The 69,432-nt window shown below is 43.8% G+C and overlaps 8 protein-coding genes across 11 annotated transcripts in view; 5 read left to right on the forward strand and 3 right to left on the reverse strand.

The window, feature by feature from the left end:
- Positions 1–9,194: 9,194 nt before the first annotated feature.
- s1pr2 (sphingosine-1-phosphate receptor 2) lies at positions 9,195–12,977 on the forward strand. The gene has a single exon (XM_079746286.1). The coding sequence runs from the start codon at positions 9,368–9,370 to the stop codon at positions 10,484–10,486; it is 1,119 nt and encodes a 372-aa protein (XP_079602412.1). The 5' UTR covers positions 9,195–9,367; the 3' UTR covers positions 10,487–12,977.
- A 1,818-nt stretch (positions 12,978–14,795) lies between these two features.
- On the forward strand, positions 14,796–27,186 carry dnmt1 (DNA (cytosine-5-)-methyltransferase 1). The gene is made up of 34 exons (XM_079745548.1): positions 14,796–14,978; positions 15,472–15,514; positions 15,716–15,823; positions 15,938–16,178; positions 16,280–16,352; positions 16,500–16,629; positions 16,708–16,748; positions 16,855–16,909; positions 17,005–17,088; positions 17,798–17,907; positions 18,037–18,155; positions 18,315–18,407; positions 18,498–18,649; positions 19,156–19,343; positions 20,251–20,431; positions 20,537–20,634; positions 20,727–20,883; positions 21,009–21,124; positions 21,223–21,424; positions 21,626–21,759; positions 21,873–22,052; positions 22,150–22,374; positions 22,719–22,911; positions 23,314–23,404; positions 23,495–23,626; positions 24,077–24,359; positions 24,707–24,848; positions 24,950–25,116; positions 25,225–25,402; positions 25,687–25,882; positions 25,995–26,158; positions 26,326–26,442; positions 26,718–26,811; positions 26,905–27,186. Exons 1-34 carry the CDS (start codon positions 14,932–14,934, stop codon positions 26,943–26,945), a joined length of 4,575 nt encoding a protein of 1,524 aa, XP_079601674.1. The 5' UTR covers positions 14,796–14,931; the 3' UTR covers positions 26,946–27,186.
- A 3,330-nt stretch (positions 27,187–30,516) lies between these two features.
- eif3g (eukaryotic translation initiation factor 3, subunit G) lies at positions 30,517–33,271 on the reverse strand (the record flags this gene model as incomplete). 2 transcript variants are annotated; one of them, XM_079746549.1, is made up of 10 exons in its annotated part: positions 33,161–33,271; positions 33,030–33,076; positions 32,514–32,602; positions 32,207–32,266; positions 31,998–32,102; positions 31,654–31,849; positions 31,315–31,428; positions 30,925–31,061; positions 30,714–30,820; positions 30,517–30,623 (listed from the first exon to the last, which is right to left on the reverse strand). In XM_079746549.1, exons 1-10 carry the CDS (start codon positions 33,181–33,183, stop codon positions 30,608–30,610), a joined length of 894 nt encoding a protein of 297 aa, XP_079602675.1. In that variant the 5' UTR covers positions 33,184–33,271. The 2 variants fall into 2 exon arrangements, with proteins under 2 accessions (XP_079602675.1, XP_079602676.1); XM_079746550.1 differs by lacking the exon at positions 30,517–30,623 and having other exon boundaries at positions 30,710–30,820; positions 33,161–33,269.
- A 122-nt stretch (positions 33,272–33,393) lies between these two features.
- p2ry11 (purinergic receptor P2Y11) lies at positions 33,394–35,388 on the reverse strand. Of its 2 annotated transcripts, XM_079746548.1 has the most exons (3): positions 35,262–35,340; positions 34,965–34,995; positions 33,394–34,722 (listed from the first exon to the last, which is right to left on the reverse strand). In XM_079746548.1, the coding sequence occupies exon 3, from the start codon at positions 34,717–34,719 to the stop codon at positions 33,766–33,768; it is 954 nt and encodes a 317-aa protein (XP_079602674.1). In that variant the 5' UTR covers positions 34,720–34,722; positions 34,965–34,995; positions 35,262–35,340; the 3' UTR covers positions 33,394–33,765. The 2 variants fall into 2 exon arrangements, with proteins under 2 accessions (XP_079602674.1, XP_079602673.1); XM_079746547.1 differs by lacking the exon at positions 34,965–34,995 and having other exon boundaries at positions 35,262–35,388.
- Positions 35,389–35,934: 546 nt separating this feature from the next.
- ppan (peter pan homolog) lies at positions 35,935–40,086 on the reverse strand. The gene is made up of 11 exons (XM_079746969.1): positions 39,927–40,086; positions 39,498–39,668; positions 39,143–39,244; positions 38,988–39,038; positions 38,319–38,489; positions 38,028–38,104; positions 37,730–37,837; positions 37,306–37,508; positions 36,973–37,102; positions 36,734–36,888; positions 35,935–36,636 (listed from the first exon to the last, which is right to left on the reverse strand). Exons 1-11 carry the CDS (start codon positions 39,939–39,941, stop codon positions 36,176–36,178), a joined length of 1,644 nt encoding a protein of 547 aa, XP_079603095.1. The 5' UTR covers positions 39,942–40,086; the 3' UTR covers positions 35,935–36,175.
- Positions 40,087–41,582: 1,496 nt separating this feature from the next.
- On the forward strand, positions 41,583–44,980 carry angptl6 (angiopoietin-like 6; the record flags this gene model as incomplete). The annotated part of the gene is made up of 6 exons (XM_079745935.1): positions 41,583–42,065; positions 42,192–42,329; positions 42,425–42,635; positions 43,789–43,982; positions 44,326–44,596; positions 44,796–44,980. The coding sequence occupies 6 exons, from the start codon at positions 41,583–41,585 to the stop codon at positions 44,978–44,980; spliced, it is 1,482 nt and encodes a 493-aa protein (XP_079602061.1).
- A 7,821-nt stretch (positions 44,981–52,801) lies between these two features.
- On the forward strand, positions 52,802–57,838 carry LOC307082476 (vascular cell adhesion protein 1). Its single transcript, XM_079746064.1, has 8 exons — positions 52,802–52,931; positions 53,815–54,078; positions 54,505–54,834; positions 55,228–55,548; positions 55,721–55,984; positions 56,499–56,828; positions 57,056–57,325; positions 57,563–57,838. The coding sequence occupies exons 1-8, from the start codon at positions 52,880–52,882 to the stop codon at positions 57,745–57,747; spliced, it is 2,016 nt and encodes a 671-aa protein (XP_079602190.1). The 5' UTR covers positions 52,802–52,879; the 3' UTR covers positions 57,748–57,838.
- Positions 57,839–57,951: 113 nt separating this feature from the next.
- trip10a (thyroid hormone receptor interactor 10a) overlaps positions 57,952–69,432 on the forward strand; it is a 15,566-nt gene continuing 4,085 nt past the window's right edge. Inside the window, exons 1-10 of one of the 2 annotated variants that reach the window (XM_079746513.1) lie at positions 57,952–58,525; positions 61,898–62,013; positions 62,774–62,830; positions 63,182–63,329; positions 63,784–63,846; positions 64,855–64,959; positions 65,083–65,211; positions 65,340–65,486; positions 65,762–65,947; positions 68,837–69,001. In XM_079746513.1, the coding sequence (XP_079602639.1) occupies positions 58,502–58,525; positions 61,898–62,013; positions 62,774–62,830; positions 63,182–63,329; positions 63,784–63,846; positions 64,855–64,959; positions 65,083–65,211; positions 65,340–65,486; positions 65,762–65,947; positions 68,837–69,001 (1,140 nt within the window). In that variant the 5' untranslated portion in view covers positions 57,952–58,501. The remainder of the gene's footprint in view (positions 58,526–61,897; positions 62,014–62,773; positions 62,831–63,181; positions 63,330–63,783; positions 63,847–64,854; positions 64,960–65,082; positions 65,212–65,339; positions 65,487–65,761; positions 65,948–68,836; positions 69,002–69,432) is intronic. The other variant, XM_079746514.1, reaches the window with a different exon arrangement.

Consider the following 69,432-nt stretch of genomic DNA (forward strand, 5'->3'; position numbering starts at 1 on the left):
CGCTGAAGACCCTTGAAGTTGTACACAGAATAATATAATAAATGAGCATGGCTGATATTAAACCCATCAGGCTTAAGATGACAGGGGGGCGTCTGAGGCCAAACGTATTGCCTCTTAGTCACTCCCCCCCCCCCTCCCCTCCCCCCGTCACTTCAAGGGACCCATTTTGAAGAAGAGGGGGGGTTGGGGGTGGTCCGCATGGTCATGTGGCTAACCGCTCCTCCCAAGGAAACAGCGATGGCCGACTTTTACACAGCTCTTTGTCTCACGCCTCACCTAACTGTCGCTCTCTGAGACCGCCCGCTGCGTCAACAGCTGCCGCGAAGGAAGCTTGATAAAGTCAGAAGGAGGGAAAGGGAAAAAGGGGGAGGGCTTTTTTATAGGGAAGTATATATTAAATATGGTTAAATACAGTATCTTAGTCCTCTCATTCGCTACGTTGAATAACTCCAGACCCTGTGGTGGAGACCGAATTCAAACTGTCGGCAGGGGTAATCCCTAATTACATGATTAAAGCACACGTATTGGGGCCACACCTTCCCCTTTGATAGCTGTTTAAACAGGCTTTTTTAAGAAACGGGAATCGGGAAAAAGGTTAATAGGAACCGACAAAGTAGTAGGAAAGCCTGTCATTTCTTTTCGGGCTTTTAAATTAGATTTATACTCGAGGACAACAGAGGCTAGGGTCTGATCAGAAAAAAAAGGCTCATCAGCCCCTGAATAAAAGGAACTTATTTAAAAATATATATAAATCCTACAACGTTTCAATTTTAAAGACACGAAATAAGTTCAGCTTCTTCTTTCGGACTAGCAGGAATGAGATTTGTGTTCGTCCGGGACATGGTCTGGCAAGTTTATACAAAGCACCAAAGACACTTTTTATTTTTTCTTGCTGACTTTTGTTCCCCCTCTCTCTCTCTTTCTCTCTCTCTCTCATTCTCTCTCTCTCTCTCTCTCTCTCTCTCTCTCTCTCTCTTTGGCTCTCTTTCGCCCCTGTGGAATTCCTTTTAAAACTCTCAGACTGTGAGATATCACAGGCCTCCATCTCCTATCTGTAGGCTGTGCTGATTCTTGACAGTCAAAGTCACAGGACAACTCTGGAACACTCTGTTTTTCTATTAAGCCCCCCTCCCCCCCATCCCTTTCCCTCCCCTGACCCTCGACCCCCTCAACCCCTTCCCCCTAGCTCTGACCAGCTTGCCTTATTTTTCTCATAAAGCTGGCCATTACCTGAATTCTGCATGGTTAGCACAACAAGACAACAACACCACAACAGAGCCCGCTGTCTATCCGAGATTCACTCCTCCAATATCGGGCCAGAGAACAGGAAGCTGCAGTCTGTGTAGTTAAATCACCACCATCACAAGGCTAATAGTTTCACTTTATCATGGGTGCCGTCTGAGTTTCCACATGGCTGCCATTTCCCTTTTTTTTTTTTTTCAGACATCTGTCAGGCGATGAGGGGTTTCAGGTGTCTATGACGTCAACATTTGTGTTCCATCTGGTGGTGTTTGAATCTGTTGTCATGTAACACAGATTGAACCGGCAGTTTGTTAAAGGTCAACAACAAAAGCGAACTGGTGTGCAAGGTTGTTGATGTTTCTAGCACCTAATGTATAGCCATAAACATGTGAGTGTGTGTGTGTCTTTTGCGTTAGCTGTCTCTTTATCTTTGTTTTTGCGATCCATTTATCAGGTCTGTCAACGCAGAGCTGTGTAGCGGAGATAACAGACCCGAGAAGGGCACTGAAACGCTTCCTCTGCTTATTCCTCTCTTCCTTTTCTGAAACATAAACAATACCAGTATCAGCAGCAGTAGCAACAGCACTAGCCTCCAATCTCTCAGGAGGAGGGGATGGAGGAGGAGGAATTTGCTCCTGTAACCCCTTGTGAAAGGGGAAGGGGTTGGGGGGCATCATTCGCATTGTTGGCCAATTTCATGGTCACTATGCGTCCAAGTTGTATTTTGCCCCTGTGTGGCGGTGGCACCAACTCACTCCAAGTACATTGGTTACATTCAACCCATCGGGCCTTGTGGTTGCAGCCGTTCACAGTGCTCCAAACCCACTGCTGGGTCACTGTGGTTGAGATCAATGCTGTTATTGGTATCCTAGTTAAAAAAGAACAAAAAACTGTTCATGGAACAAGCCCCCAGGGGCTTATTGACTAATGGAGAGAGAGAGAGTCCCAGCTGTTTCCTGACAGACAGCCACCTGCTCACCTCTGCTCCCCAATGGTTCGTGGTATGAGCGAGACCACAAACACATTGGGCCGTTTTTCACCGGGGAGTTGCTAAACTGTTTGTACAACAGACCCCCTCCTGCTCAACATCTACAGCATCTGGCTGTTGTGATTTCTAGTAGGCTCAGAGAGCAGCATTCAGGTTGAGCGTAAGGCTGAGGTTAGGGTGGCAAAGACCTGACATGACAAAAAAAAAAACATCAGCAGAAAAATGTAAGAGAGTGGGTGTTTGGCACACTTTGGCTCCTCTGCAGTTTCCTTGGGATGTGAAAGTCCCCCATTGTACCTGGAAATTGTACACCACTTGTACCCACAGATTTACAATTACAATTAGGGCATTTAGCAGACGCTTTTATCCAAAGAGACTTACATCGGTTAATACACACATTGACACACCGAGGGCAGAGTCAACCATGCAAGGCAACAGCTAGCTCATCAGGAGCAGTTAGGGTTAAGTGTCTTGCTCAGGGACACATCAACACTCAGCTAGGAGGAGCTGGGGATCGAACTAGCAACCTTTCAGTTACAAGACAACTGCTCTACCTCCTGAGCATAAGCTGACCGATTTTTGTTTGCAATTCCCAACAAAAATCAGAACATGTAAATTTAACCGAAAATACTCAAGATTTACTGAAAATTAATCTGCAGTTCTAGTGAAGTGATTCATCTTCGGCCATTGCTCAAGCATCCGGCAGTCATCATCCTTCTTGCTCAATTCATGCGATGAACGTCACCTTTCACTCAGTTTCATTTGCGCTACTGCGCTACTCTAAACTAAAATGAAATATCCACACAAACACACACCCCCTGATGGCTTGAGCATAAATTTAACCTTCACACTGCTTTCACTGGAGCACAGTTATTGGACAGCAAGATTGACGATAGAGAGAATCTGATATTTGACTTATATCTATTATATTTAATCTGTATAGAATGGTGATATTTTTTCACAGGAAATGACTGATGGTAAACATTCTCAATATCCAGGTTCTCCAGTGGTCAAAGTCTCCCTCTTCGGGTCTTATATGTGGGACTACCGCATGTGCATTCGTTGCTCACTCTGAGCAGTCTGGCTACGGCCAACGCTCTCAAGCACTAATGGACAGTTTGCCGGCTGGGGTTTGCGCTTGTCAATGCCAGTGGCTTTAATGGAGTGAACGCGTGAAGCCTAGGAAGAAGAGATAGTCTGGGAGAAAGGGAAAGGCACGCTCTGTACTACATTAAGCGCCAGGAGGACCCGCTCATCCATGCTAAGGTGATGAGTGCTACACCCAGGTAGCCTAGCCTAATGCACCGCGCCAGATACCAGATAAGAGGCCAATGTAAACTGTCTGTGTAGACAGGATAATCTTATCAGAAACAAAACATTTACGAGGAATGGCATGATATGGTATGTATTTAAGTGTGTTGGACCTGATATGTGCGTGTGTGTGTTTGTGTGTGTCGGATGTGTGTGTTTTGTTTGGCGGGGGGGGGGAGTGTAAATGCATGTCCTTGTGCATGTCTGGGTGTAGTCGCTTTGTTGTCGTATCGCCGGTTTCACCCAGGAGAAAGTGGACTCCAGGGTTCAGTCAGCAGTGCGTGACTGGCAGCAGGTGTCGTAATGGGGTGGCGTGGGTTCCAAGGTTATTGGTGAGGAGGAGTCGCCTTTGCTAATTGGGGCTTATCAGGTGTTCCTGGGAAACCCAAACACCACCTGGGGCCTTTGTGTGGCCGTCATTAACAATGATGGAAGGAGAGGGCGAGAGAGAGCGAGAGAGAGAGAGAGAGAGAGATTAGGACACAGTAAAGTTAAACTTCAGAATCATCAACTCATATATGTAAACATGTAGTGCAACAGCATACACACTTTATCTCATATACCATGTACGTACAAACGTTCTGTGTGACATGATATACATGTTGTTATGGAACCCTGATTCCGGTCACAGAATAAAAAGTGCCGAACAGGATGCTTCTGTTGACTCAGATTCACAATGACTAACTGCATACGTCTCATATTGTACTCCTGGAAGAAAGAAGTGAAGAAACCACAAAAGAGAAGTTTTCAACAATATCTTTCTCTCGCTTATCTCAAAGGCCTGACCCCGTTGTTTTTGCTTTAGTTAAAAAGTAGGGCTTGGTGTTGGTTTGTTGTTCGGAAATCAAACACCATTGTACTCCGAATAATACGGCGCAAACGGGACTGAACTTTTCGAATTCATGACTTTCAAAGAAAACGTTTTTACCGCCCCGTCTTGGGTGTGAGTGATAAAAGGACAAGGTCACACCGTTGTCCCTGCCGTCCCATCAGGGTCAATAAAGAGTAATTTGTCACCATGGCTCTATCCAATGGAGTGAGGCTCGCATTGTGTTGCATTGTGTTGACGTTTGACGGCGGCAACGTGAGGATCCGGAGCAGGACGATGATGAGTTTGTCAGGCTTTGTTTGTGGCTGCGGTAAGGATGAGGGGGTGGTGAGGGGGTGTTGAGCCTGAACAGGAACTGTCTGGGTTACAGCCGGTGAACTTGGAGCCACGTCTAGGTTTTTGCAGAACAACACCAGGTACAGGCAGGGCTAAACTAAGCTAAGCTAGGCTGAACCAGCCTGGCAGGTTTTCGAACACTTTAGAATAAATCCCTTGGCAAGGACTGGCAAGGACTCCTTGGAACACACACGCACACGTGCGCACATACAAACACACACACACACACACACACACACACACACACACCACAGAGGGGTTTCTGTGGTTGGTCCCCCGAACCAAAGACATACTGTGATTATTTTATGCCAGTAGCTTTAACCATTTATTTAAAGTCGGCGGATATCTCACCCCCCCCCCCGGAACCAAAGACACACCAGAACCAGACCTCATAAAATTGATCTTGAACATGCAATGCCTCAAGGCCTTCATAGTTGCATCTTTTAATGGCCATGAAATGGAGAGCGGGAGGAGACTTTCCGGATACATCAGCCCAGAAGAGCCAATGATCGATTGTGAATCCAGTGAAAATATGATCTGGTTGCATTAGTGCTATTGAATTTCTCTGCTTTTCAGAGCATTGCTTGAAGGCAATACTCTTCAGACCAAGCCCTTGTTCTTAGTTCCCTATTAGACTGAAAACATGTCAGGAGATACGTCCCCATATAAATGGTACTGTTTGTACTATTTATGCAATAAACTTTTTATTTTAGAAAGTCAACTAAGTAAAGGGGGGGGGGGGGGGGGGGGTCACCCTTTACGATAAGATAGATTAATGTACCCTTAATAAGCAGTAGTTAATTCAGTAATAAGATAGATTCATGTACCAGTTAATTCAGTAATAAGCAAGCATTGTTGTATATCATTAGCATGGGGGTGAGGTTTAGTGAGTTTGAGAGTTATTAGACTTAATGGGGTAGTTCGGAATTTTGGACATAGGGCCTGGTTCCCAAGTTAGCCTTGGTGTTCTTTATCATTGGAGACAGTTTTCAACACATTTCATTCAGTCTTTCTAGTTGCAGAGTTCGCTCGTGCTAGGCTAGCGCACGGCAACGGGCAGTACTAGCCTGCTAATAAAACACTGAACGTGTTACGCGCGTTAGAGGCGTTGAAAATCAGCATTTTTGCATAGCGAACCATTGGTTTAGGCGCGTTAGACGCGTTTTACCCACCTAAATAACGCGCCCAACGCACCAACGCGCGGAGTTCAAAAAATTGAACTTTTGACGCGCCTACGCGTGACGCTTAGCCGCGATAGGCAATCAGCGTTGAGCTTGGCCTGATGTCACTGGCTGAGAGACGGAGGACGCACAGAAGCAGAAAGAACATGGACGACCAAGTCATCGTTTCAGTGTGTGCTGAAACGATGAGGAGGTGGTGAAATTCACCCAGCTGTGAGCGCCTACGGAGGATGTCATGCACTAGAGTTAAGATTCTCTGCCCAAGCCCGAGCCGATATTTCCCACCACTATCCTCGGGCCGGGCCTTTGATCGAGCGTTTGTGTTTTTTTTATTAAATCATTGCTTTATTGGCCTAATCTGAGGAGAAATCTATGCCATAAACAGAAATATTATACGCCTTTATTACACGGGTCTTCTCAATGCCGTGGAACGCTCCGTTCACTTGCATGGGTAGTAGTACGGTAACTTGTCAACCCCAGCGTCTTCGGTTGCTAAGCGACGTCAAGGTCTTTTGCGGACTATTTCTCTGCTAATCAACACTACGAATGCTGGTAACGAATAAATTGTAAAAAGACACACCATGTGAAGTTATTGTTTCGTTTTGGCAAGTAGCCGTGTTAAAAGCGGGATAATGTATAGAACGTCGCTGGTCATTATCGAAAATAAGCCCCTTCAGGGCGAAGTAAGACACCTCCGCTGGGCGGGCTCATCTAGCTAAAATGATCAAGCGTCAGGTTAGGCGCCACTCCACAGTACACCCGAGGTAAATCATTATAACGCCAGACTATAGATGTAAATGTCTGTGTTGATAGAATAATGTTAGAAATTTCCTCGCATCGCATGAATCATTGCATTTTGAGGAACTACTTTCTCAGCAGCAGCGGAATTTAACCTAGTTATCAGTCCGCCGCTGACGTAGCCTACTACCAAGGCTAACTTGGGAATAAGGCCCTATGTCCAAAATTCCGAACTACCCCTTTGAGCTATAAAGTTATGAGTTAACTCTTAATTAACTGTTCGTTTATGTTAATTACGCAATAATGGGTAATTAAGTTAGCCTTCTTGTAAAATGTTACCACCAGTACAATTATTGTATTATTTCAATATTTGCAGACAAAAGTTGATCAAAAAGGAACTGTTCTGGGTAGCTGGTGAAGTTTGTTCAAAAAAGATCCATGCATGTCACATTCTGTGGAAATATGGAAAATACCCTGAAATCCATAATAAAAATAGTGGACATATCTTCGAATGCCCGGTATTCATTTGCGTGGACGTGACGTCAAGGGGGATTTTGCTCTCAGTTCTGTGTGTGTGTGTGTGTGTGTGTGTGTGTGTGTGTGTGTGTGTGTGTGTGTGTGTGTGTGTGCGCGCACTTGTGCAAGAACATGACAAACTAGTCTCCTGCTGACGACTGCTGCCTTTGTGTCCAGATACCGTTCTGCCCCATTGATCACGCTCTCTCTCTCTCTCTCTCTCTCTCTCTCTCTCTGTCTTCTGATCTAACTCTTTGTTTTTTTTCCTCTACCTGTTGTTCCGTCTGAAGCTCTTTTATTTATTTTCCAGCGATGATATTGATCTGAGGCAAAGAAGCTCAAAGACCCAGCTGTTGGTTGGTTCCAGTAAAGGAATATATGTAGACAGAGAGAGAAAGAGAGAGAGAGAGAGAGAGAGAGAGAGAGAGAGAGAGAGAGAGAGAGAGAGAGAGAGAGAGAGAGAGAGAGAGAGAGAGCTTGGAAGCATCAGGATAGTGTTTCAGCTGTAGCTGACACCCAAGAGGATCACATTACCTTAAACTGGTTTAAGGCACCAATTTAAAATCTAATGTGATTTCCAGATCCAAACCTTGCTCTCCTTTATTTAAAAAAAAGAATCAGTAAAGTAAGCCATCTTGCATTTCTTCCCATGCTGAAATTCCAGATGTTTACGTCTATTAATTTCAAGTATGGTTTTTGAATAATACTCATATTTGTTTGTAAATTGTCTATGCACATTTGAAAAAAAACATGTTGAAAGAAAAGGATTTTAAAAAGAAAATTAACTTGATTTTCAATTAAATACAAATGATGGATGTCAATATATAGGGAAACTTTTTTTAATTTCCTTTTGGTTGTATTTGTTTTTTGATAGGAAGTTTTAAACTACAATTCAAAAGATTCACACGTTTCGTGTCCTTAAAGCTTGTGCTACGTTAGATTACTTTCTCCCTGGTTTGTGCTTTGTGTGTGTGTCACTAGCCGTAGAGAACGGGCCATGATAGAGAGGCCTGTGTGTCAGCCTAGGAGCCCTTGATAGAGAGTCAGAAAGGTAATTCACTGGAGTGGAATGGGGTGCACTACGCAACAATGCCATGTGTTGACAGTCCACTGCTGTACAGGCTGGATGGAATGTATCCCTCCGTTTCAGACTGAGCTCTCCCCGGCTGAGCACAAGCAGTCAGTCTGATAGGGCCTTTTGTCCCTCTGTTTGATTCAACCTGACACAAATTAAAATGGTGAACACACGGTAATTTTTGTTGCTGGTTTTAGGTGCGAGCGTTAAGGCCAACTTTGTTTCCTGTGATTTTTGATCACAGGACTTATTTAAATTGTTTAATAATGGGCCCAAGAAAGATCAAACAAGGGTAAATAATACTTGATAACACATTTGTTTGGGGGTTCTTCCATTTAATGTATGGTTTTTGTTTCTTTTGGTAGCGGCTAGCCACAACCTTCTCAGTGTGTGGTTGTTTTCTCAGAGATGTAGCCATCGCACACAGAGTGTGCGATGTGTGGTTTATGCAGATTTGAGCGTGTGAAAACAAAACTGTTTAATTGTATTTCTTTAAAGCCTCCAAACTTCTGGGGAATTCTGGATTTATTTAAATCCAGAGTATATAATGTGTTTATCATGAAACCTTTCATCATTAAGCCTATTTAAGGCTGTAAAGGACACGGTTTTGTTCGGAATAAATCAGGTCATGTCATGTCAAATGGACATGATATAGATTAAACAGATGACTTTACAGCGAAACAATTGTGTTATTCTGAATCATTGTCATAATGAAAAAAACATGACATAACTTTGACCTCGCAGGGTTTCCGAGGGGTTTCCGAGAAGAATGCCCTCGGCTGAGCAACAAAATGTTATTATATTTCAGTTTTTATCTTTGAAAGACAAATACTTCCATAAGTCAAGCTCATTGGTCCACCCTTCCTGCTAAGGGAGCACACTTTCCCGCTAACACAATTGTCCTTATCAGTAACCCAGACAATCTCTCTCTCTGTCTCTGTCTCTCTCTCTCTCTCTCTCTCTCTGTCTGCAGGTGACCCATTCAGGGCTCATGAGATGTGACAGCAGGACAGCCCAGACTTCCTCCCCGCCTGCGGCCTCATCCCCGTCTCAGCCCCCTGAGCAAAGTGGGGGGTGCTCCTCCCCGGGCCCGGACCATCTCCATCCCCTACAGCCTACCTCTCGCCCTAACCCTCCTCCCGACGGATTGAATGACACTTAGCAGTGAAGCCGCCGTGCTCTGCCTCCCTGTCGCCATGAAGAGCCGGTACCAGCAGTACTACAACTCCACCCTCATCCAGTTCTACTACCGCTGCGCCAAGGATATCACCCAGGAGGACTTGGAGCGGCGGAAGGACCAGAAGAAGGAGCTGAGCACGCTCAACATCGTCATCGTGGTGCTGTGCAGCATCATCATCCTTGAGAACATGCTGGTGCTCATCGCCGTCTTCCGCAACAAGAAGTTCCACTCCGCCATGTTCTTCTTCATCGGCAACCTGGCCTTCTCCGACCTGCTGGCCGGCTCCGCCTACATCGCCAACATCTTCCTGTCGGGGCCGCGCACCTTTGAGCTGCTGCCCGTGCAGTGGTTCATCCGCGAGGGCACCACCTTCATCGCCCTGGCCGCCTCCGTCTTCAGCCTCCTGGCCATCGCCATCGAACGCTACGTGGCCATCACGGAGGTGAAGGTGTACGGCTCCAACAAGACGTGCCGCATGTTCATGCTGATCGGCGCGTGCTGGTTCACCTCCATCCTGCTGGGAGGCCTGCCCATCCTGGGCTGGAACTGCATCAACAGCCTCAGCGAGTGCTCGGCCGTGCTGCCCCTCTACACGCGGCGCTACATCTGCTTCGCCATGACCATCCTCAGTGTGATCCTGCTGTCCATCGTCATCCTGTATGTGCGCATCTACCTGATCGTGCGCTCCAGCCACCAGGAGGCCACCAACTCGCCGGCGTACGCGTTGCTGAAGACGGTCACCATCGTGCTGGGCGTGTTCATCATGTGCTGGCTGCCCGCCTTCACCATCCTCATGATGGACTCCTTCTGCTCCATGAAGACGTGCCCCATCCTGAAGTACGCCGACAAGTTCTTCGCCCTGGCCACGCTCAACTCGGCGCTGAACCCCATCATCTACACGCTGCGCAGCAAGGACATGCGCAAGGAGTTCCTGCGCGTGCTGTGCTGCTGGGGGCTTCTGCGGAGCGGGCAGCCCGCCGACCGGTGCCTGGTTCCCCTGAAGAGCTCCAGCTCCCTGGAGCACTGCACCAACAAACACGAACACCAGCAGACCACGCCCATCATGCAGACGTGCACCACCTGCGTTTGACGGGCCACATGTGTGTGTGTGTGTGTGTGTGTATGCGTGTGATGTGTGTCCCACGGGCGTTTGTTGAAAGCCCCGCTTCCACTTCTTGATTTTTCTTTTCTCGTACACGTACAAGAGGGAAATAAGGGGGGACAGGATGTTGGCCGGCTCTCTGTGGACGATTGGGGAAGAGAGAGCGAGGGGCGAGCGAGACACGTGCACTGCTGCCGACGCCGGCGCGACCTGGATGAGGAAGCGATCCTGGAGTGTGCCGAGACCCCAACAGCAGTGACCCTTGTTAAAAACTGTAAAAAAAAGTTTCTGACTGACTTTCTCTTGCATTTCAACTCTAAATTGAATTGTATGTATTTTACAATCCATGTTTCTAACGTGTTCCATGCGAACCGAAGCCGTGACCAGCTGGCACAAATGGCTTGGGAAGAGACGTGACATTATAAACTCCTGGGGAGACTTTTGAAAGAGAAAATGTGAAAAAAACGTGGGTACTAATTACAGACAATATCTAAAAACCTTTACATACAAGCCTTTGAGCTCTTTAAATAAAACTACCACCCCCCCGTCATGTATGGAAATGCCCCATCGAATACCAAATATATGTACGGCAAATGCCATCTAAATTAGAGTGAGTTGTGGTGAGACTTATGTCTACGTCTGCACTGATGTAAAGCGTGCAATGTTGCACTTTGTAAATTTGTAGGCAATATCAGCCATTCCCATATGAGTTGAATGTTTGCCTTTTTTTCCTGAGACTTATGAACATTCCTACGCCCTCATAGACGTACATTACGTCTGGCCCTACATGATACTGCTCATGAGCACGGAGACAGCAGTGATCCACTCCCTTTGAAACCCTGCACTTCAGACAATCCAGGACACAACATCCCTTATGGCGTCCCCCCCCCCCCCCCCGGGCAATGTATAACCTCTATATAACCTTTATAGAACCACTTCATTTACCAATACAGATGCCAAGTATTCTGCTTCCATGTACTGCATGATTTCCCTTTGTACTCGTTTGTAAGCGCTCATATGTATGAATGGTATATATCCAAGTACCGACTCCTTCTCAGACAAAACCACACCCCCCCAACTAGCCAACCGACCACTCCCATTTATCAGTTGTATTCAGTCCCCGCCCGCCCCCCCCCCCCCCGCGCTTTCACCGTTGTCTGTAGTATCTGAACAATTTCCTCAGAGGAAGGCTCAATCACAAAACACACTTCCTGGAGTGAGTTGGCACTGATAGATTTCAGCTCTGAAACAGCTGTCACACACAAAGTCTAATGGGATTGTTGTCTTGACAAGTCGTAGCAGTGTAGCAGCAATGCACTCCTCCCCTGCTCTGCCTCTCCCTTCCATAGCGTCTTCCTCTTAGGCATATGCGGCTGAATGTAAAGTTTGAAGTGTTCAAAGGAGCGTGCGCTCTTCTAATGACAGTATTATTATTATTTTTTGTATTATTATTATTATTCATCGTCACTGTTTGCATTCATCTGCGGGTGATGTTGCTTCCGGGTGTGATGACCAGGCTTGCTCTCAATGTGAAGTCTTAAATCGAGAAACACACACACACACACACACACACACACACACACACACACACACACACACACACACACACACACACACACACACACACACACACGTTCTCCGTTATTGGTGGTCATACGCATCTCGCATTGCCAGGGGACGAAATCGGATCTGTCGTGCATAAACACGTCTCAGCTTACCGAAGAAAGAATACATAAAAAAGAAAACATCGCACATCCCCTACTGAAGGGGGCATCGGATCCAGTTTCAACGGTGATGTGTGTGCGCGTGATTGTATGCGGGGTAAGGGGGATTAAGCCCTCACGGGAAGGTCAGCTTCGTCCTACGACAACGCAACGACTTCCTCATGGCCCATAGGAAATCCTGTTTTTTATGTGTTTTTTTCTCTCCACAGTCCGGTTCCTGTTCTGGCCTCTATAACGCGTCTTCCTGTTAGACACACACGCTTCCCTGCAATTAGCTAGACACACGGTTTTACTTAATTATTTCACCAGGTTTTTGAACTTCTAGCGAAAAAGCACTTTGTCAGCCTCAGCAGCATCCCCCCTTCACCCCTCCCCCCCTACCTCCGCTGGCCACACCCACACCTCCGCTGCCCTTTCCCCCAGGTATTTTGAGACGTGTTTTAATCTGCGTACCCTTCACTTCCTTTTGTTGCCTAACTGTATATTTCAAAAAGATATACATAACTCTATGTCATGTATGCATGTACATTCTGTATGTATGTAGTGTGTGTGTGTATGTTTGTACAGTATGTATGTGTATGTAAAATGTTAAATATGTATGAAGTGTGTAGTACTGAATGTTCTGTGTGCAATAGCCTTGTATTTCCTGTAGCACGCTGCCTGAGTGAAAATGGTACAATCTTAAACACTAATAGAGGTACATAAACATTGTGTTCATTGTATTCCCTTTTTTTATACAAAATAAACGAAATACTAAAATAATCATGCTTGTGTGTGTGGGGAGTTCTTCTCAGATGATTGACAGTTGTGCAGTGTTCTTGAGCTTAAGCGCTTAGCTCTGAACAATCTGCACGTCCTGAGATGTCTACCTGTTGTGACCACATTGGAGAAGTAATCAAAATCGCTGCGTTTAATCCAAACATGCTCTGACAAGGTCACGAAGGCACTTGTTTCAACACGAAACTCCAGAAACGCTACCGCGCACTACAGCGACCATTAATCACGGATCGCTTTCCTAATAAAAATCTATTTGAAGGATGAAGTCGGGCAGTGTAATGGAATTTTTTTTTTAAGGCGTTCAGGTTGAATCTGGTTTATAGTATAAAAAGGATTGGCTATTTGTAATTTGGCTAGGAGGCGCATGCAGAAGGGAAAAAAAAGGCCCTGGGAAGGATTTCTGGCTTTAAGGGGGTGAGTGGGAGAGGGGAGAGGCTGACAAGAGTGTAGTCTTGGGAGAGTTGGTGCTGGTTGTTGTCAGACGTCCAGGATTCCTGGGTGGGAAACGCTGGCTGAATAAACCCCAGGAGGCTGTGCCGTTGGGATGGCTGCCAAGACTTTCCAGTGCCTTGCAGGATATGACATCACACTCACAAACCGGCAGGCCAAGCTGTGTACACAAAAGCTCTTCAAAGCGGAGGGATCACTTTTAATGTGTTCCAGAAATGTGCTAAAAAATAAAAACACTTTACCAGAGAAATCACACTCTTACGCAGATGGGCGGAAGTGCCGAAAGTTATACTTGGGAATTGATTCAGCACTACATTAAACCATATAAAGGCCTACGCTTGCAAATAATTCATGTTTTTTACATGCAAGCAAAAGTTTTCTGAAGATTAAAAAGTATTAGTTATGATTTCAGATAGGAAATGACATGGTACTTCTTTCTGGATTAAGGTGTCATATATGTATGGTATAGCAAAATGATTTAGGCTACACAAATACGCTGTAGTAAATATGCAGGACTGATGGAAGAAGGGAACATCGTAGTGGCCGAAAAACGATTTGCAGGATGGCCCTTAAGGTCTATTTTTAACTAAACAGTACCACCTTTTGTCCGAAACTGTTAACTGCATTCAAACAAAACAAAAACAAAGAAATTTGAGAAACGTCATAGGTTACTCATCATGGCTAATGATTCGTAAACGTTCAAGTATCAAGTAATCAAATAAATTATTTACAAAGACGGTAAATTAAACGCAAAATGCATAAAAGCTAATGGCCGATTGTAAATTGACATGTGTTGCATTTTTAATGATTGGCCGAACTACACAGAATCCCCACAAAGAGCAGAAACCAACGCCTACAGATATTCTTTATGTAGTACCAATGTGACACATTAATCATATACATCTAGTAAAAATACAACGATATATATTAGATTTCCTGCGCTTGATCACTAGCATTGACAGGATAGCGAGTAAGCCATTATTAATAATTACTTCAGGCAGAGGTTGATTATAAGCCATTGACCAATGACGACGATGGCACTTGGTTGTTCAATTTGATTTCTTCCGCTTATTCACTTGACTAGCGCACTTGTTACAAACACTGGGGTATTTTATATTTTAGTTATCCCTCTAGGGACGGTTATAAAACGTAAGATTGCAATACATTCTCAACAATGAATTTTAATTATTCTTAATAATGTTTTAAAGATATTGTTAACGTAGTACGGAATGAAATATTACACATTATGTATCGCAGTCTCTGCTGGACTCCCCCCTTCATCCCTGCACTGGTAGATTCCAAACTACCCGGGTTTCGCGCGAAAAGACGGCCCGCGCGCCCGAACTGCATATAGCATCCATTGGAAGCCACTTGGAATGCTCTGCTCGCGTACTGTTGTCACCAGTGATTCTTTTAAACATTGTTTTACCATTTTTAAGGCATTTTAGTCATTTTATTCGGACTTTTAGATAGTTATTCACAATGCCAACCAAGACCTCATTGTCTCTGCCCGAGGATGTCAGGAAAAGGTATAGTAAGCAGGATGCTAATCATGCATTGTAGCATGCGTTCAGTTTGTTGCAAAATGCGAGATGACAAATACTAAACTAATTTGTGTTCATGTTGCGTTAATCGTACTCCTGGCTGTATAACTTATGGTACTGCATCGCTAAACAATGACGCACTTGTGCCTTAAAAGTTTCCGCTAACGTTAGCGTCGTCGATTTAATAACCTTTTTAAGGACGGATGCCACATAGTATTTAAGCATTCGTCAATCCATTAATGTGGGTTTGTTTGCGATTTAGCTTGTGTGGGCAGAACAACGTGTTGGATTTGGCGCCACTCAGGAAGTGTTGTTGTGCAGCTCGCTCACTGTCATTGAGCTGCCTGAATAACAACAGCGATGCTGGGCACTGTGTTTTTATGTTTCCATTTGTGTCTCCTACGGTTTATACTACTTTATTTTGATCTTTATTGAACTATTAACTAAATGTAACCCGTATTCGTTGTGTCATATTAAGGCTGCAGGTATTGGAGAAAGAGGAGGATGGGTTTTCAGAGGAGGTAAGTTGTGAACCAGGTCGTTTAGATGTTAACGTTTTTGGATGATTGAGGATCACATATTACAGCAAATTACAACAAACTGTTATGAAGCAATACATTCTTAATTCTGCGGAATCCGAGCTTATGTTTGCATTTGTGGTGCTAATGAAAGCGAGTTTGTTTTTAGTGCTGTGTTTCTGACAAGCTTTACCCTCTACTCAGGACCGTGTGAAGGAGAAGCTCGAACTGGTCCAGGAATTCCTGCATGATGACGCTCAAGACCAACTCAGTAGCCTGAAAGAGAAGATGAAAAGTTCAGAGATCTCCATGGTCCGTTCTCCTTTATTTACTCAAAATCCTCATAGCAACAGTTTCTTCTACATCGCTCATTGTCGTCGTCCCCCCCCCCCCCCCCCCCCCCCCCCCCCCCCCCCCCTATTTTAGGAGGGCTACCTTTCTAAAGTCAAGGCCTTACTGGGACGGGAGCTGTCCCAGTCCACAAATGGCGAGGGTGTGAATGGGCAGAGTGGGAAGACGAACGGTCTGGCCACAAACGGCTCCCACAAAGGGGAGGAGGACGCAGAGGTAACCATGGACACCCAGGAAGAGGCGGCGCCTCTGAAGTCCGCCACCGCTGCTAAAGGAAAGAATGGCCGCAAGAGCAAGTCGGACTCGGATTCAAAGAGTAAGTAGGGATAGCGGTCACTCATTCAGACTGTCAGCAGCAACCTTGATGTATAGAATCGTATTTGAATGACCTAATCATGGCCCTCCCTGTGACTGTAGAATCAACTGCAAGCGCCCGGGTCACAAGGAACAGTGGAAAACAGCCGACCATCATGTCTATGTTCTCGAAAGTGTGAGTATCCTCTTTAATGCGTTGTTGTACTCGGGGATCTGGAACACATCTCAAATGGCGGCTACAAGGGGCTCTATGGTCCCGTGCCACTGGGTGGGACAGAGTGATTTGTCTTGCATTAACTGTCACTGTGAATCTTTTATACAGACAAAAGAGGAAGTCTGATGTAAATGGAGAAGACTCAATTGCACAGAACGGGCAGAAGGAACAGAATGGGCAAAGTGAGCAGAATGGAGAGAAAGAAGCCAAGAAAGAGGAGGAAGAAGATGGAACAGAGGTAAGTGGTTCCATGCAGCATTTAATAGAAGCCTGATTTGCCACAAATTGCACATTCTAATGTTGATATTTCTTGTAGTCTCGGGAAGAGAAGCGTCTGAAAGTTGATTCTGACGAAAGGTAGGTTTCGCTCATGTTGATGCATGATGTTCAATTAGACAAATATTGCTCTAGTTGGAGCTGTAACTAAATTGGAAAAACTGTGTTTTACCATGTTTCTCTGCAGTGTTCCTGAGAAGGCCACAAGGGAAGTAAAGAACACAACAGTCACTGCTGCAAAGGTACGGCCTTGTTCTGGTGTGGCTTGATCTTATCAAGTTCTACTACTTGCGGTTTCCTTCAGCATCTGAAAGAAAACGTCCCAACTCTTTTCTAGACCCCACCTCCAAAATGTCCAGACTGCAGGCAGTACTTGGATGACTCGGACCTCAAGTTCTTTCAGGGGGATCCTGACACTGCGGTAGGATTAGTTATAGTTTTGATATTGCCAAGAAAATCCATATAAAAAAACAACATAAAAATCAAACTGTCAATGGCAGCTGTCATATCATTCCACTGCGGAGTTGACAATGATTTTCTCCGGCAGTACTCTGTGCTTTTTCCTCTGTTCTGCTAAATTGAATGGTGCCCTATGTGTTCTAAATGCCAAAACGCATCCTTCAGATGCATCTTAAAACTTGGTCAAGTGCTCCGATATTCTCTTCATTCATGTGCTTTTGTCATGATCCTATGTGAAGATGTGCATAATCCCATAATGGTGTTTTCTGTCTCCAGAGACCGGGTACTGTTGGATTTCATAATTGTATGTAAGGGTAATCGACAATCATAGCCTATATTTTCTCTTCACTTGAAAGCAGATGCTGACATCAACACGCACGTTGTCAAATTGTCATATACGAGGGGAATTGTTTGGCAGAGGCGGCACTTTCATTTAGCGGCAACACTGCGCCTCGCCTGTAGACGGCTGTGTGAAACTGATAAGCAACTAATTATTACCAAGCGATTAAACCACTTGAGTCCCAAATTGGGAATCATTATTAAGCTGTTCATAAAAGATATCCTGATTTGGCGATCAGTCGACAATGGGTCTGACTAATGAGATTATGCTAACTCTTAGTCATGACCACCAGTAGACTGTCGCGATTAAGACAACCATTTTTCTTCTGCAGCTGGATGAGCCTGAGATGCTTACGGATGAGCGTCTGTCACTGTTTGAATCAAACGCGGCTGGATTTGAGAGCTATGATGACCTCCCTCAACACAAAATCACTAACTTCAGGTACAGCAATGCTTGCATGTCTACTTGCGTACATGGTCACCAAATTCTGACCGTTGGTTAATAAAAAGCTTCCCAGAGCCATGTATCCTCTTGTGCTGCAGTTAAAATATGACTTGCTTTGTCCTGCAGCGTGTACGACAAGAAGGGCCATCTTTGCCCTTTTGACGCTGGTCTGATCGAGAAGAACGTGGAGCTCTACTTTAGTTGTGTGGTTAAGCCCATCTATGATGACAACCCTTGCTTGGACGGTACTGCATATGTTCCCTATTGAAAAACGGCAATGTTGATATTATTATTATTATTATTATTATTATTATTATTATTATTATTATTCTATTTTTTTAAATCAACTTTTCCAAATCATACCCAGTCAATATATTAAGCAAGCGGCTACTTTGAATCTACAGGAGGAGTTCCTGCTAAGAAGCTTGGGCCCATCAATGCTTGGTGGATCACAGGGTTTGATGGTGGAGAGAAGGTTTTGATTGGCTTCACTACAGGTACATATTGCTTGTTTTCAGTCCACACTATTCTGGTCCTCATTGACTATTTTTTATTTATATTAAATCACCTATGATTTCGATTTGCAGCCTTTGCCGATTACATCTTGATGGAGCCCAGTGAAGAGTACTCGTCTATCTTTGCACTCATGCAGGAGAAGATTTACATGAGTAAGATAGTGGTGGAGTTCTTACAAAAGAACCCTGACGTCTCTTATGAGGACCTCCTCAACAAAATCGAGGTGAGCAGACTAAAAAGATGAATTGATGATGGGCATGGGGCCGTGTCATCCATGTTTGCCACACAACTATATAAAGCTTTAGCGGGCATACAATGGGCTGCACAATTATCAGAGATTTAATGCAAGAAACTAGCAAAGTTTAGAACATTGAGTCAGGGAATTGAACAGCCCCCCTCATGTCAGTCTATGATCAAGATTCATTCCTTTTAAATCTCACAAAATAAAACTGTCAAACCGGACCGCTCAAATGTGGAGATCAACCTGAGATCCAGCCAAAAAAAAAAAGTATTCCCTTTTTGTATAAAAGGGAATTCTTCCCACTTAATAAGAATGATGTCCTGTCTTTTTGCATATGCCCATTGTGAGCCGCCCATAGGCCGTTGGATCTGCTCCACCTTAGTCACCCCCTCCAAAACAGGCGGGTCATGGCTGCCACTGATGTCATGGCGGTGATCCAGAAAGTCTTGCTGTTAATCTGACGTCTGTTATCCCTCCTGCCCCTGCAGACCACAGTGCCTCCCGCGGGGCTCAACTTCAACCGCTTCACAGAGGACACACTGCTGCGCCACGCCCAGTTTGTGGTTGAGCAGGTGGAGAGCTACGACGATGCCGGGGACCAGGACGAGCAGCCTATCATAGTCACCCCCTGCATGAGGGACCTCATCAAACTGGCCGGCGTCACCCTGGGAAAGAGGTGCGGCCAAACACTCCTTTTAGTATTGACTCATATTTTGGACATTTATTTATATATTTTTTTGCCTTTTAAGTAGTCACTTTAATTCCTTCAAATTGGTCTATGTGTTGTTAAATTACAGTACATTTAATATTGCAGAAATTGTTTTTATTCCCCCAAGTCCTTATGCCAGATGAATGCTTTGGGACTTAACATTTGCCCCTTGTTTTTATTTTTGTTTTGCTCGGGCCACATATTCCTGCTCCTTGCACCTCTTATTTCCCCCAACGTCTAACATTCCTCTTAACATTCCTAATGCAGCATGCTGCTGTACTGGTAGGTAGGCCTAGCTCTGACTGCTTCACCCACATGCGTGGTGCATTTTATTCAAATGTCTGTCCTTCACACTTGGTGGAAAAATGCTATTACAATCAATCTCTAAAATTAAAATGGCACAATCCTTTTTTATTTTTTGGGGGGGGGTGGGTTTGAATTCAACTAGAGTAAAAATGGTCTGCAAGGATGTTTTTCCAAGTTAATAAAATTCAAATTTCGGCTCAATGGGCATTTCAAGTATTAGAGAAACATTTTTTTTATTATGCCGTTTCATGTAATTGTGGCACATTATAAAAAGCGAAATCCCCTCTGCCTTCGTGGAGCTTCGCTCACGTAGGCAGAATGCTGGACAGCCTTCACTCAAGGAAGCCTTTACTCGTGTTTTTCCTGAACGTGTGCTTGTAACCCATCCGTTTATCAAGACTAACTCTCTTGCATCCTAGCCATTTGCTTGATCGTTGTGTTGCATGGCTTGTTCATCGGCTCCCTCACCAGGGCCAAAGTCTTGAGAAAATCTTGACTCATGCATCCTCGGTTTACTGCCATCACACCCAACTGGCTGTTCCTCCAAAACACTATGTTGCTTTTACAGGAGAGCCGCCAGAAGACAGGCCGTACGCCACCCAACCAAGATCGAAAAAGACAGCAAGGGACCCACCAAGGCCACCACCACAAAGCTGGTCTACACCATCTTTGACACCTTCTTCTCCGACCAGATTGATCAGATAGACAAGGATGGCGGCATCAAGAGACAACGTTGTGGTGTCTGTGAAGTATGTTCAATTTGGAACCAACAGGTCCCGCAATGCCCCGTGTAGGGCAACGCTGAAAGGGGAAGAGTATTTCCCCTAATTCTGTGCACCTTCTGCTATCAATAGGTCTGCCAGTCTTCAGACTGTGGCAACTGCGTTGCATGCAAGGACATGATCAAGTTTGGCGGAAGTGGCAGAAGCAAGCAGGCCTGTCGACAGAGGAGGTGAGAATACTGTTGACGTTGGTTTCTTTAAACCCCTGGGTCAAGAGATCCAGCCCGTTCTATGAATGTAATCTTGCTCCCTCTATGCTAAGGTGTCCGAACCTCGCAGTGAAGGAGGCGGAGGACGATGAGAACATCGAAGAGGAAGATATAATTGTGGAGATTAAGAAGAGCAACAAGAAGGTCCCCATAGCCAAGAAGAAGAAGAAGGCCTCGGTCAAGCTCTCGTGGGTGGGAGAGGTTGTCGAGGTAAACCTGCCAGAATGGCCCATAGTTAGCCCTTGAGGTTACAATTTTCCATGGATTAATTATCATAAATGGTCACTTCAGGGGTTTAGAGGGCTTTGTAATGATTCTACTTGTTTGTATTTCAGACCGAGGGAAAGAGGCGGTACTACAAGAAGGTGAAGGTGAATGAAGAGCTCATAGAGGTGGGAGACTGCGTCTCGGTTTCTTCAGAGGATCCGACTACTGCCCTCTACCTGGCCAGGTCTGCTTGCATTTCTCGGAAGGCAATCTTTTAAAGTGAGATTGAAATCATTGAGGCCACAGGTGAAACCGAACTAAAACCTGTTACGCCTTTTCCAGGATCACCTCCATGTGGGAGGACGGCAGCAGCAAGATGTTCCACGCACACTGGTTCCTTCGGGGGACGGCCACCGTGCTGGGAGAGTCCTCCGACCCACTGGAGCTGATGCTGGTGGACGACTGTGAAGACATGCAGCTCAACTACGTGGAGAGCAAAGTCAACGTCATGTACAAGGCCCCCACCGACAACTGGGCCATGGAGGTACGGCAAGACTGGCTTAACCTCTTTACTACAAGAGAAATGTAGAAAATAAGATGGGGTGGTTCGGCCTTGACGTGTTTTTACTTTGAATTTTTTTCAGATACACCACTATAGTTGTCTTAAAATGGAATTGCCCCCTGTATGATGCCACTGAGATGGGTGTGGGTGTGTAAATGCCTAAATGTGTCGTTTACCTTCTAGGGTGGAATGGACGATGAGATAAAAGTGATCGAGGACGACGGCAAGAGTTTCTTCTACCAGTTCTGGTACGAGCCGGAGTGCGCTCGCTTCGAAACGCCGCCGGCCTTCTTCCCCTTGGACGACTCAAAACACAAGTGAGCACCAGCAACGGCTTCCTGTGACCTTTTCCGGCTCCTTTCGTGCACACTAGCTCAGCGGTGGGCTCCGTTGCAGTCTAACCTAATGGGAACACGCATTTGTCTCGTAGGCACTGCATGAGTTGTGCCAGGACCACAGAGAAGGAGGAGCAGGAGACCCCTCGCGTGTTAGAGCCCCTGGGGTCCCAGGACCATGACTCCAAGGCTGTTTATGCCGTGGCCCTCTTCAAAGGCACTCAGTACAGAGTGGGGGACAGTGTATACCTTCCCCCTGATGCTTTTAACTTCAGGTAGGCTGTGCTTTAACACTCACAATACACCCGTTTTGCACAGTCTTGTTTTTGCGGGCAGGGTTAAACGTTTTGTCTTCCTCTGCTTGTCTCTCAGCGTTAAGGCGGCTAGTCCAGTCAAGAAATCTCACAGGAAGGAGGATGTGGATGAAGACCTGTATCCGGAGTACTACAGGAAGTCCTCGGATTACATCAAGGGCTCTAACCTGGACGCGCCCAAGCCCTTCCGCATCGGCCGCATCAAGGAGATCTTCTGTCACAGGCGCAGCAACGGGAAGCCGGACATGTCTGAGGTCAAACTGAGGATCTACAAGTTATACAGGTAATGCTTGTTGCGGAACCGCCTCACCAAAATAGTAGTGCTTTGTGTTCATTCCTGACCTCTAGAGGGCAGTGATCACAAGTAAACTGTGCCTGGTGTTTCTTCCACCTCCTATCTAGATTTTACAGTTTATGATGTGTTTAATTGTTCCTGACAAGTTTAACGCCTTGAGCATGCATCTGGTTTCTTGCGGCTTATATAACGGTATAAAATAACTTGGTACTCTGCATAAAAGGTGGATTACCATTAAAAAGACGTTTCCACTACCCTGTATTAGTTAGTTCACGGTGATGCCAATGAGGAAATGTTTATTATAATAATATGTTTAACCCTTCCTTTCTCAGGCCTGAGAACACTCACAAAGGCGTGAAGGCCAGCTACCACACGGATATTAACCAGCTGTACTGGAGCGAGGAGGAAGGCACCGTCAGCATGGCTGAGGTGCTGGGCCGCTGTCAAGTGGAGTATGCGGAGGACCTGAATGAGTCTGTGCAGGACTTCTCCAGTGGCGGCCCTGACCGCTTCTACTTCCTTGAGGTGACTTATTCTTAAAAATTCAATGTGTAAACATGCTGACTATTTAAACCATGCTGAAGGATGTATCAAGTCATGAGGCTGGACCCTAAACCTTAAGCTATTTTATGCATCACTGCATCGTAGTATGGCTTGAAGCACAGCTTGGTTAGGGCAGTCGCAATACCAAGTGTTAGACAGGGATGTGAAACTTAAGAAAACTCATTTGTTGCGACAGCTTTTCTTTTTTCCACATCAAAGTGGAAGGGCAGGGGGAACTATGACCTGGTAGCTAGCTAACTTAGTTTCTATGTAAAGACATCCACATTTGTTTAGACTTTGCAGATTGTTTAACAAGGGCATGGGTGCATTAGATAAATGGTAACACAAACGTTAAGTTGTGTTAATAACCTGTATCACACACAGGCTTACAATGCAAAAACAAAGGGCTTTGAAGACCCACCCAACCACGCCCGGTCTGCTGTCCAGAAGGGTAAAGGAAAGGGCAAAGGAAAAGGTAAAATGCTTTACTTGTACTGAGAATCCTCTTGTATGATTTACTTGGCCCAGGCATGGATGGGATTATTGATCCATGGTGTCTTTTCAGGGAAAGGCAAAGGAAAGTCCTCTGCGCCACAGGAGGATGTCCAGGAACCACAAGTGCCCAAAGTGCCCAAGTACCGCACCCTGGATGTATTCTCTGGCTGTGGTGGGCTCTCTGAAGGGTTCCATCAGGCTGGTGAGGGCCTCTTTATCATGTTGGGCAATGTATTCCCAGTGTTTCCCCCAGCACTGTATGGTTAAGGCCTTAACAACAATAGGGCCCCGCCTTGAATACCAATGTATAAAAACAACTAAAAGGGTTAGTTAGGGTTAATAATTAAAATATTTTTTAATTATTATGCGTTAACAAAGTAGAAAACTCTGTTAGGGAAAGAAAACATAAAGATAAATAATGCATTACTAACCGTGTTCGTGCCATGAAGTTTTTTTAATGGAATTGAAACGCAGTGAGAACGGCGTTTTGAATAAGCTGAAGTTTCCGATGGCTAAGGGATTTAGCAGTGGTGTTTTGATGATTTTAAGCTAAAGAGTAGGAATGACCATTGAAGGCTGCGAGGAAAGTGGTGGTAGCGGATACTACATACATCCACAGCATCTCCTTTCTAGCAATACATTTTTCACCCAGACATCTCGGAGACCCTGTGGGCCATCGAGATGTGGGAGCCCGCCGCTCAGGCCTTCAGGCTGAACAACCCCGGCACCACGGTGTTCACGGAGGACTGCAACGTGCTGCTTAAGCTGGTCATGTCCGGGGAGAAGACCAACTCCCTGGGCCAGAAGCTGCCGCAGAAGGGCGACGTGGAGATGCTGTGCGGAGGCCCGCCGTGCCAAGGCTTCAGTGGCATGAACCGCTTCAACTCGCGCACCTACTCCAAGTTCAAGAACTCTCTGGTTGTCTCCTACCTGAGGTACCTACCTGAAAGACCGCCACGCTGTCTTTCAACGGAGAGCTGGGTGATGTGGCAAACACTTAAAACAATTAGTGCTGACCGATGCGTTTAACGTCCTCACGGTGGGGACAAACGTAATCAACCATCGCAAAAGGCTCCTTCATAGTGGTGTCAACAAAAGTGATTATATGTATGCGGCTGTTTTCGGGACATTTATTCCTAACAAACTATTCATTATACTATTGCATATAGTTACATTTTCAGGTTTGACTGGTTAATATCAGTGTAAAAGCCTACCTTTTATGTTTAATAAACTTATTTTAGAACTTTTTGAGTAGTTAACATATCGCTTTCTTTTTTCCCAGTTACTGCGACTACTATAGACCCAAGTTCTTCCTGCTGGAGAACGTGAGGAACTTTGTCTCCTTCAAAAGCTCCATGGTGCTGAAGCTGACCCTGCGCTGCCTGGTGCGCATGGGCTACCAGTGTACCTTCGGAGTCCTTCAGGTCGGTGTCCCAGAGACGTGTCCGACTTGCCACTTCAGTATTCAGGTTTGTCCCCGTGTGAAACTGGAGCTGACCCTAAAGATGTGCGCGTGTGTGTTCAGGCCGGTCAGTACGGTGTGGCCCAGACGCGCCGCAGGGCCATCATCTTGGCGGCCGCCCCGGGGGAGAAGCTGCCCCGGTACCCAGAGCCCCTGCACGTGTTCGCTCCCCGGGCATGCTCCCTGAACGTGGTGGTGGACGAGAAGAAGTACTTCAGCAACGTCACACGGTAACCCGACAACACCCACCCCCCATCGTCAGGCCTTGGTTGTTGAGGAGGAATGTTTTGGTCCACTTGTGTCTGGTTCTAATCCCGATGACTGCGTTTCCACTTCAGGGGCAATGGAGGAATCTACAGAACCATCACCGTCCGGGACGCCATGTCGGACCTGCCGGAGATCCGCAACGGACACGCTTCCCTGGAGATCTCCTACAACGGGGAGCCCCAGTCCTGGTTCCAGAGGCAGATCCGGGGAACGCAGTACCAACCCATCCTCAGAGATCACATCTGCAAGGTAAGGGCTTTGTATTTTATTAGAACTAAATGTTTGTTTTTCAGTAGAGGTATACTACAGATGTATACACTGTATCTGTACTATAGAGTGCGGTTGAGGTGTGACTCTTCCAGCTTGTAACTCCAAGCTGGATGCTTCTTTGGTTCGCTCCCTAATGTCCAACAATGCCACATGACGGTTAATATAATAATTTGTGAAAGACAAATAATCTCCCGTCTGCTTTGAAAGTGTCCACTAAAATGAAGGAAATGGCATGGACAAATCTATGCGTTTCTCTGGTTCAGGACATGAGTGCCCTGGTGGAGGGCCGCATGAGGCACATCCCACTGGCTCCTGGTTCTGACTGGAGGGATCTTCCCAACCTGGAGGTCCGGCTGAAGGACGGCACCGTGACCAAGAAGCTCCTCTACACACACCCCGACAAGAAGAACGGGCGCAGCAGCACCGGCGCGCTCCGAGGCGTTTGCACGTGTTCCGGAGGTGTGTGTTGGTTTGAATTACCGGAGGGCCATTTCTAATCGCTGCCTTGTGTGATGGGTAACATGCATGCCTGTTTGTCATGAACGTGTGTGTGTGTGTGCTCTGTGTGTAGGAACGCCGTGTGACCCGGCCGACAGGCAGTTCAACACCCTGATCCCCTGGTGCCTGCCCCACACTGGCAACCGCCACAACCACTGGGCCGGGCTGTACGGCAGGCTGGAGTGGGACGGCTTCTTCAGCACCACGGTGACCAACCCCGAGCCTATGGGCAAACAGGTGTGTTGAACGAGAAGCCTTATTGTTCATTTTACAGAAAATGTAATGCTGGTCGTAGATTCACAACAAGGTGAGGTAAAACGAAAGAAGTGCTCCACCTTTAGGCTCTGAAGGTGGACCTTTTTACCCTTGGCAGAGTTGACCTGATTTTTCTTTTGGATCCCCAGGGCCGAGTGCTCCATCCTGAGCAGCACAGAGTGGTCAGCGTGAGGGAGTGTGCGCGCTCTCAAGGATTCCCCGATACCTACCGCTTCTTTGGCAACATTCTGGACAAACACAGACAGGTACGACCAGCTGGAGACACTTCAGTAGGCAGTTGGGCAGGATATAAATTTCCACCTCAGGTGGATGTATGAGGGAGTGATCTGTCACATCTACTTCTGTGTACTGGCACATTCATACCGCTAGGTTATCTTGACATGAGATTTATGAGCACCACTTGATGATTATTTTTTTTTGCTCCTAATCATTTGGAAAATGTCAGTGCAGTAGGGCCTTGGTGTCAGACATTGTAATCTTAAACTAGTGCATTTATGATGACCATGTCTCATCCTCTTAGGTGGGAAACGCCGTGCCTCCACCCCTTTCCAGAGCCATCGGTTTGGAGATCAAAAAGTGCATCTTGGAGCGGATTAAAGAGGAGGGCGTGCAAGGTGAAGGTCTATTTATTCCCCCGTCTTATTAAATTATTACCCCAAAATATCCCATTGTTCATCGGAACACCAACAGCATTCCTTACTTTGCAGCAGAGAACGTGAAACAAGAGAAGATGGAGGTTATCGATTAGTTTCCCCGGTGAAGTCCATTCCTTCGACCCTGACGCCAGAGTTCCCCGATTAACGTTTTTAATCTTTCGTCTGGCTTCGAGCCGTGTTACTGGCTACTTTGGACATTCTGGGCAGTTTCATTCCATAAAATCCTCAAGTTTCTAATGTGGTTGTAACTGTGTATTGAAAGGCGTTCACATGATGTTGAATAAATTGTATGTAGTTTTTGTATGTTGTAACATTTCAAATAAAGCGCTTATAAATGGATTGTTTTTCACATCACCTGATTTTGGCCTAGCTTTTTTTTAATTGTACCCATCAATTCAGCATTGATGCGACAGGTGTCACTGATAATTCTAATTCTTGGCACTGCGGTTATGTACCATGGCCATGTAGTGGACTACATTAGTGAAGATATCTCATGTACTCGTCTCAGTGCAGTCTTTGCCGAGTAAATCTAGGGATAGCCCCCGATATTGGTGATATAAGAGATGGGTGCTGCATCAACAGTATCCACCAAAAGGGAGTAATCTAAAACATCTACAAGTAGAGTTGGCCTATCTTGTCAAGTGTTGACACCTGTCCTCTGCTCAATTAAACTGAACTCACAGGTTTTACTCCACTCATTGCATTTATCAATCCATGCTGCCAGTCCAGCAAAAGGTTAACCAAGATATTCTAACAGTAAATTGGTTTAAGCTCTACGGTCCAGCGACTTAAGGGGTGAAAATACCATTTAAAACAATGATTTGATATGGACTTGTATGTCTAGGCATCTCCAATATTTTAATGACCCCACAAATGCAGTAATGGCCCTTCAGTGGTGACTAAAATACGTTTAACTAGAGGTAATTCAACTTCTTGGCTGAAGTACAGGCTCTAAAATGTAAATTTGGAAGTAGCTGACAATTCTACCAGTTTCGGAGCAAAGTTAACAACCACGTCCGTAAAATTGTTAAGCAAATAATTTCTCAAGTGTACTTATCACTTTTTTTTTATTATTGGTTTTTAGTGTCAAACATTTCCACATAATTCATCATATCTTCTGTGTGCTCACCATGACATGAATAGTACAAATTTGAAAAAGTCTCAAGTACACACACAATACAGTAAAGAAATAAAATTAAAGTAGAAAGAACAGTAAAACAGTTAGGGAGTAGTCTGTTTGTAAAATGACTAGTGATCTGTGAGAACAAAATCAGGCCTTAGGGGCATTACAAAGTGAACCCACTTTTTAAAGTATGAGGTAAATTGCTCTGTTTTATGATTGACAAATGCTGTTATCTTTTCCATTTTGTAAATGTCCATTGTGATGTCCATCCATCCATTTAGAGTTGGGCTCTCCTGTGATAACCACTTCCTGGTTAAAGCCTTTTAGCAGCAAACAACAGAATGTTCAATAAGTATTTGTCCTTTTTCATCCAGGCCATAGGTTAAGTACATAGTCTTGATTTCTAAAGGCAGAACATCTTTGAAAATGTCTTGTAGGGCATTGTGCATCCTCTTCCAATAGTCTTTGATAACAGGGCAGCACCAAAAAATGTGGAAGCGGTTAGCATGCTGGTTGTGCTCATCACTTTTCAATGTCTGCAAGCAATTACAACATTACTCTGCTTCCTCTACAAATGTTCTTAGCTGAAACTCTAACAAAATAGATATGAGCATGTTGAGGTTGGGACAGAACATTTCCGCGGTGTCATTCACAACTAAACTATCTGTTTGATTTAGAACCTGAAACTTCAAAATGATAGTGGAGCCCTTACTGTGTTAAGACAGCACAGTTACAAATTGGCACTATCAACTTATTAAGCCCTTTTCCAAAACAGGTCAGGTTCAAGAAAAATAAATGATTCCATTTACCTTTAACCAACTATTATAAGTAGTAGTTGTGACGCAACTTTCTTGGAGTTCAAGGCAATTCCCCTGGTGGAACTTGAAAAGGTGATAAAGGCATCGAAACCAACAACTTGTATGTTGGATCCTCTCCCTTCCAAGGTTCTCAAAGAACTTCTTCCAACTGTGGGGCCTGCTATCCTCTCGCTTATGAATCTCTCGCTTTCAACAGGAATTGTTCCCTCCAATTTCAAGGCTGCGGTGATAAAACCGCTACTCAAAAAGCCTGGCCTAGACCCTGAATTAGTCAGGAACTATTGGCCTATATCGAACCTGCAAACTACGCTTCGGCGTACCACAAGGGTCGGTCCTTGGTCCATTACTTTTTGCAATCTACATGCTTCCCTTGGGCGATGTTATCCGCAGCTTCGGAATTAGTTTCCACTGCCATGCGGATGACACCCAGCTCTTCATTCCTGTAGATTCAGGGAACTCGGCCCAGATCCAGAGGGTTGAGTCCTGATTGGGTGCGGTGAAGGGCTGGATGTCACAAAACTTCCTACAGCTTAACACTGGGAAGACAGAGCTGATAATTATCGGCTCGAAGCGGGACCGGAGAGAGTTTGAGGATGTCTCACTGTGGTTGGATGGCCTTGCCATCCCACAGAGTGCATCAGTCAAGAATCTTAGGGTCCTGTTCGACCCTCAACTGTGCTTCAACCAACATGTTAGAAGCACAACTAGAATTGCCTTTTTCCATCTGAGAAACATTGCAAGAATCAGACCAATGTTATCTGCAACGGATGCAGAGACACTGATTCATGCATTTGTTTCATCAAGACTGGATTATAGCAATGCACTGTTCTCAGGTCTACCAAAATCTACCACAAAAAGTCTACAGCTCGTACAGAATGCTGCAGCTAGACTGCTGAACAGAACGAGAAGGTTTGATCATATCACACCTATTCTCGCCTCTCTGCACTGGCTACCAATAACTTTCAGATCAGACTTTAAGGTGCTACTGCTAACCTATAAAGCCTTGCATGGATCTTCTCCATCCTACCTGAAGGACCTGATCATTCCTTATAGTCCTTCTCGGTCCCTCCGGTCTTCGGGAGCTGGCCTTCTTTCACTGCCGAAGGTTAAAAAGAAATCGGCTGGACAGAGAGCGTTTGCCTATCGAGCCCCCTTCCTATGGAATAGGCTGCCACAAGTGATCAGGGAAGCTGACTCTGTGGAGCTATTCAAAGGAAAGCTCAAAACGCACCTCTACGATCTTGCATTTGGAACATAGGAGTGTGAAAACGACAGATGCGAAGTGAAGACCACTGTTTGTTTGTGCTTTGTTAATGCAGTATACATTTCCACTATGTACTGTTCCGTTCTAATTCACCATTCTGTCTGTTCTAGCGTGTTGCGGTGACTGGACTGGATGCCTGGACTCTCCTCATGGTCAACCGGCCAGCACCACATCACCATTTTAACATGATGTGCATGTATTTACCTGTATGTCAATTATGGCACCCATTGCACTCCTGACCATCCCTGGAAGAAGGGATCCCCCACTATGCGTTTCTTCTCAAGATTTCTTCCTTGCTTATTTCAAGGGAGTTTTTTCTGCCCTTGTGGGGGCTTGGGTAAAGGGGGGTATCATAAATATTTGACCTATTAAGCCCTTTGAGACTGTAATGGTGATTAAGGGCTATACAAATAAAATTGAATTGAATAGCCTTAGACATAAATTGAAAGACAAGGTGACATGCTTTAAGATTTTATTTTGATAAGAGCCATATTTAAACTCATGGATATAAAATCTGGCATTTTCCTGGAATTATTCAGATAGTTTTCTTCAGTTGTTGGATGGCCTGCAAAGAAAAACAACAATTATTTAAGTTGCAATTACAAACTAATCATAAACACTGCATTATTACTGATTGTTCGCCAGCATCACTTACTTTGCCCATTCAACGTTGAGAATAAGATGATCGTATCCAAATCCGGACACTCCTGCGATGGCCCTGGCTGCATCCTCACGGCGATGGAAACTGATGAAAGCAAAGCCCTACGAACAGAAGAATGACAGATGTAAACACACACGCACGATTTATAGATTCAATTTTTAGACTAGAAAACATAAATATAAAGGGTGTCGGAATAAGTGGGTACCTTGGACTGCCCAGTGTTCTTGTCCTTGGCCAGGTAGATCCTGGAGATGGAGCCGAAGGGCCTGAAGAGCTCTTGCAGGTCGGTCTCCCGGGTGTCCTCAGACAGATTGGTGACACGGATGGTGGCGTTGTCATCGGCTGTTCAGGGCAATAAAGAACACGTTTAGCAATCGGAGTCATTTTATATTAGAACAAAATTATTACTTTCACATCAATTACTTGATCTATGAAAATACATTATTTGTATTAATTGGATAATAGTTGTGATGGGACCACAATTAATTATTATTATTGTTTAATGGTTTTAACACAATTAGCAAGAAGTCTACTGTCAAACTCGTAAAATAATGAATAAAGTAGAAAAAAGTGGTTGGAACGATAACCTGAGTACTTCCTCGGCGGTTGGGCTGCATGGACTCTCCCCTCCGCGTGCTTCCATCCCTCAGGCTGGGGGGCACATATTTGCCAGTCTTGCTCTGAGCTGGCTGGGCAGGCTCTGGTTCAGCTGATGGGGGAGAAAAACCATAACACGAAATGACCAAGGAGGCTTTAACAGGTTATTGCATCCGGATTTTAAACAACGTGCTGCATTTCAACCTTTCACAATATATGCAAGAACAGCAAAGGCTGGCAGGTGATGCTAAAGAAGATGCGATGCAAATCTTGGATAAATAGTCCGCCTGTGAAGGCCTGTGTGTTGCCTAAAGTAAAAACACTAGGATGACAGTACCAGAGCCAGCAGGCTTATCCTTGTCACCAGTCGAGAGCCCGAGCTGTTCGGCCAATTCTTTCTGCATGGGCCCCAGGGTGTCCTTGTAGGGACAACGGGTCGTCCAATGGTCGCCTTTGCAGATACGACATGACACTATCTTCTGCCCCTTCAACTTGTTCATGGGATCCTCATCCTGGTCTGTGGCATTCAAGTCCTAGAAGATGGGAGCGAGCAATTGTTTATAGACTGGCAGGTGTAATCAAAATAAAGACAAACCACCAAATTGGAGGCACGTACAATGCTTGGTTTTAGAGTTCATATGAACAAATATAAGACAGCATAGAAACAGAACGGATGGTTACCTCTTTGCTGGATAGGAAAGTCATGAATACATCGTCGCTGACTGTGGTGGTAGCAACATTAGGGCCAAGTGCATCATATTCAGAGTTTCCAAATTTCTTCCAGTTCTGGAATGAATTGAAAAAAGAATGTGCAATTAGCTCATTAAAAGTAAAACGTGCCTTGCGTTGTCTGCAATATACAACCAAATCATGATATTCGAAAATCATACTTTTCTTCTGGCAACAGCTTTAGAGGCTTTTCTTGTCTCGATCTTGAAGGTCCGAATAATCTAGAACACATTTAGGAAATAAAGCACATTTACTAAGGGATTAAGTTAATATTATTACACCTGTCAAAATAACATTAGCACAACATTGTGGATTCTGTTTAAACTAAATAAAGTGATCAAATTGTATTACTTGACTTCTTTATACAGTTATATTTAATCTATTACACAATATTTAGTAACCATTTGTCACCTCAAATTTGGAAGAAAAAGAAATGCACCCAATAATAGATTTCACTCAAAAAATTACCTTTGACTTCTTCCCATCTTCATCTATTTTGTATTCTGTAATGGTCTTAATATTTCCTTTGATAATTTCTTTGATGGGTGGCAGTGTCCCTGTGAAAACATGACAACATTGAGTTAATTGACACGCTCAAAAGACAAAGCACAAATACAAACATGTTATACGTGTTAACTATATACATGCTCAATTCTAAACCATGGCTGCAAAGTCATTATTGGCCATGGTTATATTCAACTTCCTTGACCACAGAATATGGAAGCTAACGAACGGATATGTATAGTTGATGCTAAGTGTAGAGCTAAGCACTTCAGGACACCAGCATATGGTAAAAACACTTATTGAAAGACATTTGTCATGTTTGGTTTTGACATGAGGACTATAGGGAGTTGCTCGAGCATCATCCGAAAAATAGCAACATTTACTAAATCAACTCCGTACTACCACGTGGAAATAAGCGTTCCTAACTAAAAAATAGCTAGCTGGCTGGCTAGGGTTAGCCATCTAGCTAGTGTTCTTTACCTTCATCTCCTTCCTCCTCGACCTGGTCGGCCCAGCTGGGCTTGGAACTGTAAATGAGGAGAAGGACGGATTGTGTTTAGCAACATTGAATATGGAAGTAATAATCGCCCACATTAAAGGTAAATACTTACTCGTCGAATTCTATCGACGGCATCCTCAGGGTTTGCAAATCCTCCCAACATGCAAAGACCGGAGCAACGTGATCCTTGCCGCAACATTGGTCGCTTCCGGGTTAACCTGCTACGCGCGCAATAAAACTACGGATTTAAGATTTCGCCCATGAAAGATGCAAGCGACAATTAGTAAAATATAATTAGAAAAATAACGAAATTAAGTAAAATATTGTAAAAGGAGATTAAAAAAGTGTAGATCATTTACGGAGATATAGGCAGTTATGTGACACGAGGACAACACATAAATTCTAGATTAATTAATATTCATACTCTATGATTTAATATACAATATAATGTCCAATATACGTATTTTCGACCGTTTAACTATAAATTTCACAATTTCATGTAATTTCATATTTGAGGTTCAGTACTTTTGGAGAGAGTGATAAAGAAGAAAGAAGAATTCCTCGACAACATTTTATTATGTAACATATACCTTTCAGTGATATTAGGGTTTTAACAACACCATTTTTACGTTCCACATTTACATAGTAAGAAATTAAATGTACACACACACACACACACACACACACACACACACACCCACACTGCAGTCAGAAAGTTCATTCAATAGTTCCCTCTTGGTTCTTCCCACAGAACACGACTCTAATGCTATCGAACACAGCCATGTACAGTAGAGGATGCAGGCACATGTTCAGAGCAGCCAGAACTTTTGACACTTGGTACGCATCATACACCGAGCAGTCAGTACTACCAGGATAGTTTATCTTCAGATAGAGATTGTAGCTCTGAAAGACATGGTAGGGCACAAAGGATAACGCGTACAGCACCACGACAGATATCACCATCAGGGCTATCTTCTGTTTATCCAGTCGAGATATGTTTGTGTTTTTCCAGACCACCCAAATAACCACACAGTACGACGCGAAAGTCACCAAGAATGGAACAAGGCAACCGAGCACGCCAAGCCACACAACGAAATAGAAGTGAGAGCGCTGATCCCCGAGGTTGCTACTGCAGTAGGCGACGCACTCAGTCATGTTGTTCGAACCCCCGGCAGGACACGTAGAGGCAAATTTCAACACCGGGAAAGAAAAGGATGCAACCACAAACCAGATTATCACACTCGCAACCTTGGCGCGTGACGGAGTGACTTGACTCCGGGTGAAAAAGGGGTAGGCGAGAGCAACACAGCGGTTCACACTGATGCCCATGATGAAGAAGATGCTCACGTACAGGTTGCAGGCAAACATGAATCTTTCTATTTTACACATCACATTTCCGAAGTTCCAGTGTTTGTCCAGCCTGTAGTAGTCTATGAGGAGAGGCAGGGTGAGGACATAGAGCAGGTCACTGACGGCCAGGTTGCAAGAGAGGACAACACCTGTGTGCCAGTTTTTTCTCTCTCTGGACAGTAAAAGCCAAAGAGCAAACAAGTTGCCGGCCAATGCCACGCACAATTCAATGGCGTACACGGAGGGCAGCAGAGCCAGTTGAAATTTCACACAAAGGTTCCTACCAGTCGCGTTGGCCAGTGGCGCTCCAGGTACAGACATAATCTGTAAACAAAAATCACATATATTAATATGTAGAATTCGATTTTCTGACCCTCTAGACAAGCATTGCGTTGTTGTATAATGGGTCAAGTTACAAGACACATTACATATAGCCCATAAGTGCTCAAACCACAAAGATGAAACATACATAACATGCATTATGTCCATATATGGCCGTAATTTAAGACGATATTTTGATTAATCAGCATTGGTATAGTAAACATAAACATGCCCAGGGGCTTCACCTGTTAGGATAGGTCTTATCCAGATAGGTCCCTGGTATGTCAAAGGGTAATGTAGTCAGAACCGCACATTCATGAGTTATATTTAGTTTTTACTTGATCATTTCTGTGTACACACATAATCCCTACTTTTTTTTTAGAGACAAACCTGACAATAACCTTTGTTCGAGCTCAATCTCAACACAAAAACCTACAAAACTAAGATTTATCCTCAGACATTACTGTGCATTTCGTATTCTATCGATCAACATCCAAAATCAGAAGCATAAATATTGGAATTAAACAAAACAAAGAACTTACTAGTTGACCTCGGCGCTGGTCAGGAGACTCTTGATATATGTAAAACTTGTAAATCTATAAGAATGTGCACAATTTCAGAACAATCCAGAGACACGGTCGTGTGGCAGGAAGCCAGCAGTGCCCCACCTCTTACGGCAATTTAAAATCTGCGCAGTGCGTGGTGGGAACAAGGTTTTACTTTTTTCAACACTCCCTAGTCACAGCCGTTTGAACTACAACATCAAGCGGATGTACAGAGGAGGGTGCATTTTATTTTAGAATGAAAAGTAAACATGCAACAAACAAGCAACCTCCTTAGTGATCGCCAAACCACCCAACTTCCCTTCTATACTAAAGTTTTTAGCGTTTGGGGAAGTAAAACATCCTAAGAAGAAAACCCAAAAAATTGGCAATCATTTTAGCTCCAAACCAGGCCTCCGGCGACGATATCAGATTTGGGGGGGGGGTTGGCGATAAGCTCAGATAGCAGCATTCCAACCCCTCTCCTGGAACCAAAATTGAATAGGGAAGAGTGCAATCACACGACCCCTTGAGAAATTTTGGCAGAAGCCAAGAAAACTGTCCTGATGTGGAAGGACCTGGAAGGCTGATATAGAGAAAGTTTTCGATGGGTATGCTCCCGAAGTGGGCCCAAATAATTTAAAGTGTCAATTGTATTGAGGGCAATAACAAGTTTATTTGTGCAAACATTGTGGAAAAACTCAGGAATTATGATACATATATGCTTAATGTACATTTCCTTATTAATACCATAGAGTGTAAAACATGACAATCTCTGCTTTTGCTGAATTTCAGCAATCAGTCTATAATTCAAATGGATGTAACTTCCAATGGCGTGGGCTTGTTTGTGTCCATACTGCCACCTGGTGCTCCATTTGTACCAAAGAATCACAATCTCAGGTCCTACAAGTATATCATTTTTTGCCTTTCCGTTGCTTCACTCCAGCTCCTGGACCCTTCTTGAAGCCCGATTTGCCACCGTCACCCTTAGATTTAAAACCAGCTTTGTTTTTCTGTCCAAATTTTCCACCAGTGGCGCCTCCCTTACCGCGAAACTTGTTCTCTCCATCGCCCGATTTTTTGGCCCCAAACGACTTGCCGCCAAACCCACTTTTCTGTCCAAAAGGCCGGGGGCTACCCTCAAATTTCTTCCTTCCCTTTTGGTGGTGACCGCCGTCTTTGAAGTGCCTTGGAGGGCCATGGCCCTTGGGCGATCTTGAATCCCTGTCTCTGAAATGCTTGCCGGGAGCATTTCCCCCGGGGGATCTGCCGTGTCCACCCTCCCGCGGCGATTTACCATGGAACTTATTCCCCTTTGCGAAGCTTCCCGTGTGCTCTCTGGGTGCACGCCTCTTCTTGGGGGGTGGGAACATGCCTGCGAGAAACAAATTGAATGCATGTTGAACATAAACATGTCACTACATCCAGACCATCAGGATTGAGTTCCAATCATCCATGGAGGTAATATTCACCGTCTTCTGGCTCCTGACCCACGGCCTGTCTGTAGTACTCGGCCTCATCATCAGACTCCACCACAGGGACTTTATCACCCTGAACGCCCGGATCCTCCACTTCACTGTCTTCCTCCTCTTCCCGCTTCCTTTTAATGCCTTCCATGCTTTTGTTTCTGACAGAAAAACATGAAAGTTAAACCAAAATAATATGCGGAAAAATCAGGAGTGGGATAAAATAACGCATCGGGATCACATACTTGTGCTGTTCCCGTTTCTCCAGTTTCATGGCAACATTTTGCGCCTGTTTTTTGCGGCGCGCGTCCTTCTCCTTCAGCTGGGCCTCCTTCCTGTTCAGGATCTCCTGAAGTTCTTCCTCCGTCTTAAATACTGCAAGCGATGGGAGAGCACAAAGGCCACGTAAAACACGGTTCACAGCACCGCACCCAACACAAGCTTGTTCCAGTGTTCCAGATGCATCAGTAAGCGTTTACTTGAGACAAAATCATAGACATTCATCCTCATGTTCTCATCATGCACATCTGAACCGACGACGGGACTGGGAAATGGAGGGGGGGGCGCGGTGCACTCACTGGCAGCGTGATAGAGAACGTCGCCGTCTCCCATGCCTTCTTGGATCTTCATGAGCTGCAGGGTCATGCGAGGGCCGATCTCCGTCAAGCGTACGGCGCTCTGCTGTGAGGCTATGTTCCCGCGGCCGGCGCAGGCCTGCGGTAGCTCCGTGATGTTGTGGTCGCCGTCGAGTTCGGCCTCGCTCTCTGAAAGGTTGGCCCCCCTAAAAAGTTCATTACAGCGTTAGATCGAGCCCAGATAAACTTCATCAAAAAGGAGCCGTTGGGCATCTTGCTCTACGATGCCTATACATGCACAAAGATAACGTGGATCGACTACAAGCCAATTCCGCCCCCGCCCCCAGTTTAAAGATCCATTATCAAAAAACTTGCCATTCACAAATATTATTTTCAATAACAAATTGTACCTTCACAATAATCTTACTTCATCAGAAGCTCACTGATGTCCTCAAACTTGTTCATGTTGGGGAACCTCTCCTGCATCAGCTTCTTCACTCCACGGCTCATGCCCACGGGAACAACCTTCAGGCTGCTGCAGAGCAGGAGCAAGCACACGAGTTTAAAGAGTAGGCAGCATGATAGATGACAAGTGCCAGGGCAACACCATCAGCTCCTCAGTGCGTTTACTTTGGACAAGCATCACTTAACAGTCAAGTCATAAATCATCATCATTCGAGCCAAAATGGGTAATCAGTTAAAATGGTAAAATGCCAAATACTTACTAATGACGGAGCTCAACCTCTTGGGACACTGGATCGTAATTTAGCAAAACACACCTCTTTATACTATTGAGGTTTACCTAGGAAAAAAAAAGAAACTAAATTTAGCTCTGCTCCCAGTGCTATTTGAGACACTTACAATGAGTGGAGTCAGTTGGGGTCAGTAAGCGTTTACTTTAGATACATCTTCACAGATAACTCAGAAGACTACACTTTCATCATACACAAATGCCCAACTCTTTATTGTTATGCGCAAATGTACCATCTCACTCCAGCTTTGTAAACAGGACATACCTTGTGCACATTGATGGAGGGGAACATGTTTTGGAACATGGTGGCCATGAGCTTGACATGCATGCCTTCCACGCCAAAGTTATTTAGGATGAGCAGGGGGTGGTGTGTAAACTGCTGCTCGTGCATTCTGTGTCTCTTCAGAGACGAGATCACGTCTTTTACAAGAGCATACTGGGGGGAAAAAAGAAAAACTATTCAAATTGGAGAGCAGGGATAAATGATAGGGATGAGTAAATCAGCGCATTTACCTTGAAACACACCATTCAGTTTAAACACAAATACTGATTTGTTTCCAGCCCCTGCGCCGAGTTGTGCGTGAGGTGAACTATACTGATGTTTGTACATGGTGCTGGATTGGACGGTGTTAATGTGTGCAAGAGAAATGTGCCAACACTTATTCAAGTAGGGCTCTGTTGCATTCCAACAGAAAGTCTCAAACAATGGTAAAACTATAACATAATAAATAGCATGCGAGCGCAGTAGGTGCCATCCATGATATACAAGTTTCTAAATATAACTAATAGCATTTGGGGTGCCAATCATAATTTCTAATTCATGGTGGATTGCGCACGGTCACTGTGCCAGTGCTGGATGCATGTTGGGGAAGCCCTGCAAACGTCGTCATCATCCTATCATAGTCAAATGCTTGATATTTAGCAGTCCACAAACCTTTATAACTTTAAAGTGAAGCATAGGACCTCTAGGGACTCGAGCAAGCCTCTGGAGAAAGAAAGAAAGAAAAGTTTTAATATGGGGCCTGATCTTGGTTAACACCTAAATAACAGTTGGCACATATGCACTCAGAAGTCCCCTATTAAACTCACCATGCTAAGACTGTGGGGTGTCTTGCTGAAAATCATGAAATGGGTCACTCCCAATGGACCAGCTATGGAGACAAAGTCTTTTAGCACGTTCTTTTTCTTGACCTAGGAGTAAAAGTCAGATACATAAAGCATGAATACAACACAGGCAACGTGCATACCCAAATTAAACTAAATCGAAAATTCTTCAGGTGCGTCAACCCAAAATACTCCATTCGGGGCAACAACATAGCCCGGACCAATCAACCACGGTTGTATTAACAACTTAAAACGTAACCCATTTCACGTAATACATAGACATGATAAAATTGTAATGGTTCAGTAGCCATCGATGGTCCTATAACATCTCTGGTCATACCTTCATGGCCTCTGCAGTGAAGGGTTGCATGATTCGCCGCATGTCGAGCACGAGCTGGCTGACATTTTTGCCGATCTGGCCACGATGAAACACGAACGAATGGGGAACAGTCGCAAAGGACTCCTCTTGCAAATGGCTGGCCTGTAGCCGGTTTTTCTTCTGGTTTTTGGACTGAAAGCACAAGATTCAGACGTTAAAACAAAGTCGGCTGACTGCGACACGTGCTTGGAGTTACTCAGAAAACCGTCACTGAAGCACTGAACACAAGCCCATAACATATTGTTGGGTGAATCCGACCGGTTATGATACAATTATTGCCTTTTTACTTTATTAAGAATCGCGTTGATATCGTAGAGAAACTACTCGAGTTATACAGAGCTAGCTCTGATGTATCTTTGCTAAACTCTGCTAATCTGCATGTTTTCTTACCTTTGATTTCGACATTGTTGGATGAGATGTATCTCCAGACGCTAGATGAAAAAGCTAACGCTACTATAATATATACTGTATTGCTATACTAAATAGCAATCATTTTAAGACTATTTTACTTGATTTGATGCCACCACGTAAAATTCTCGTGAAGAGCAGCTCCGCCACATGTTCTTTATCTAGCGTGTCACTGCTTTCTTCTTCTTCCCTTTTTTTAACTCTAGTTTTTGAACAACGTTTAGTAGTGCATATACCACCACCGTGCGGTCTGGAATGGGAACCGGGTTAACCAGATTCCCACTGTCTACATCTACAAAATAGCTACATAAAACAGCAGTGAGCAAAATAAGTAATACACAAAAATAATTATCACATTCTGTGTCAATCTTTAATTTGTGTCTGTGATTGTGTGTGTGATTGTTTGTGTGTGAGCATGCATGATGTGTGTCTGTGTTTGTGGGGGAGGGGGGGAGGGGGGAGAAAACAGAGAGGAAAAAAGAGAAGGATGGGGGTTTGAAGGTTAATGGTAGTGGGAGTAGACTGCACTGAGGGTCAAACCAACACACTTTAAGGGTTTTCCTCATCAGACCAGTTTGCAATTAGGGCTGTCCTCTCCTAAAACTCCCCGTGGTAAAGATTCTAGTGAGGGGTGACCATTCTGGTGTAGCTGTGTAGTTCCATCGATTTCTTTGTGCTTCTTCATATTTAGCCTTTTAGGAGTAACACACTTTTATTCTATCATTTCAAAATGGATTTAGTTAAGTCACTGCATACTTGAGCCTAGGATTTCACAGTTTCGAAGCCAAAGGGGACCCAAGGCAGACGTTTTCAGCAAGGTAAGTTGGCTTTGTCTATTTCATAAAAGATTCCTGAACATTTTGGATGGATTTTATTTATTGGCTAATAGAATGGATGTATAGGCTATATATAAAAAAAATGATTTGTCTATCAAATTGTATACAACATGTGGTTTGTTCGTAATATTATTTACAAACAAATTATTATTATGTCTATACATTTGTACATACATAGACATAATCATCTCACTTTCTTTCCCTCTCTCTTAGTCTTTTGTCTTTTAAAGTCTTTATGTGTCCCACATTTCTTAGGATTTTCTAGGAACTTAACTGGGATCTAGCCCTCACGAGTCAGTTTGCTTTATATCACAGAATCACTTTTTCCTTCAGAAAACATTTAATATTTACTTCAAAATGGGACTGGACTGGTTCTTTTTGAATATCAAATAATCCAGGCATTTCTTTAGAAAATAAAGTAAATATTTGTTCTTTAATATTAAGAGAGTTTATGGTATTGACTATGGTCAGTTTAGGTGGAATTCGGAGCTGACCTTAGAAAATTTTTGTTGACCATAGAACAGAGTATTTACACTGACTGGCTGGTGTTGACTGTTGTCACCAGTGTTTAACTGCAAATAAATACCATCCCAAAGGATAGACACATGTCTGGCTCTTTCCCCCTTCTAATGGCACATCTGGTGTACAGTCAAGACACAGATAGCAATGCACGGCCCTAAGAAAGTCTATAAAGTGCTGCAGAAGCCTTCTGTTTTCATTCACAGTTCACGCGCCTTCAATACAAAAAAGCTTCTCTCTTCTCTACCTCCAGGAGGGTGGCCATACAAACCCCAACGCATACATGGAGAAGACATTAACGTTGAGTCTGGGGATGCTTTTCCTCACGCTTCATCTGGGTTTACCGGAAGTCCGTGGACGGAGGGAGGACCCTGACGCCGACGTCAACGCGAAGAAACGACCTCCACACGCCTCGGAAGCCAAAAGTGGCCGCTGCTCGTACACCTTCATCGTCCCGCAGCAGAAGCTGAAAGGAGCGCTCTGCGTGAGCACCGCCCAGGGGACCGCCACCGCCAACCGCTCCGAGGTGGCTTCCCTGCGGGTGGAGCTGGCCCGGCAGCAGGAGCACCTCGAGACGCTCAGGGCCCAGATGGAGCAGGAAGGGAGCCAGGCCATGGAGGTCAGGGCCCTGAGAACGGAGAGCAACAGTTTGAACACCCGGATCACCCAGCTCTATGCTCAGCTGCTGCTTGAAGTCATCAACAAGAAGGACCAGGTGTTGGAGCAGAAACGGGTTGAGAACCTCCTGCTGAATGCTACTACACAGGTACACATATACAGTACATATATATGGTATGATTGTTGGCAGTCAACCATCGGAAACATGACTCTTCTGTATGTGTAATCCAGCTGCTTCTGTTGTTGGTGGGTTGTGGCTGGCGGCGCAACCAAGGCGCTGCAGGTTTCTAGTAATTTCAGAGAGCTGGAGAAGAAGTATGGAGCCCTGACCTCGATGATTACCTCTCAGAATCAGTTCATTGCCCGTCTCGAGAAGCAGTGCCAGTGCAGGAACACCACACTGGCTTCACCGGTAAGGAGACGTTTCTTACCGTTTTCAAAATGATAACAGGCTTTCATTTTATTTTGAATTACAGAAAGCATTTGGTGAAATGGATTTTTGTGTAGGCGACTCCTGAACCAGAAAGAATCCGCTCCCAAGAACACCACAATATCAGCTCAGAGGCCAGTGCAACGTCCAACAATGTTCAAAGAGATCAGAGTGGCCCTCCTTCGCAGGAAGACAAGCTGATTGGGAAAGCTACCGTCCCAACAATTACCACAGCCAGCACTCCCACAGACCATCCCTTCATCAGTTTCCCAATCACCAAGACCCCAGGTAAACCATCGTGAAATATATGTCTCTCTAACTACGAATCCATTGAAAGTTCAAATGCAACCCATGATAGCCAAAGGCTTGTGAAGATTACTAATGTTCAATTTCTTCCCATTGCTATGTACTTGCATTTAACCCAAATTGCAGAATGACTTGTTGAACTAGGAGCATGTAAACAAGTCATCTTTCATTGTTGTAGCAGGGTAGATAAGGAGGTAATGGAGTCAGTGACCCATGACTGGCTTTGTTATCTCCCTGGGAATGCCTAAACAGTGTATGAAAAGAATGCTTCTCCTCATTAGACAATCAGTGTCTTATCAGTTGTATAAGCACCCTCATATATACACACACACACACACACACACACACACACACACACACACCCACACACACACACACACACACACACACACACACACACACACACACACACACACACATACACACACACAAAAACAAACAAACAACAGCCTTTGAGGGTTGTGAATTTGGGAAATGACAGAGTAGAGGGCTTTAGACAGGCCTCTCCCAAATAGAGGGTCATTCAAACTAGTGGTGGTTGGTACAGGTTCATGTATTCTCTAATGAGAGTCCATGGGGCGCCTAGCCCCATGGACCCAGTCTCAATCGATAATATGTCCAGGAAATCCTTCAGCCAGTTAAGTTTGTTTGTTATACTAGTCCGGTCCAAGTATTGTCTTCTTTGCAGAAAAATAAAAAGGCATGCAACAGTACAGTCGTTTTTTGTAACATGTTTTGTTAATTATAAGCCCTATAACCTTCAATTGGATAACTTTATATCTCCCACAGTTGGACAAGATGTTGAATGCTTTAATATTGAGTCCCATTGATCCGCAGTGTGAGGGGAACCAATGTGTCATTCCCATTGTAACTTGGTTGGGTTAGTGCTGTCCAGGAGGATTATGATTGATTATATATATCGCTGAGACAGTTCCTTTCCCAGTAGCAGCATCCATCAGCTTGCCATCAAGGACATGTTTAGACCCTGTCTGATTCCCTTTGGGGGGAAATTTGGCTCCAATAAGCACAGCTTTCCAGAGCACATGCTTTGTATTTGTCAACTGGAAACCCCAAATATGCGGGTCTTGGCATTCCTCGATAGAGGTCAAACCACCCTTTGTGTTCATACCTGTAGGGCCATGGCGGGACTGCCAGCACGCCATGGATTCAGGCGAGACCACCAGCGGCATCTACCTGCTTCGCCCACAGGGCGCCAACCGACTCCTGCAGGCATGGTGTGACCAGACGAGCGCTCAGGGCGGCTGGACCGTCATCCAGCGGAGACAGGATGGATCGGTGAACTTCTTCAGGACCTGGGAGCAGTACAAGGTAAGTCTCTCAGCTCGGATTTAAGCTGCCTGCGCCCACTGCTGTGATTCACTGTGCTGTTCTGTCGCAGCAAAATTTGATACCAATTATTTTCCGATATGGATATCTATATTGTCTATATTGTGTTATATGTATATATGGTGATATCATAACAATATGCTGCATAAATGCAAGGACATTGTAACACCCATTTGTCATTCTGCATGCATTTTTGCATTTCTATTCTAATAACACTATAGATGGCTTTGAATGCAATGTAAAGCAAATGAAAGTTTGCATAAACAAAGAAAATGGCCGCCCTGACCATCCCTCAGACCTAACTGTTATTCGGGCACGTCGGCAGCAAGGTTTTGGTAACCTCGATGGAGAGTACTGGCTGGGACTGGAGCACCTGTACTGGCTGACCAAGCAGACTCACTACAAGCTCCGGGTAGCCCTGGAAGACTGGCAAGGCCGGCAGGTCTATGCAGAGTACGACAGCTTCTATATAGAGCCGGAGAGCGACTGGTACCGCTTACGTCTAGGAGAATACCAGGGGAACGCTGGGGACTCTCTCTCCTGGCACAACAACAAGGCCTTCACCACCCTGGATCGAGACAAGGACGGCTTCTCAGGTCCAGTGACCGGCTTCACTTATTGATATTATTTGTTTGTTTGTATATTATAAGGATCCCTATTGGCTGACGCCTTGACAACCAGGGTCCAAGAGAGTATTACATATAACAGTAATAACCTCACAATAATAAGAGAATATATATAAAAAAATATAAAATAGAGGCAGTGTTAAATAGCCTTCTTGTGTTTCCTCCTCAGGTAACTGTGCTCACTTCCAGAAAGGTGGATGGTGGTACCATATGTGTGCCCACTCCAATGTGAACGGCGTGTGGTATAGAGGCGGGCACTATCGCAGCCGCTACCAGGACGGGGTCTACTGGGCAGAGTTCCACGGAGGCTCCTATTCTCTCAAGCGAGTGTCCATGATGATCAAACCTGCGTGACGGAAATGACCGTCCTATTTGGAATCAGACGTGTTTAAACGTGGTGGTTTAATTTGTGCTTTGTTTTTGCTTTTTGAAGCTACGTTGAGAGCACTTTTCAATAAGGGTACAATAATTAACAATTAGTTAACGTTAGTTAATGCAGTAATAATCATAAACTAAACAATTACAATTTTTAGGAGACGCACGTCGCCCCCTTGCGGTCGACGCAAGGAGGGTCCCTAACGACGTAATGGGTCCTTAAATGCGTCTCTTGTGCGTTGACGTGGAACCTTAACTAAGCCTTGAGTCATATTTTGGCGGAATTGTGATTGAATCTAACTTAACTCAACTCTGCTAACGCTGCTGATTCCCTGTGCCTCATTGGCTATATCCGAAGCCAATCAGCGTGCTTGTCACATTCCATAATCACTATCGGCCAAAGTCATCTATCTATTTGAATCAGGTATATCTTAAACTAATTACAAGATAAACCATATAAATATGACTCTGACCCCCATGAGGCTAAAGATATTTGGAAATAGTTGATTCAGTTTATTATTTAACATTAAACGTATTGAAACATTAAACATGTAACTAAACATAATGTTTTGGACGTTCAAATTGTGTTCTGCAGTTTCTATGGTTGCTATGTTGTTCTATTCAGTTGCATGTTGTAGGTGGTTGCAATAGTGTTCTAGGTCATTGGGTTCCAACCTCTGACTTTAGGTGTACCACTAAATTGTCATCAAGATCTTTCGACGATTGATAAATACACATGCAGTGAATGAGCAAAGAGTGCCAGTGACCCCTTATACATCCTTTATACAAAGTTATAACTGCAAGAATGCCATGGCCAATGGGAAAAACTGGATTAAAAAAGTCAGCAATGCCCCCCCCCCTAAAATAATTCACTGTACAGTAATTCACCTACAGTATTTTGTTATGTGTTGTTCTTTACACTGTGTTAGGCATGTCTTTTACTGTCTCTGTGTTTCAGGGATCGCTGTCCCTTTAAGGATTTCGAGCTTCTCATGACGCGGAGCCCGATGCGGCATATGTTCTCTTGCAGCACGTTTTGATTCCTGTTTTTCAAAAACTAAATAAACGAGTCACACAACTGTGTGCTCAACGTGCGAAATTGTATCCTTCATTTAATGCAATTTCCACATCACCAAACATTAATGGAAAACAAGAATACAATTTGTGGTAGCATACTACCACAGGTTGAAAAACACTGTTGGTTGTTGGATGTTCTATGTGTTTTCTATGGTGTTCTATGTGGTATTCTATGGTGTTCTATATTGTATTATATGGTGTTCTATTTGGTATTCTATGGTGTTCTTGCTGGAATCTAGGTGTTTGATAGGATGTAGTGGGTGGTTGCTAGGGTGTTTCAGGGACATTGTTTGGTGTTGTGAGTCATTTCATACAAGTTTCGATAGCAAGGTAGGGTTAGAGGGTAGGGTTAAACACTATTGCTTCGATGTTCAACCACTGCGAAGAGCTCAAATTTGTGGAAGGGGAGACCATATGGTTGTAACACGTTTTTCTTCAGCACCTAAAACTATATATTTTTTTTTAAAGCTACAGTTCTGGACCTTTTAGGCAAAGTACCCACATTTGTCTACAACAAGTGGAAAACACTTAAATCTCCTCAACTATATCACGGAATTTGTGAGATTATGACAAATACAATCAGTCCCTCCAGAAAAATGCGGCATTTTTTTGTGATTGTTGCGGCCAAAAATCCTTGATTATGCGGCACGTTTTCTTAAAAAATGCTATGAAATATGCGGCATATTTATGCAATTTTATGCGATGAAATTGCGTAAACTTGCAAAAATTGCGGGGAAAATGCAGCTTTTCGATGACGTTTACGTCGCGTAATTACGTCACTTCATAACGTTCCCATGGCAACAGGGGGAAATGGCTGCTCTTGTGTGAAGTAAACGCAACATTTTTCAACTTTCTGCTAAGATATATGTGACTTTTTTGCAACGAAAATGCGGGGATAATGAAATCATGCAAGCCCCGCATATTTTGCGCGGAAATCTGCAATGTATGCGATGAAAGTGCGGCATATTTGAAAAAATGCGTCCCCCGCATGAATATGCGGACTTTGGCTGATTATGCGTTGAATTATGCGATCGCATAATCGCGTTTTCTGGAGGGACTGTACAATGTATACCTTTGTTACAACCTACCCCACGACCGGGGTAGGTTGTAACACCTACTGGGGTATTTTGTAACAGGTAGACAAAATGCAAAAAAAACAATGGGACTCCATTTGATATGCCGATTTAATGACAAGTAGTATTGTAGCGACCCTGGTATGTGTACTAGTGAGTGACAGCGCTGTAGTCCAATCACAAGCAGGGTTACTAGGTCCAGCAACATGGGGGCTTGTGATTGGGGGAGGTTGCGCAGTGTGTGTGGGTGTCTTCCTGTGCGAGCTCCTAGTAGGAGTGTGTGAAACGTGGGTGTAGAGCGATACATGTGTGCCTTGTTAACTGTTGTAAAGTTTGCGAAGTTCGTGGAATAAAGCCAACCGGCTGTTACACCGGATACCTGCCTCCGCTTCTGGTATGATCGCCACAGCATAAACAACAGGGTTTGAAAATAGATTCACCAAACAAAATATTCTTAAACTGTATTGTAATGCATCCTGTGTGTGTATGTGTGCATGTGTGTCTGTGTGGGTCTGCGTGTGTGTGCATGTGTGTGATACATTGGCAAAGGCAGGCTGGATGCCATCTATAGCCTATGCCTATATGAAAAATAGAATCGTATACCACACAATCCATTCTTCACATAGAGAATAAAGATCATATTAATGTTGATCTTTGAACAAAATATAAAAAGCATAACGTTTATACTTTGTGTGTGTGTATTTGTGTCTCTTGAGAGAGAGAGCTGAGCAGTTGTTGTTTTTTGAGAACAGGGCAACATCTTCAACATCTTCTCTGGTAACAACTTTGTATGTAAGGGGATACAAAATAAGCGTTACAACCTACCCCGCCCTGTCATCCATTGCTAAACTAGCTGTATTGGCATGGTGCTTTGACATTAGCAAGGGAGAGATACACCGTTCTTTACTAGAGAAACTATAGTTTGACCTGATATAACTCATACAACTTTATCTACAACGGTAAAAGTACTGGAAAAAAAACATTAAAAAAAAGTTACTTGCTTACCTTAAAATTTGGATTTCTCTCGTAACTCCTGGAAAAATTGCGCCAACTAGTGGAACATTTCCATGAGCGATCGTAAAGGAAGGAGGAGGAGACTGAAACTGTCACATTGCTCATATCTTATCCCTGATTGGTGGAATTGGTGGCGTTACAACTCACCCCGTGTTACAACTATCCCGGTCTCCCCTACGATTGTGGCAGTAGTGACAGTTTATGGATTTCGATATTTTATTATTTACTAAATTCTTATTAACTTCTACAACATAGAGAAAAATCCCATGGGGGTTCATGTGGGAGTTGAAGAATTTAAAAGTGGAAATGCTTCATAAATACAATCAGTATAAAAGTTTTGAAGCATTCCTTAAAATATTGGATAGTCTGTTGGTATATAAAATTGTAATTATTGTTCTAGTGTCCATTATGAAGGAGGAATAGTAAAGTTTAGATGAGGAGGACTACATTCCCCTTCTATTTTTCATCGATCTGTGCTCTCTATATTCCATCCCCATGCTGTCATTGCAGAACCCACCCCTTTTATCTCTCAACCAATCAGGAACCATTTTTCAAAATGGTGTTCAAACAGAACAATGGCGCCAAAACACAGTACACATATACACACCTCTCAGGCATGGTCATTTCTGCGGTTTTGTGACTTTGTGGCAGCCCTCCTCCATCCCCTCACCTCCAAGGTAGTTCTATTAATTTCCAACAGAGTGACATGGCGTCCTCCAGAGCAGGATCTCCTGCCATAGTCACCGCCACCACCAGGGGGCAATTCATCTCCCAACAGACCTCATGGATCCATCGTCCCGATGAAAAATAGTGTCTAATCGCCAAATGTGTTCTCGTCAGTAAATGCTGTGTTTAATTTTAAATAAGGGCGTATTCACACCAGGAAAGTCCTTAGTTCGATCTCTTTGGTCCGGACCACAACGCAATGTTTTTTGGTTTGGTGCGGTTCATTTTCTACGGAAGAGGATTAGTTAATTAGTTAGTTCATTTTTTTTTTAAGTTCTGACTTTTTTCTCAGAATTCTGACTTTAAAGTCAGAACTATGGGTACCTGTAAGGACCAACCTCCGTGGGAGACCAAAAGGTGAGTGAAACTGGAACATGTGTTGTTTTGGTGCCAGTTTCACTCACCTTTTGGTCTTCCATTAACGAAATGGCTTCTGGAACCCCTCGAACCCGCAAGAAGTCGCTAAGGGAAGACATCTTCGCACAAGTAAGCTAGGGCTACTGGCTACTCTGCGTGTGGTTTCCTCCTACTGCATAAAGCAAAGTGTCTCTCCCACGGAGGTTGGTCCTTACAGGTACCCGTAGTTCTGACCTTAAAGTCAGAATTCTGACTTTTTTTCTCAAAATTCTGAGAATAAAGTCTGAACTTAATTTTCTTTTTGTGTGTGGCCCTAATCCTCTTCCGTACTTTCCACATTGCAATTTTTCGCAACAGTCCGAGAATTTGTCAACAACGCAAGTGTGTGCATAGATCGTTGGACAAGACCATGGACATATGTGGGGTCGCCAATTATTTTCTGTATTCAGTCTGAAATTATTATTATGCCAGGTGAAACAAAGGAAAATCATATTGGGGGAAAAAATCTGCCTTTTTCTTATTTACACGCAGTTAAGAGAAGAGAGAACATATGTTTTCGTCTTTCAACGAGATCTGGTTCAGCCTATGGGATACTCCGCTGATAGAAACAATGTAACTATCTGCTCCCACTATATGCAAACTCAACTTGTTCCCGCTATTTCAAGTAAAACAAAATAAAAATACATAGGTAGCCTAATAGCCAAAATGGAGAGGTGGCTGCTTAAAAAATCGAACAAAAGCTCGAAAGTGCCAGCTACCAGTGCTTCTACTCCTCCGCGGCATTATCAGAAAGAATTTCTGAAATATGGATTCACTTGCCAAGTAAAAGATAACCTCGACCACCCACAGTGTGTGATTTGCGGCGATGTTCTGGCGAAAGAGAGCTTAAAACCTGTCGAAATGAAACGACATCTCGAAACCCGCAATCCCGAGGACGCTACGAAACCAATTACTTTCTTTCTGCGAAAAGAAGCTGCCCGGCAAGGGCAGAAGACCGTAGTGCATGGGCAAGCTACCTTGCCCACCAAAGCCTTGGCAGCTTCCTACGAAGTGGCCCACCTTGTGGCAAAAGCACAGAAGCCACACACAATTGCCGAAAGCCTCATCCTCACTGCAGCAGTTGCGATGACCACCGCAACGCATGGTGAAAAGATTGCAAGTGCGCTGAAGCACGTCTACTGACGTGACAAGTCATTCGCAATTATTGGTTTGTTCGCTACAGTTATGAAGTAAACTTCACGAGGACATGCTGTTCTGCTCTCTGATGGAAGGAAGGTGTATCGGCAGTGACATTTTTAATTGTCTCAATGGTTGGATGGAAGACGCAGGTGTAACCCAGGTTTACATGACACCTTTTCATTTAATTCGATTTAAATCACAACCCCTTTTAAAAGTTTGTTACTAATCAGTAAAAAAAATACATGGCTTGTGTATTGTCGTTCTAAATAGTACCACAGAATGAGATAAAGATATATATTGGGAAAATATTGCAAATGAATGCATTTAAATTATTGAATCTAAATAGTATGGCGTGATTTGTTAAACCACCTGTAACTCAACAAAGTCGCATGGCAACTGGTTTGGCTTAGTTAGCCAATCAGAAATTAGACCCGCCTCTTTTTAGCGTCAGCAGATAGCAGTTACGGAGATTCGTCCTTTTCGGGACGAGCCACAGATGACATTCGACGATAGACCACTGTTTTTTATAGTAACCTAAAGAAGAGATTCCTCCGCCACTAAAAGTACCGAAAAGCCTGTGCAGTAAATCGAAACCCTTGGTGAGTCTCCTTGTGTAAACATTTGGATTTGAGTTGTGTTTTTGGTTGAGAAAAGAACGTGATAAGCCGTTAACTGGCCGCAGCTAATGCTGCTTGCTAACTGCCTAGCATAGCGCGTGGTGTCGCTGCACTTGGCGTGCCGTGACTGATGTGGGGGAGGGGATGTGAGGCCCGTTGCTGGGGCTGCGGGCAGATTGTAGTTTTGCCGTTGGGTTATGCATGTTCTTCACTGTGTGATGTTGCGGTCTGTTGATGGGTTAGTGATGCTGCTAGCTGTATGAAATTGCCTTATGGTGAAAAGGAATATGTAAATCTGTGATTTATAGAAGTTATCTTCAAAATTATAATTTCTTTCAGTAACTAAACTAGCTTGCTGAGTGTAACAACACAGAAAATACAATTTGAATGGGTTTTGAGCTATTTTATTTGAACCGATTTATATAGAGAGTGAGAGAGTTTAAGTGTAAATCATTTATGTTTTACACTGTGTTAAATTACCTTAAATATGATTTATAGAAAAGTGATTGAAATGTATTATATAGATAGACTATTAATGAGTCTTTTGGCTTTGTTATCAAGGCCGGTTTTTTTTTTGTGTGTGGATTGAGATTGGATCCTGGATCGTCTGCATCCTGCTCGCCCTCCCTGGAGGTCGGCAGCGGTGTACAGACTGGCGAGCTACCCCCATCGGAGCGATCCTTTTGAACCCTGAACGGAAGGAGCAGGTGGTGTTGTTTCTGCAGTGTGATAGGGGCAAGAGACTTTGATTTATTTATTTTAATCGCACGGACCAAACCGGAGTGGTTTTCAACATGGTCTGAGTGAAGCTAGATCTTTGGAGTAGGCTGTTTTAAATTTTGCTGTGTACTGTTTGTTTTGTTGAGACGTGTGATTCAGGGATGTTTTAATTTGGTCAGAGGTGTTTTAAATCCTGTTTTGTGTTTTTGTTTTGTAAGGGTGGACTCTTTTCCAGAGTCTTTTTCTTTATTTTTCTTGAATAATTAGAGGCTTCCTCGTTGCAAAGTGGCCATAAACAATAAACCAAATATATATATATATATTTGAAATATATCCATTGCTTCCGTGTGTCATTCTTGTGCAGACAGTACCATATCTCTCCTTACGAACACTAGAATCATCTGACGATCTGGCCCATAGACACAGACGGTGCGGCAGCTATGTTGGGGAAAAGTAAAGGGCTGAAAGCAAAGGTCCTTTGCGTTGCACCACATGCCAAGTTCACCCATTGCATTATCCACAGAGAGGCCCTGGCATCCAAGACACTTGAGCCCGAGCTTAACAATGTTCTCCAGACAGCAATTAAAATGGTGAATTTCATAAAATCTCGCCCACTCAATACTAGACTCTTCACCCTTCTCTGCCAGGAAATGGGGTCAACACACAAATCCCTTTTCCATTCAGAAGTTAGGTGGCTTTCACGGGGCAAGGTCCTTACACGCCTGTTTGAGTTGCGATGCGAGGTGCGCACCTTCCTCTCAGACGCAAACTCGGAGCTGCATGACTTTTCGGAGCTGCATGACTTTTTGGAGAAGGATGACGTGAAGGATGTTTGTTGTTAACGTTTGAGGGGGCATTTTAAGTAAGGACTTAGACTGGGTTTGGGGAAAGTGGGGTCGTCAGACCTCGCCATACATTTTTGTGGGGTCGCCAGACAAAAAGTTTAAGAACCACTGACATAGAGTATCATTGCAAAACGTGTGAGCATACACCCGATGCTGAAACCACAATTTCCCCTCCATTTCCTTTGTGTTTGAGGAAGTCCTCCACCCTGATCTCCTGATATCAATTGCTCTATTATTCATTCTGTCCGCACAAGCACAAAGATTAGCAACATGTTGGCTGTCTTGATATGGTGCCTTCTGCTGCCTATGACTGAACAGAGTGGTGAGTGTTATGTATATTAAATATATTCAATTTAATGTATCACTTGAAATTGGTATAGTGTATCTAGCTCTAATCCCTTTCTAATTGAATGAATTGGCTCTTATTAAAATGTACTTCATACAATTCGGGATGTTTTTGTTAAGAGTAGCACAACACCTAAATTAGATCTCATAATGTATCAGTATGTATCTTATTTATTTATCGACCTGTATTACTGTAGAATTTGTTCGCCATTTAAGACTATCCTGACGTTGCAAGTTCCCATTTTGATTCTTGATGGCCAAGGCTACACATCTTGACTTCATCTGCAAGAATCCATAGAGGGGCCTATTGTTTTAATTAAACATTTAATTATATATTGAAAGGAACCTACTTATTACCCGCTAATATGAAATATTCAAAGAATTGCTTATCTAAGTGAAAGGCAACATTATTATACGCAACAGGGTAATTTGGCAAAAAAATTATGTGAAATCTGCAAAATCATTTTCAAAGGTAAAAGACCACTACTGTTTTTCGTTTTTACAGTTGTTTTTTAATTATTAATAATAATAATAATAATAATAATAGTGTATTAATGAATAACTTTGCTTGACATTCAAAATTGATCACCTTTAATTACTCGATCTGAAGTCTGGACAGTGATATAACACACAGACAAACACACAGACACACAGACACAACCGCAACATTCATGAACCAGCCAACAGGTAGGCTACATCTCTCACACCACTGGACAATACCAATTTATTTCATTGCTTTATCAATGTTATTGCATTTGAATATCATTTAAAAATGTATTACCTTCATTTTGTGAAAATAAATTAAAATTAAAATGGTAAGATTGGGCACATGACATGTGTTTATGTTTGACATCTAATAGCATCCTGTCCACTGGAGTTTATTCCCAAAAGGGTGGTGGAGAGATACGGGGCCTCGTTCTCAGTCATCTGTAGGCCTACCACAACATCTGAGGTTGAAATCATTGGCTGGGAGACTCCAGTTGGCAAATGGAATTTGAATATGCCTGACAATAAGTCTGCCACTTGGTATGCGGAAAATTTTGAAGACTGGACATTTGGACCTTACTGCTTTGGGACATTTTCTGATGATCAATGTTCGGTGACCCTGCCCATCACGCTTTACAGTGAGCTTAAGTACTCTACCTCTAATAATGATAATATTCTGCCTTCCAAGTCATTGTGCATTGTAAGTTGGCGATGTTATGATAATACTAATACTACTACTACTACTACTACTACTACTACTAATAATAATAATAATAATAATAGTGTAGTAATGAATAACTGCTTGACCTTCAAAGTTGATCAACTTTGATTACTAGATCTGAAGTCTGGACAGTCATTGTCCAATGTCCAGTGGTATAACACACACACAGAAACACACATCAGACACACACACACACACACACACACACACACACACACACACACACACACACACACACACACACACACACACAGCACAGTGAGCTTAAGTCCTCTACCTCCAATAATGATAATATTCAGATAAACGTCATTGTGTTTGTAATTCCATATTGTTGTTTTGACAGAGACTCCAGACACAGTGTCCATCTCTGTGCAGAACCACAGTGGTCCACTGCAGGAGGGCAGAAGGTACACACTGCAGTGTGACGTCTTCAACGTGGCTCCTGTAGCCGCCCTCACTGTGTCCTGGCTCTGGAAGGGGGAAATAATTCAAACACAAACATATGATGACGATCTCACAAAGACGCCTGTAAATGTGTCGTCCACGTGGGAAATCACCGCTTTTAGAAATTATAGTAATGAAATGATCACATGTTTGACTACCTTGGATCCCAAACAAGATGGACCCTCACAGCAAGATAACACATCGACAGCCTTCCAAGTCATTGTGCATTGTAAGTTTGCTATTTTATGATAATAATAATAATAATAATAATGATAATAATAATAACAATAATAATAGTGTATTAATGAATAACTTCGCTTGACCTTCAAAGTTGTTCACCTTTGATTACTACATCAGAAATCTGGACAGTCATTGTCCAATGTCCAGTGATATAACACACTTACAGACACACACATACTTACACACACATACGTAGACACACACACACACACACATGCACACACACACACACACACACACACACACAGATCCAATGTTACATTATAATTATTTTTTTTTAATTTCTGATGTTATATAATTGTATAGTTAGAATATTTTTTCTGTAACGTTTATGTTTAACAATGTTGACATAGTATCTAAGCAGCCACTTACTGTCTTATAGATGCTCCTGAGTTCCTGTTCACCCCTTTGATCAGAAATGTGACAGAGGACGTCAATGTGACACTTGAATGTCAAGTGGACGGGAACCCCGCTCCTGCAATCAGCTGGGACACAAACAATGACACGTTGAACACCACTGAGAATCAGACCACTCTCCTTATTATCGGAGTTTCCCAAAGCAAAAACTATACATGCACAGCAAACAACATACATGGGACAATTTTTCAGACTTTTAATGTCAATGTTAAAAAGACCTCCACCAATACCACCACCACCGCAACAACAAAAACAACAACCGCAACATTTATGAACCAGCCAACAGGTAGGCTACATCTCTCACACCACTGGACAATACCAATTTATTCATTGCTTTATCAATGTTATTGCATTTGAATATCATTTAAAAGTTTATTACCTTCATTTTGTGAAAATAAATTAAAATTAAAATGGTAAGATTGGGCACATGACATGTGTTTATGTTTGACATCTAATAGCATCCTGTCCACTGGAGTTTATTCCCAAAAGGGTGGTGGAGAGATACGGGGCCTCGTTCTCAGTCATCTGTAGGCCTACCACAACATCTGAGGTTGAAATCATTGGCTGGGAGACTCCAGTTGGCAAATGGAATTTGAATATGCCTGACAATAAGTCTGCCACTTGGTATGCGGACAATTTTGAAGACTGGACATTTGGACCTTACTGCTTTGGGACATTTTCTGATGTTCAATGTTTGGTGACCCTGCCCATCACGCTTTACAGTGAGCTTAAGTACTCTACCTCTAATAATGATAATATTCTGCCTTCCAAGTCATTGTGCATTGTAAGTTGGCGATGTTATGATAATACTAATACTACTACTACTACTACTACTACTACTACTACTACTACTACTACTACTACTAATAATAATAATAATAATAATAATAATAATAACAATAATAATAGTGTATTAATGAATAACTTTGCTTGACCTTCAAAGTTGATCAACTTTGATTACTAGATCTGAAGTCTGGACAGTCATTGTCCAATGACCAGTGGTATAACACACACACAGAAACACACATCAGACACACACACATACACACACACACACACACACACACACACACACACACACACACACACACACACATACACATACACATACACATACACATACACATACACATACACATACACAGAGCACAGTGAGCTTAAGTCCTCTACCTCCAATAATGATAATATTCAGATAAACGTCATTGTGTTTGTAATTCCATAATGTTGTTTTGACAGAGACTCCAGACACGGTGTCCATCTCTGTGCAGAACCAAAGTGGTCCACTGCAGGAGGGCAGAAGGTACACACTGCAGTGTGACGTCTTCAACGTGGCTCCTGTAGCCGCCCTCACTGTGTCCTGGCTCTGGAAGGGGGAAATAATTCAAACACAAACATATGATGACGATCTCACAAAGACGCCTGTAAATGTGTCGTCCACGTGGGAAATCACCGCTTTTAGAAATTATAGTAATGAAATAATCACATGTCTGACTACCTTGGATCCCAAACAAGATGGACCCTCACAGCAAGTTAACACATCGACAGCCTTCCAAGTCATTGTGCATTGTAAGTTGGCTATGGTATGATAATGATAATAATAATAATATTATTATTATTGTAATTATTATTATAACATAATATAATAACTTATGTTATAATAAAATAAGTTGACTTTGTTATAATCATATTCATAATAATAATAATAATAACAATACAAATTGAAAATATAATAATGTATAATGTTTGTCAGTTGCGTTTTATGATGTCTATCACTTTCTACACTTCCATTTCAGATGCTCCTAAGTTCACTGAGGAATATGATTCCGTGGAAGTGGTCACAGGCGGAAATGTGTCCTTCGGTTGCAGTGCTGAGGGTAACCCGCCTCCTGAAGTCAAGTGGAAGTACACAGTTGCGATCAATGCGAGGGAAACCACATGGGGTCGCCAGAATACCGTTAGCATCACAAGGGCCACGTCGGCCAACGGTGGAATTTACAACTGCGTTGCCACGAATAAAGTTGGCACTGCTACACGGCCAATTACACTGACGATAACCCCTCTAGGTATTGATTGCAGGGTCATTATTAATTAAAACGTGTGTGAATGTGCGGTTGCGTGTGCTTCCATTCATCTGTGTGTGTTTGTGCGCGTGTGTGTGTGTGTGTGCGTCCATGCATCTGAGTGTTTGTGTGTGTGTGTGTGTGTAGCCTATGTATGAACAACACTTTTATTTTAAATTATAAATTAATACAAATAATAGATATTTAATACTTTGTTTCCTTTCTTTTGTTTGCATTCAGGTCATACCACTGGCGTTAACTACTATCTGATACTGTTTATAGTTATTCCGGTCATTATCATTATCATGTTCTTGTGTTACTTCTTTTGCACAAAAAAACATGGTAGATATAGTTTAATGAGAAATAATGCCAGAAAAAATGACGTCCCTCTACAAGATGTAGTGGCCACTAGAGATGAGTTATGATCAGTTGTACAAAAATGTGATTTTTTTCATTACTTTTGATTTGTTTATTTTTATTTGATTGACTAATCACTGTTTAAAATATTTTTTTGTATTCTATTAGAGTATAATATATATATATATATATATATATATATATATATATATATATATATATATATATATATATATATATATATATATATATGCTAGAAAGCTATGCTATGCTTGTCTTTTGTTATTTGATTCAAATATCCGTTTTCTGTGGACGTTAACGTCAGCCTAAATTTAAATTAATTTCACACATGTATTTTTGAAATTTTCCACATTCAGGTTGATTTGGAGGGTTAATATGGCTAATGTACCAATGAAAGAAGTAGGGAGAAACGTAGCAATTAAAATGCGTGTGACCGAGGTGTACGACGGTAGTCAGACAGCAGAGAACACCCCTTGACACTGTGCTCCATGCTCTGGACGTGAACTGTCCCTTTAAGAATTAGGATTTGGGAGTGACGCGGATATGAAAGCTAGTTTATCCTTCTCTTGGCTTTGAAAAAAATATTTCGATTTACAAAACCAACGGTAGACAGATAGTAAGTCCGCGGGCAACTACATAACAAGTTGCGGACCAGTGTTGGATAAAAAGACACAACAAACGGGTGTGTTTGGTGGAGTTTAACATCCCGGGATTAGACCATCCTCCAAGTGGTGGGAATAACCTTAATTTGGGAGAAGTTCTTTGTATTCAGGGATAGGCGGATTGGGACGTACATCGAATATGGACTGGGGTACGGATCTTTGGGTGAGTTTACTTCATCGGCATAGTTATGCATCTCTACTAATTAGTGTTGGTTGGGAGAAAACCATTTGTGTAAAAGTTAACGCGGCATTCGAAGGCAAGTTTTGACGTTCCCAATTTTCTTTTCGTAAACAGCTTTGATGATACTTTCTAATAAACCATTCAATAAGCATTCTCAGTTCATGTGAGCCCCTACCTCGCAAATCCCTAGATCATATGGTGTAGTGATTTAGATGATCAGAACAGTGGATGTTGTTGTCTGTACGTGACCACTTATCGTCTTTGCGTGGTTGGAGAAAACATTGCTCAACCATCTGTTGAACCATACGTGTTTAGGTTGAAATGTTTGTTTAAACTGCAGGAACACGAACCATATGTGGACCTCGTTGTCATTGTTTTTCTGACACAGTAGTTGAAGCCTAAATCATTGCAGAATAATTGCCCTACCTGGTGGTCACCGCACAGCATTCATGCATTCCAATTCAGATAATGCATTGATCTTTTCAGAAAATGGGGGTTAAGTGTAAAAATGTATTCCCTTCAGTGATTAATAGGCACAATATATTAACGTCTCTAGTATCTATTGATATTTACTTCCATTACGGTCCGATTTGGACACACACACACACACACACACACACACACACACACACACACACACACACACACACACACACACACACACACACACACACACACACACAATCCATATTGTGTAGCTTAAATGGATCACTGCTCTCCCCCTAGGCCTCTTCCCCTGTCCCCTTTCCATGCTCAGTGCATGGAGTGGAAAGGGGACACATCCTTATTAGTTGGCCCTCATTAAATGCACAATAAAAAAAATAATGCAAACCCCTAAGTCTGTATACATTAAGAATTGGGTAAGGGAGAACAACTATTCGTGTTTCCTTTTAGAATAGGGTTACTCCTGCACACTTTTGCGTTATACTTTTGTGTTACACCAAAATGTGTCCACCTGTCGCTTCAATGGTTCAAGGTACCAGATTAAGGTGGTGGGATGTGTGGTAAAGTTCAGCTAGGAAGAATCTTCCTTCAACAGAGAATGATTTATGGCATCTGTCCACTGCCCGCCTTGACATTAATCCAAGGCTATTTTAAGAACCGCATGTGCGTTAGTCCTGCTAGTAAAAGATAGGGGGCTAAACCTATACCTGGGCCTTAGCATTGCCTGGGTGGGTCTTGCCCATGGGACACTGAAGGGAGACTCGGTACTGAAAGTTTGAGAGGTTTAGTATGTTGGTGTCAGTATGTTTTCAACTGCTATACTAGAGCTCTTGCTGATTTGAAAACATAGGCAGGAGCTACTGGGGGTGAGTTTGATATCGACAATAGGGCTTGTGGAAATCATATTCTAGTTTTATTTGTAGTCGTGTAATGGTATTGACCACATTCAAAAGTACGTTAAATGACTTCTTATTTCTTAGATTATCATTATCGAAGAAGCCTGATCTTTTTCTTCGAAGGCGTCTCATAGTGACATGAGTCAGCCATCCCTCCTTGTTTGGATGCCATTATTTCGTCACTAGAACTTGTATGGCAGAAGGTGAGATGAAATGTAGACCTGAATACCTGAGCTTCAGAAGGTATTTGGGAGTACAAAACCTTTCCGGGGAGACAGGTTTGTCACCTCTGAAGATGAAGTTCTACAATGCCCACAAAATTGTTAATGTATGACCCGATCAAAATAAGTACCTCTGGCATATTGTATTTATTTGCAAAGTGACTGCCTGCATAAAGAATGCAACAAGGTGGATTTTTTGTGTCCATCCTTTTGTTTTGTTCCTCTTAGAACAACAATTTTGCCAGGGTGAAGAAATACACCACATAATAACATTGGTGTAAAGCAACGGTACTTAAGTTGTATTTTGCAGTATCTGTGCTTTACTGGGGTTTTAATATTTGAAGCAACTTTCCCCTTGACTTCACTGCTCATATTTTATTTTAACTTTTACTTTTAATGTATTTGCATGTGACTCTTTGTTACCGGTTACAAAATAAAATCAGAAAAAAATAAAGATTTTTGTGTTATCCTTAAGGCCTTTGTACTTTTTAGCGTATTGCTAATGTGTGCAACTGCCGATCTGACAGACAAGTTAAGACACATAAAGACCCATAGAATATTAGCTGGAAAATCACAACTGTGAATATTAGCTGGAAAACTCATCCCCTGGAGCAAATGCTGTTTGTTGATGCCTACCCAAGACTATCACACGATGATGGTAAAGGCTCATTTATTTTAGCTGCAGAATGATTTTTACAGATTTTCTAATGGAGGACTTTAACCCTTATCAGAGTCCCTTTCAACTAAGACCTCTGTATTTTTACCATATTTTTTTTAAGTGTGGCTTTCTAGTACTTTATACACCACTGAATAATCATTGCAGAATTATTCCATTAATACTCAAGAATCGATGGAATTTCTGCAGGTAGTCTAGGTCTAAGGAAAGGATTTAATCAAACAAACCACACTGAAATAAGAGCCTTAAATATTATTGAAATTCATTCAGAACAATGTGTTAAATAACTTAGTATAATGAGCACTCTATCATACTATGATGGATCTGTATTGATCTGAAAATAAATTGCAAGAAAAGAAAAACATGCCCTAGCATACCAGGATTATTTAAACACACACACACACACACACACACACACACACACACACACACACACACACACACACACACACACACACACACACACACACACACACACACACACCAAGATGGGAAGAGAGGTTCTTGAGGCTGTGTGGTGGGAGGGCACGTTGGGGTTTGGTCTAGCCTTGAGATATCATCTCCAGTGGACTTGTCTGAGCTTGAAGATGTCAGAGGAGATCCTTGCCAGGAACAAAGTCGAAAGGAGATGAGGAGTGTGGATACCTGCAGGGCTCCAGTGTGAAGCCCTGTGTGTTGATGTGAGATTGGATAACTGCAGGGGGAGAATACAGCATTTATGAGAGGAGCAGATCCTGCTTCCTCCCAGACTGGCTCTCTGCCGCTTACTCGCTCCCAGCTCAGATAGACTAAATCTTGCTGTGCAAAGTATTTGTGAAATGTTCTGTTCAACACGAGATGCAACCTCAGTTCTTAACACCCACTACATGTGTGCAATCTGTTGATTATGTGATAGGATGTTTAAGTTCAGGGCCCTATACCGAATACCAGTGGGGTTCTATCAACTTTTTGATAATCATTCAATCATGTCATATATATATATATATATATATATATATATATATATATATATATATATATATATATATATATATATATATATATATATATATATATATATATATATATATATATATATATATATATATAAAAGCTTTTTTTTGTTTGTTTTTCTTAGGACCAGTATGACATCATTGAAAAACACACACTGTCTGGACTGGATCTGGTGGAGAAGTATGTCAAGTTTGTGAAGGAGAGGACTGAGATAGAACAAAACTATGCAAAGCAACTGAGGTAAGTCTCATTCTTGCCATGCTTCTGCTATGATGGCTGAGTCAAAGGCATTCTTGTGTGTGTGTGTGACTGTGTGTTTGTTTGTGTACCTTTTGCTTTTTCAACGTTATGCTGTGTTTGGATTCATAAATTTTACTGATCGGTTCATCATTAATGTAAATACATTGTTATCTTTGGCTGTGTTATTGCTCAGCAATTTGTGTGTGTATTTAACATTGTCATGTGTATGCACTGAAGGGCTATTACTGAAATGTATGTGAGGTCATATGACTACTTCTGGGCAGAATCAAACTTGAAACACTGGCCTCATTCTCCAGCAGCAGAACTGTCTCTGTGCACTGTGAGCTCTCTCTCCCTCCCTATCTTTCCCCCTCCCTCTCTCGCTCTCTCCCTTCTGCTCTCCGAGCTGCAGTCCAGCGTGTCGGCCCACATCTGTTTAGTTTAGCTCTGCTGGAGAGGAAGTGGGAGCAGACTGGCACATGACAGCACAGGATGTGGTGGAAAGGAGAGTGAAACAGGGAAGACTAGAAGAGTAATTGCTATTTTAACGGAGCCGTGCCGGGCCGGCTGTCTGTTGGCCAGGCCGAGTTTGCACCAAATAGAACATGACAACATGTCACCGGTTTGGTTAACCGTCATCCATTTTGTCCTGCTTTCCCCTGCTTGTTCGTTCCTTCCTTCTCCTCTTTCAGTGTAAATAAAGAATCAATGTGTTCAGTGATCCATTGATTTCCTCTTTTTTCTTTTTCTTTCTCTACAGGAACTTGTCAAAGAAATATAACCCCAAACGAGGCAGTAAAGATGAAACAGAGTGCCGGTGAGCCCCATGACGATTCAGTTGTTTTTTTCTCAAACATTCGACCAGAATTCTGATCGTCTCCCCTTGTCAGAAAACATTATATTGGGACACATTTGATTCTTGTTCTGGTATATTTAATAATACTTTTGATTCACTTCCTCGAATCGGTATCTCCCTGGTTTCCATCAAAATGTTATGTAGATGCTAATGTCTCTCCTCACAGCGTAAAATACTCATGTGCTCATGCATTCGTTATGTCACATGGCCCACACAATGCCTTTTCACTTTTCCTTCTTCTTTTCCAATGTTGTGGTATTCAAAGGTCCTGGCCCCATTGTGTGTCTTATCAGCCCTTCCTCCCCCTTGTAGGGTCTCCAGCTTCCAGTCCTTTACAGAGATCCTGAACGAGATGAACGACTACGCTGGCCAGCGAGAGCTGGTGGCGGAGGACATGATGATGAACATCTGCATCGAGCTCACCAAATACCTCCAGGAGCTCAAGCAGGAGCGAAAGACGGTGAGCATGGGGACTGAGGGGTCGGGTGCTGGGTGGGGGGGGGAGGAGGAGGAGGAAAGCACGATTGAGCGACAAAGGGGTGCAGATTGTTAAGAAGTCCAAGGAAGGACTTAGGCAGGCAGGAAGGAAGCTGCAATCAGTTCCTTATAAGGGTGGGGGTTGTTTTCCTGTCCCGGGGGAGATTGTCAAATGCCGCCGTGTTGACGTGTAGCCCGACGTAATGTCTCTGAGCGACACACTGCTTTTGTTTGTGCTGCTTGCCTTGTTGTTATTGTTTATGCCTATCTGACTCTATCTCAAAACTGCCAACTTTAGCTCGGTCTGCCTCGGCACTTCTGCAGTGAGTCTTGGTGTGTCCTCTAACCAGTTTTCCTCTCTCCTCCTCTCCCTCCTCCCCTTTCTCCCTCCTCCCTGTCATTACTTTCTCTCCCGTCTATTTTTACCCTGTCTACAGTATCTGTTGGAGGCCAAAAAAGCCCAGCAGACTTTGGAGGTCTCATACAAGCAACTCGACAGTGTGAGTGGAGTCCTATTGGACAGAAAACCTCCTTCTCCCTCTCTCCGTCTCGTGAACCTCTCTCGTCTCTCCCGCCTTAGAGTGAACCATGGCTATATTTATTTGAAGGCCTTATGTTACCATGCTATTTTGGTTTCTTCATGTGAGATTCATGAACATGAACATGAATGATTATGCGCCGGTCTTTGAATGCCACTGGTCTTTTCTGTTGTGTGTGTTCGTGTGTGTCAGTGTCTATGGCAGGGGTCGGCAACCTTTTGTAAATGGCCAATTTTGGTTAGAATTTTTTTATAAAAGGCTATTTAGTTACTTGAGCAATTAAATAGCCTGTATAGGCTTATCCCACCATTTGCAGGAGGCCCACATGCGGTCATAACATCAGCCTAACCCTGTTTTTTCAAAAATGAAACATTCTTTAAAATAACAACACTGGTTAACATTTCAAACAATTATATTTTGACTGTCCAGTTCAGTGCTAAGTTTTCTTGTTGCATTGACTCCCATCAACACTTTGGACCTGCATGAGCAAAAAACAATATTAGCTCAGGGCTTTTTCTACGAAAAATTGGTATAATAATATGATCAAAAACACCCTAGATTTCTCATCCAGTTTAATGGGATTCCTCTGTCACGTTGCGTGCATGCGTGTATGCGTGTACACGTGTACGCACATGCGTCAGTGTCTATGGTAATCATTCTTCACTTGAGACCTGCATCTGAACATGAACATGAACTGAACGATCACCGGTCTCCTCCGTGACGTACGTGCATGCGTGTACGCACATGCGTGAGCGTCTATGGTAACAGATCTTCACTTGAGACCTGCATCATAAATCGCAACCCTGGTTAGCAATCACTGGCATACATAACGCCTCCAACGCATCCCCTGTATTGTTTAAGAATAACGACGAGGAATGCTTGACTCACAAATTGTATTTCATACAGAGACATCGTGGCATGCCAACCTTTTTCCTAATCGTTTCTTAAACAATATCTTACCTATATCAGAGTAAGAAACGCTTTGAACGAGAGTGGCGGGAAGCAGAGCGGTCAGCCGCGTACGCAGAGAAAACCGACCAGGACATCAACGCCACAAAGGCCGATGTGGGAAAGGTAACGTCTACAGAAACACCCGTGACCTCTGACCTGGGTGTGGTTTGCGGATGATCGATGACCGTGTGTGTGTGTGTGTGTGTGTGTGTGTGTGTGTGTGTGTGTGTGTGTGTGTGTCATCAGGCTAAGCAGCAGGCCCACATGCGGTCGCGGATAGCCGAGGAATGCAAGAACGACTATGCAGCCCAGCTGCAGAAGTGCAACAAGGAGCAGAACCAGTTTTACTTTAACGACATGCCGGTCATTTTTAACGTAAGCGGGTGACGGAAAATCGACACGCAGCTTTACCTTCCCGCTTGTGTCATTCACTGTAATCTAATAGTTTATGAATTTACTTTTATGACCCGGTCTGCCCTTTGGTGCGTAATTATTTTCATTAGAAACTGCAAGACATGGATGAGCGGCGAGGGCAGCGGTTAGCCGGCGGCTACGTCCTGTTCTCGGACACGGAGAAGCATGTGATGCCCATCATTGACAAGTGCCTGGAGGGCATCCATAAAGCAGGCTGTAATGTTAACCAGAGGAACGTGAGTTGGAGTCTTAAACAAACGGACATAGCGACAATGGAAAACCTTATGTGTGCCAGTGTGACCCCCCCAAATTATTTATACCGGTCTTTATACCGGTGTTCATTACTCCCTTCTCTTCCTCCTTCCCTTTTTCTCCTACTCTCCACCGTCTTCGTCCCCCCCTTCTCCTTCTTTGCTTCCTCTTCTGGCTTTGTGTCTTCTAATGTTCTTCTCCATTCTCTTATCTTCTGCCTCTCCTCCTCCTGTTTCACACGTGTCCATGTGGGCCCCAGGACTCCCTGGCTCTGGTAGAGCAGCACAAGTCTGGTTTCGAGCGCCCGGGAGATATCGAGTTTGAAGACTACAGTCAGGGCATCAACCGCACCTCTTCGGACAGCAGCCTGAGCACGCCCAAGGGTCCCTTGGAACTGCTCGGGAAGAACCGGAACAAGAAATCCTGGCTGCTGAAGAAGAGCAAGGTAGGGTTCTCCGAGTGTACTTGTAATCAAAAAGGCAGGCTTATATTTATTATTATTATTATTATTATGTAGGGACATCCTATGTTTGTTTACCTTTTTTATGCTAGTGTTCACACTTCCACCTTGATGAGAGTGCAGTAAATACAGAGACAAATATCTACAGCGGTGCGTAACCTAGATATTGTTTCAGTTGTTTCTGATTTTCATCTCTGCCATAGCTCTACCTAGTCCCAGGTAGCCCAGTCGCACGTCTTATATATCTGGGCTTTCCTGTTTACCAACACACACCTTGCCGTGGGTCTTGCACACCGCAAAGGCATCATAGTGTGCTCTGGATATAAAGAGCTGGCAGCCGACAGCATTACCGACACTATTTGCATTAGTGTGGATGTTATTGACTTGCTACCCCATACATTTTAAATATGATAGAGGTAATGTTTGTTGTTCTTGTTTTTCTCAAGAAATCAGTGCACTTGCCCTTTTAAGTTTTGTCAGTGGAAGCATAAGAAGCTGTTGTTCCCGCTTCATCAATGATGGAGAGCATTAACTAGCCAGTGGGGATTAGGGCAGTGTATGGAGCAGGATGGTGATGGAGTGGTTGACGGTTGAAAGCTCAGGAATGTCCCTTTACTGAGAGGTCTTATGACAGCTCTATACAGACACACTCGCACGCGCAAGATCCTATTCGTTCTTCAAAAACGCACCATGGTACGTGCATGAACCAGCCTTATTTTTACACATACACTGAGATGCACCAAGTTACCCTTCTAGTACAGATCCTCTTGCTTGACTACTATCCTTGGATGTAAACCAATAAGCTAGCCCCCCCCCCCCCCCCCCCCCCCCCCCCCCCCCCCCCCCCCCCCGCACGCCCGCGCCCCCTCCCCCGAGCCACCCACCCACCCTCCGTCCAAGCCCATAAACAACCTGGACCCTCCTCTCTCTCTGCAGCATGGCATCCGATAGGTCAATCGGCAGTCAACAGTCAACATTCTGCTGGGCTTGTGTTTTCGCCCGGCACCGTGAACAAACCACATTGAGTTTTTCGTCGACAGGCATCCACAAACACTGCGTCTATTATGCTGGGCCAGAATATAGCATTATGTCTGGTGCCACAATGGCATCTCTGTGCCAGCTATCGGTGGATGGACGCAAGGTTTTCGAGGTCACGAACGCTGGCCCGAGTCCACGTGCACGGACGCAGAGTTTCAGGTTGTTAGCAGCTTGTTGTTGACTTGTCCCTGTGCACTCGGGACCATGCAAGGCCCCACCTCTTTGTCCCAAAGCCTGCATCATATCTCTGGGGAGGAAACATTCCTAAGATATGGCCCAGAGCTTCCAGGGTTAGTCCGACATGAAACCCTAGTCACCAGTGGCTGACCACTAACCAGCTAACTCTCACAGCTCTCTCTCTCTCTCTCTCCCCCCCCCTCCTCGCCCATGTCTGACGTGTCTCGACTCTCGCATGCTGGCTGCGCTGTTCTGACTATGCACGTTCCTTCCTGTGTGTGTCATCAGTCATGCTGTCTCGACGGAAGGCCATTAGTCTTGCGTGAGCAATGTGTCACGTGTCGCTCTGCGCAGACATCCGGCATTCGCTCGGGTCCACTCGGATGGCAGTTCTGCAACCGCTCCCATGTGTGTGTTTTGTGATCTCCTTAACCTTAAGTCGTAGTAGAAGTATTATTAGTAGTTGATGCAGCATTGATGAACCATATCTTTGTACTCAAGGACGCTATGCATGATATCTAAGACGCAATACAGGAGTAAATATAAAACGTATCAATAAAATGTCACATTGAAACGTTGAAGGGGTAAAAAGCAAGGGGAGGAGAGTTGGATGTATGAGTAGTAGTACTTAGAACTGGCAGGGACTGCCAACACCCCAGCATTCGCAGTATTACAGGCTGATTGCTTCCTTTCAGCCCCCTGTGTAATTTAGCCTAAGAGCTGAGACCTGCCTCCCCCCACCCCCCCACCTGTTCTGACCGGGTCGTCAGATGCTGCGTCTGACAGTGATTGATCGCTCTACTGGAGCTCAGTGGTTCGTGTGGCAGCACAGCCTTTATTCTGTTCCGCACGGGTCGACCAGGGCCTTTTATCATTATCATCAAACCAGGAAAGAAAATGATCCATTCAGCCCAATTCAGATGAAGGGGCTGTTTATGATAACGCCATTAACTACCCACCCCCCCACCCCTCCCCATTTCCAATTACAGCCCCATTGATCTTTCTGTTGCGTATGTAGGTCAGGCAGAGAGAGGGAAAGAGAGTGAGGGAGGCTGGTGTAGGGTCGGCCGTTTGACCAGCTGGGGACATGAAACACACACACACACACACACACACACACACACACACACACACACACACACACACACACACACACACACACACACACACACACACACACACACACACACACACACACACACACACACTCCTCATCTCTCAGAGCATTGAGAGACAATTGAGCTTAGCTAATGAGCCAACCATGGGCTGAACAGATGGAGCTTAACCAGAGAAACGTGCTCGCTACTAGTGTCTAGCCTTCATGCTATGGCCTGTGCCAGGGGCCCCACCGGATCGCACTGTGTCTGTGTGTCTCGTGAGGTAGAAGCAACAAAGAGGAAGATTAACCTGTGTTTGTGTTGTTATTCGTCTGTTTTTGTCGTCGTTGCGTTCATGCTCTCCGGGCTTATCCTCTGTGGGTTACTGTCTCCCTGCCTTGGCTACGTGGTGTGAGTGCTTCATGGTGCTGACTGTCTCATTTTTTTCTTTCCCTTGTTTCCTGTCTCCCCCCCCCCCCCTCCCCACCCCTTACACCCCCCCCATCTACTCACCTGCATTTGTCGGATGTCTTTAACCCCACCCACCCACCCACCCCCCCAGCTCTCCCCATCAACGATCCTCCCCTCCAGCAATCCTCCGACCCCCTCACCCTCTAACGGAGCCCCCTCCCCAAAGTTTGGCCGGGACCCCCTGTCGTACTGTTTGAAGGAGATCAATAAGACAGTCAAACCCAGAATATCTTCCTTCCGGACCCTCCGCAGATCGGTGAGTCCACCAAGGTGGTAGGTCGCGGCTCGTGTGTGTGAGTGCTGTTTACACACCCCAGCGGCAGGGAATAAACATGGACAAATATTTATGGATTTATATGGCGTCAAATGTCAACCAGACCATTTTTGGCCCCAGGAATTGTTCTAGCCATAAATTAAACAAAAAAAGATATTAGACTTATTTTTCTCTGAATTTTAGAAGTTACGCACTCTTAACACATCCTTATTGTGAGGGAACTTTAGATACCCTAGCCTCAGTCTCGCTCACTGCTTATCCTCATAGCTCGTGCTGGTGGTGTAACTGCACGACCACAACACAACACTATGGTATGCGGCCTGTGGCCAGTCCTTTTGCTTGTAGTGAGGGGTGTTGCCACCTGTTGGTGAAACAATGGAACAGTTCTTTAATGCTCTCCTATAACTTATATG

Source organism: Pollachius pollachius (assembly GCF_949987615.1).
Source record: "Pollachius pollachius genome assembly, chromosome: 11".
Taxonomy (NCBI): Eukaryota; Metazoa; Chordata; class Actinopteri; order Gadiformes; family Gadidae; genus Pollachius; species Pollachius pollachius.

What these genes read in the sequence shown, in the direction of transcription:
- s1pr2 (XM_079746286.1), top strand. Translation starts at nt 9,368, where the DNA reads ATGACACTTAGCAGTGAAGCCGCCGTGCTCTGCCTCCCTGTCGCCATG.
- dnmt1 (XM_079745548.1), top strand. Translation starts at nt 14,932, where the DNA reads ATGCCAACCAAGACCTCATTGTCTCTGCCCGAGGATGTCAGGAAAAG. An exon ending in ATGTCTATGTTCTCGAAAGT is followed by an intron (nt 16,353 to 16,499) that starts GTGAGTATCCTC and finishes TCTTTTATACAG; the next exon opens with ACAAAAGAGGAAGTCTGATG. An exon ending in AGGAAAGGGCAAAGGAAAAG is followed by an intron (nt 23,405 to 23,494) that starts GTAAAATGCTTT and finishes GTGTCTTTTCAG; the next exon opens with GGAAAGGCAAAGGAAAGTCC.
- p2ry11 (XM_079746547.1), bottom strand. Translation starts at nt 34,719, where the DNA reads ATGTCTGTACCTGGAGCGCCACTGGCCAACGCGACTGGTAGGAACCTT.
- ppan (XM_079746969.1), bottom strand. An exon ending in GAGGTTGAGCTCCGTCATTA is followed by an intron (nt 37,838 to 38,027) that starts GTAAGTATTTGG and finishes CCTGCTCTGCAG; the next exon opens with CAGCCTGAAGGTTGTTCCCG. An exon ending in ATCAGTGAGCTTCTGATGAA is followed by an intron (nt 37,509 to 37,729) that starts GTAAGATTATTG and finishes TGAACTTTTTAG; the next exon opens with GGGGGCCAACCTTTCAGAGA.
- LOC307082476 (XM_079746064.1), top strand. Translation starts at nt 52,880, where the DNA reads ATGTTGGCTGTCTTGATATGGTGCCTTCTGCTGCCTATGACTGAACAG. An exon ending in CCTGCCCATCACGCTTTACA is followed by an intron (nt 54,079 to 54,504) that starts GTGAGCTTAAGT and finishes TTGTTTTGACAG; the next exon opens with AGACTCCAGACACAGTGTCC. An exon ending in CTTCCAAGTCATTGTGCATT is followed by an intron (nt 56,829 to 57,055) that starts GTAAGTTGGCTA and finishes CTTCCATTTCAG; the next exon opens with ATGCTCCTAAGTTCACTGAG.